A 72,089-nucleotide genomic window follows, 5' to 3' on the forward strand; every position below is an offset into this window, starting at 1 on the left:
AATTTTCTGGGTAAGTGACAAAGCTATTCAATGAAACTGTCATTTTTTTGTGTTTCATTTTGCTGAACAGTGAGATGTCCCCTTATCCATTTGTGTATAAAAGCCCAAACATGGGAAGAGGATGTTATATGTAGACCACGTTCAGGTGTCCAGTCCCATGCATGCTTTAAGTCTTTGTGGCAGAGAAATCACAGATATCTCTTTCAAAGCTCAGCCCAAGTATGCAGAAGTACATCCCACAGTTGAAATGAAATCTGAGAAATATTGCAAATATCTAATACCAGCTAACAGAGCATTATTCAAAGAAATAGTCAACTTTGGATTAGCCCATTCCGATTGGTTGAATGAAAGTGTATAACCCTACCCCTCCCCCTTAAAAAAGATAATTAAACAATCTCCCACGCACACGAAAACAGATTTGTATCAATTTAAAAACAAAAACACTATCAGTCAGTCACAGTTCGTAAGCACTCATATCTGACTTGGAAATTTCAAGTTTTGTTTTAGTGCTGTGGGTAGACAATTGTTCCAAGCACCAATAGACACAGATTTATCTATTGATTTTTTTTTTTTGTTTATTTGGGGGGGGGGGGGGGGGGGGACTGGGGCTATAATTAAAGGTACTACAGTTCAGGGCGGCTATAAACCCGAAGTAATGCAGCTCTGTGCATTAGAACTGTCTTGTAATGTTTCAAATCCATGCAAACTAACAGTGAGTGTACCTGTTATCATTATGTCAAGGAAACTTTGAAAGTGTGTCATGCAACTGATAATCACTTGCTCTTTCTGCAAATAGTCTGTTTCACCAACAGAAGGCTATTATAGTATTCTACTGTTTAAATCTTGTGCAATGAAATCTGCTAAAACATTGTACCCTCTTGTGTATATTACCTTGTCAATGTTTGTATATTTTGTTATTGAAAGACACTGCTTCTGTAACATTTGATTTATCTGATGCACTGCCATGTTTCGTAGTATATCGCAGTGTACCGAAACTATTCACCTGTTCCTGTGTGGATTAAAATCTTTCTCTCTGCCTAACAATGTTAGTGTATGGTCAATACTAACCTTTCGGCATTTCTGCCTGTGCATTTGTAATCTCGTGCAAGTACGTTTCTACAGGAATTGTGACAAATTCAGTAGAATGTCAAGATTTTATATTGTAGTCTGTTTCTGAATTAAAATGCAGAGCAAGAATCTTGTAAGACCTTGGGCTCCCCGTCTCTTTCTGAATATATTGTGGACATGCACACACACACACACACACGCACACACACACACACAGCCTGACATATTATATACATTATGATGATGGTGATGATGATGATGATGACGATGACGATGATGATATTGATTGATGTTGATGATAATGGTCTTTATCCATCATGAACATTGATATCCCAACCCTCATTGACCCAAATATGCATTACAGAGATTACTTGTCAACACAAGTCGGAGGACTTTCAAAAAATCCACACATGGCTGAGTAGAGGATATACAATTTGTCACTTTTTATTTGGATGAATTGCTCCAAAGTGGAAGTCATTTCAAGCACAATTCTATAAAATAAGTGCTAAAACATTGAACTATATCAGACAAATCACAAGACACTTCAGATATCAACAGATCATCTGTGGGAAAAAAAAAGAAGATACCTGAACAGCTGAAGGAAAACACAACAAAACTTGGTTTTGTTCTTAGGCAGCATATGTGAAATGCTCATACAACTGTACCAGAAATGGAAGTACATGTAGGTGCATTCCCATTATAATAAACACAGTTATAATGAAACTCTCATTACATTGAAGTAAAAATTCAAATCCCAAAATTTTAGTCTAGACATATCTTCATATCATACTTCATTGTTCAGCTATAACAAAATTTCACGATAATGAAAGAAAACTGCCAGTCCCAGGGACTTGTCTGTAAATATGTGTCGCCTGTACAGGAAACCCTTTTAAACCCATTGAGAACGGGCTGATTTTGCTACAACACGCATTTCCTGTAGACACAATGAAGACTGGCAATACACCCAATGCAAAGACAGACAGAATATAGGTGGGAAATATTCCACGTCTATTCTTTCAAGCCATTAAAGTACTGTACCAAAGGATGATCAAATCTGCTATGACTACTACAATGACGGTCCATAAAGAAAGGCCCAGGGTACAGAAAGGAGCAACTGTAACTACTGGTACACACGTCAACTAGAAGGCTCTGCAATGGATACAGTTCAGAACCCAATGGCATTGTAAATGCAGTATATAAAACAAGTTGTGATCAGTATCGAGGTCGAGTTATGTGTAATGTATCATGCACACAGTAATGAAGAACATGTCTTCATGCACCAATAAAGGACTTGTGATGTAGATAACCTCACTGTCACACCATACATATATACGAAAGTAATTTCACTGGTCTCAAAGAGTTTGATATGACTTTCTTCACCCTCCCTTCAATTTTTCAGGGTAAATGATAGACATTAAATAGTACGGGCGGTTAGACAAGCTATTGTATTGTCAATTACCCAATATGAAATGCTAGCTATGCCTCTCAAATTTTTGTAAAGTAGCTCATGAAGCATACTGATCTGATCTACACCTTGATCTTTAAGATCTCGAAGTTTTGCCAGTGTGACGGCAAACTTCCCGTGAAATTTCTCGCAAAACTTCCCACTCCAACTAGAGATATTTCCCTCATCCTCGCCAAACTTCTCTGTCTTTTGCCAGTGTGACCGCTGGAAACTGAAACTTTGAAATCTTTGTCATGCGAAGTTTGTGGGTGGAAGGTGCATGTGAAGCACACGGTTACTGTGATGTACAGGTGTGCATTGTTACATCACAATCACTCGCTGTCAGACGGCGCACTCTTTTCTTCTTTCTTATGCACATGTACGAGTGAACCAAACTTCTCGATCCAAAGATCACAAAGTTTGGCAGCCAGTGTGACTGGATGACAAAAGATCATAAAGATTTCGCGATCTTAAACTTCTCGATTTTTATTGTTGAGAATTGCAACACTTCTTTCAAATTTGTCAACTCAAAACAAGACACCACATGCCAGTCCAGTTGTGTCAACATGCCCACAGCATACATTAAAATTACTTCAAAATCTGACGACTGCACAGTGTATTGACTCTTTACACTGCAATATAATCAAATGGTCAATACTTATTACATCACAGCTGATGCGGCCAACAGCAACTTGGACTCTGACAGAGTGCAAATGTGTCAACTCACTTTTACTTCAGAAACGTTCTGATGACAAAAGTAATCTTCTTGTGTGTTCTCTTTTTCACACTTTATTTAAAGTACTTTTACTCGGCAACATTTTTGTGTTTTCTTGTAGACTATACATGGCACTGATATGTTAAACTTTGCACAATATTTCAATTTCACTCGGCTTTATGGCAGCAACTGTATTTGTACATTAACCATGAGCAGTGCTGTTATCTGGTTTTAAACAACAGGTCTTGCAGTCATTGACTGCTTAAGTCTTCTGACACAACATTTGGTAATTAATTTTTCTCTCAGATTATTTAACAGTCATGGTGTTTACATTCATCTCATACATGGATCATATTTCAGATTTTCATCCCTTCTGTAACATAGACAGCCATACATGCAACAAGCAGAATATTTTAGCATCACAGGAAAAAAAAAGAAGAAGTGATGTGCAGATTATTCTTTTGCATGCACCACAAATTATGCCATTCATGACGAATATGTCAAAACATCATCTCAATGTAGCCAAAATTTTGTCCATTGCACATCACACTGACAATGACAGATATGTTTGTTGTTCATCTACAAAGTCACGGTTTTAGGATCAAGTTCATCACAGTAGGCACTCTCTCCATGCGTTGCTACATCAGCCAAAGGTAAGACTTCACGGTGATCTGACAGTCTCTCCTCCCCACAATGGCAAACCAGGTCGGAAACCATCTCGTTCAGCACATCATTCTCCAATCGTTGCTATGGTAACGACAAATAATGCTCTCACCTTCCGATCCCTATTGAGGACAGGCCTGTTTGCATAGAGAACAAAAGGAGATGCAGGCACGTTACCAAAACAGCTATGCCAGAATTCATGGAGGTTGTTTGAATTCAGTCCCGGGATTATGCAAATTTTGACTGCATATTAATATGTAGGAACTACTGTATCATGTACAGTAAGACATCCAAAACTGAATGCGCACTGACGCTGTGTACTGTACACTTATTTTGCACTTGTTATAGTCCAAGGACTAAATCACACCATGAATTTGATTTAAACTGCCTTTGTGAATTTAGGGCCTCGAGTTTCATCTGTGTTTCAGACTATCTGAATTTAGCACGGAGCTTAAAAGCATTTTAGCCTTCATATCAAACTAAATTACGGTCTCTCTGAGACTGTTATTAGGCTGAAAGGAATTATTCTTCCCAATAATCAAAGATTAAACATTCACATAAAGGAGGTAATTATTGCAGTGACACAAATGTATGTGCTAGAGGGTATTGTATATTGATTGTTGGATTGTCATGACGAAGTCGCCAGTACCACTGAGTGTACCTCATCATAACTAGTATCTTGTAAACGTATAAGAAAAGAGATCAGCTACATATACATACACGTGTACCTGCCAACCCTGAAACCTAAGAAATAGGGACAAATGAGGGGAATAACTTTAAAAATAGGGACATTCCTAAATTTCCAATACATTACTACACCCAGATTTTCAAAAAAAATAGGGACACATGATAAAATCGCTCATTTTTCTCTCTTTTTCCTGGAGTGAAAATAGGGACAGTTGGCAAGTATACATACAGTAAATGGAGGGTCAGGACCACAGAATTCACCTCATTAAAGGGAATCTCTCCCCTAAAATGTAAATTTGAGAGGTGTCAGAGCATGATCTAAGAACTCTAGAGAAAATTCTATCCCATAACAAAAAATGCCCAAAACTGTGAAATATTAATTTTGATAAATCAGCACGCATTAGTGCACGCTGCAATAGTAGCCAGATCTGAAAATAGTAGCCGCGCGCAGACCATCGGTGTGTGCACGTTTCCTTCGTTCGCCTCCGTCTGCACACAACTATATCGAATACTGTCTATCGGTATCGCCTCATCGAGCCATATGGATGCATCCGCATGAGTAGAGGCTGCCATGGCTGCCTGGTCAGTGGCCCGGCGTGGCGTGGCAGCACCAACCTAGCTGCGTACGTGGACATTTGCGTGTGTTTGCATGTTTCGAGAGTATCGTAGTACACTGATCGTACAGAAAATTATCGAACCACGCAATCGAATGCAGTTGATAACGCCAGACGACTACTCTTAGATCAAGGCGCATGTAATTTTTGGCATTTTAGAGATTGCTCTATGTCTCTATATATATTGCTATATCTCTGTAAGTGAGTAACGTTGAACTCTTATATTTCATAGGGATATTACCAGTACAATAACCTACAATGTCAGAAAACTAAATTTCTGTGTACAGACACACTTTAAAACTGGTACCTCATTGTACATGGGTTTGTTATAACAGGGTTTCCCTGTAGTGTCATTTAGCTTTAAATAGTATGCCTTAACCAGTGTGCAGAGTGTGAATGACAATGGTCACTTGGGCTCACCGAGATTTGTGGCGTCCTTCCAAGCCCAGCAGATGCAGTAGTGTGTGAGCAGCTGGTCCAGCAATTCGGTCTCGTCAAGAAACTCCAGTCTCTCGATGCGGTAGATGTCCTCGCGGGACAGACTGGCGTAGACGGTCTGCATGTCTGCGGCCTCGGCGCCCTGCCAGCCCACTGACGTGAAGCGGGATTTCTGTGGTACAGTTTGATGTTCATTTATCAGAATTGCTTCAGATAGTTCCCAGGCTGGTGTTCCTTCATTTTCACAGTTTTTTTAATTATCATTATCTTCTTTTTTTCTTTTTTTTTTCTTTTTTACACAGAGAGAACCCAAAATATTCTGTACATTAAGATGCTTATTTTTTAATGCTCTGAAAAAGACAGAACAAGCCATTGTCTTATGATAGATGTCCTCGTGTGGAAAGAACTGACCCTTGGTGTACAATAAAAAAGTTACTCATAATTTACTTCAAAACTTCCTCGACTACCTTAATCAACTGAGTGATCATACCATTAATACAACAAATATTTCAAAATAAAACACAGCGGATTTGGGACCTCAACCTTCACTATTAGACAGAATCCTTTACCAGGTACAATTGTACATGGTGCTGTAATCCTTATCCCACACTTCAACCTAAATAGAGCCCATGGCATATGAGTTGCCAGCATTTCTGGAGGGAAACTTCGTAAGTCATTACACTCATTATCTCAAGTTTCCTAGAGCTCTTGCAATACATCTATAAACTAAAGGGAACAAATACCACAGAGAGACGAACCTGAGATTCCAGGTCTTTACACGGGGCCACACCCTCCAGAGTGCAACCCCGGGCCCGCAGGTTCTCGGCCATCACCATGCCAAACTTGTCCCCCATGTTGACCTGCTCATAGTTAGCCAGGAAGGACGAGGGAAACTTGCTCGCTATCCACTTCAGCAGGGCAGCAGACTTGTCGTGGTGCAGGTACACCAGCACGCACTCGGACATAAAGAAGGTAGGCTTTCTGAAAAGGGGATAGAGAAGTTGGTTCAAACTGATCTTCTGTCCCTAGAACTTCAGTCTGAGTGTAATATATATTTTGCTAGCAAAGGCCTCTTGCTTGAAAAAGAAAGAAAGAAAGAGAAGGCTTGCATGAAGTGGACTAGCATGAAGATTGACAAGTCAACTGTAACAGCTTCCACAGCTTATCCTACAGCAAAGTGATTTAATCTAAGAAGTTCATGAAAATTGAAAGAGCTACTTCTATCAAGCCAAACATGCTTTGTCATTTGAAGAAGTAGTTTCAAAATGCCTTCCCTAACAAGTGTGTGAGAGTTCAAAGTAGAACGTCCCAATGGAAATCGACATGATATCACAGAAACTATTAAGATCAATACACCAGTTTCTCTACTGCCGACTATATCTGTCACTTACAACCTGTACCAGTGCACAAGTTCACTATGAAATAAGAGGAATGAAAAGTGTAATCATTGATCAGAATTTCACAATCTAATGCATATAGAGTGATAGACAGGTTTGTGTGGAAAGTATGATACATGTACCAGTGCTCCAAATGCCGAGAGAGTCACTCACTTGAAATCTACACCAACCACTTTGGTCAACTTCTCCTCCAGTTCTGCCACATTCCTGAGGTCTCCCCACACGATGTGGTAGCCAGGTGAGTGTAACTCAGCATTCTCTGCAGAAGGTGGACCATCCGTAACCATATTGGTTTGTTTATTGTTTGCATTGCTCATTCTCCCGAGTGTTTGTTTTTCTTAAAGACATCTAATTAATGTTCACAGCTTATAAACTTTTAATGAGACTCAAGTGTTTACAGCTGCAGAAAGATGCTTATTTCCAGGAAAGTGTGAGTCAAATCAGGGATACAAAAAGTGTACAATAAGAAGAGCACTAGACAAGCAATGTCATACTCATACTACTTTATATTCTGACAATCAACTGCTCTGAGATGTTGTTACATACAGTCCAACTTCTCCTATCTGGCCTCCCTTTATCCCTTTATCCAGATCTCTCTATCATCCGAATCCCGCCCCCCCCCCCCAAATTTGAATAGGCATTAGATTTTATCTGTAGACTACACATACACACAAAAACTTCCCAATGTAAACAGAGTACCAAGGTAACAGACAAGCATGCACATTCAGACAGTCTACACACAAACAGATGACAAACAGACAGAAAGACAGGAATAGGGCCCCAGAGAGATTCTCCTACCTATGACGACACTCTTTCCCTGACATGTTGCCTGGATGCCCTCCAGCAGTTTGGACCTCATGCGCACCGTCTGACACTTCCGGCTAGTCACTGCCCGAAAGTCCACTTCAACATACAGACTGGGCAGCAGGTCTTCATCCTGCACGGGACACAAAGCCAACGAAGGAAGGACCAATTGCTTAGCTCAACAACGTGGACATTCATCACGTGAGCAGACAGCTAAATATCATTGGTACCATAGACACTATGTTGAAAGACTTATATATTGTCTTTCTTTTTTCTTGAAAATATATACATTGTATCTGTGTTCAGAAAGCCTCCAGCAGAGTCACATAGACTTGGCAGCTCTGTGGTTTGTTGTCAATTCAGATAATTCCCCCTGAAAGTTGCTCAGAATGCCAGTTTACCTCTAATGATTACCCGTACACTCCTTGACTCTGGAATGTAGCACTGTAAAAGTCTCCAACATGAAGACATATGAGACACAAGACAAATTTACAGGTTTAAAGGGATGGTGCAGTTTTTGATGAGATGGGGGGATTCAGATTTAAACTTTTTGCAAGATGATCAGAAACAACTTACAAACTATGAAAAAGCATGCAATTCTATTTAAAAGAGGAATTCAAAGTTTACTTGCTGAAAATTGGTTTTGAAATGGCTGAGATATCAAAAAAAACAAAGTAAAACAAAGTGGTCCTCATAAAAGGTTGGTCCCACCTTTTATCAGGACCTCTTTATTTTATGGATATCTCGGCCATTTCAAAACCAATGTTTACCAAATAAACTTTAAATTCCTCTTAGAATTGTATGTGCTTTCATATTTCATAAGAGGTTTCTCATTATCTCACAAAAGTTGGAAACCTGAAGCCTCAACCAAACTATACCATCCCTATAAGTACTCTCCACTCATTTAATACCAGTTACTCATTTCAGGGCATCTCGGCTGGTTAGCAAACACAGCATGTCAAAAGATGAGTGTCAGGCACAGCACAGAAAAGGTTAATAAGGAATGAGGGGCTGATGTATCCCGACCTTTAACCTCCAGAAGAGAGTGTCAAAGCCTGCACCGAGGTTGATGACCTGGCAGTCCTTGTTGGTAAGCTGGATGAACTTTACCAACAGCGTGTGCATTCCCTGGGTCCTGGCATAGTAGCCTGTTGTAAGGTAGGCCAAAAAGACAGGGAAACAGTGATTCATAGGCATGGGCTTACAGAGGCAAACATTTTGGTAGTTCATTTTGTTCAAAGGCAAAGCTCTCTTTCGATGCAATATAATCTCACATTATATTTTGTCACTAACAAAGTTAAATGGCATATATTGTTACAAATAAGTTTATCTCATATATGCTTCCAGTTCCCTGTCTTTGCTTCAATACCTTTCATGAAATCATTTGTCATGTTCCATTGCAGCATTCATCATACTAATTACTAGACCCAATAGTCACACTACTCTCCTAAAACACAAAAGCTCAAATTTGCTACAAGTGATTTAAATTCAGTCCCTGAATTATGCAAATTGACTGCGTAAATGCTTGTCGTGTTTGCCAACAGACATCAAATAATGAACATATGCTGATATGTGCTTGTGTACAATTTCCCGCATGTTAAGTCCATGGATCAAATCTAAACATGGATTCGATTGAAACTACAGCTGTAATTAAAACATCTGTTGTAAATTTGGGTCAAAGCGTTTCCAATTTATGTCTGCTTTAGCATGTATCAGCCAGATTACGTGTTGGTTTCCTTGATATCATTCTATTTCTTATAATCGTAATGTATTGCACAAATTTGTTGCTCCACATTTAGGAAAATTTGCTGCAGTTCTGGAAACAAATGAAGGACAAGTCTGATTCTGAACCTCTGTTAATTTCTGGAGCCCGGCGTTGTCCACTCTTTACCAACAGCTGAATGTATGGATCCTTCCAGTATCCTTGCTGCACTGCAAATCTGAGGACAGAATTTGAGACAAATGGCAAAGCTCAGAACATTTGTGAACATCACCTAACTTTTACCTGGAAATGGTATGACATGTTAGGCTTAATGAAAATAGACAAAATTACCAAGAACTTTAGAAGTAGAACCTTATCTTCACTAAATAAATGGTACACTGCAAGACCTACGACTACGAGGAAATTACCATGTAAATTTACCCCCGTTAGACAGTGATCAATAGAGTTCATCATTTGATTAATGTGCAGCTCCAACCTATAATTGGAGGGCTAGAGGCTATTTAACAGTTTTGCATCACAGTAGTCATCTGATCATACTAATATTAGTAACGTTAAATAGTAAACAAGTGTGAAAATAATGTAAATTAAAGGACAAGACCACCTTCATATACATAAGGATTGAGAGAATGCAGCAATATTAGTAGAACACATCGGTGAAAGTTTGAGGAAAATCGGACAATCTATTCAAAAGTTATGAATTTTTAAAGTATCAGCCCAATCACTGCGGGATGAAAAGACTACTACAGTGTATGATATCACATGCGTACAACGATATAAGGAAAATAAAAAGAGAATTTCACAAAACTTTACTTTTTGAATAAAGTGCACATTTCTTCGACTTGTTACTGACGTATGTTAAGGGTAATATTATTCCCCCTGCCTTCTGAAAGAGAGAAGTCGAGTGCTCTTTTGTTATGCAAGAAAAATGGAAATATGTTGAATTTCCTTTATTCTTTCTTTATATTGTTGTACACATGTGACATCACAAGCTATAAGTAGTCTTTTCATCCAGCCATGACTGAGCAGAAACTTCAAAAATTCATAACTTTTGAAGGGATTGTCAGATTTTCCCCAAACTTTCGCTGATGTGTTCTACTAATATTGCTGCATTCACTCAACCCACATGTCTATGAAGGTGAACTTGTCCTTTAAGGGAAAAAGGATTTCTTTTTTTTCCTTGTAATTTTTTATAGCAATAGTACTAGTAAATGACAGCGGATTCTGGAAACATTAGCATACCATAATTCTAACGTTAACTTTTTAAGTCGATTCATTCTTTAGGCCTTTCGAACTGAAAAACCATTCCCCTCCCCCAGCCCCCCGATTCCAAGGACTCAAGTGTGGGTCCTCCCTGGAATTTAAACATTTCTATGGCACATTTTTTTTTTTTCTTCAAATTTGCGAGAGCATGGCATGGCAGTGCAGTGGCCAGCTCCGACGAAGTAAAATGATTAGAACTTTGGAATTTTTATTCAGGGCTATCTTTACATTCTCCCTAAAAACACTGAATGAGTCACATGAATATGCAGAAAGAAAATTTAAGTGACGGTCACAGAATTCAGAATACTGTACACTCCACCATGCACCACGGGCAGGCCGCGTACTGTAACCACATAATACCTTACGCGTGGGACTGACAGCAGAAAGCTTAGGAACGACTTGAATTTTGGTGCAAGAGTTCTACCCCTGGAAGAGGCCAACAATTCATTTAACAATACTGCTCACCTTTTACACATCGAAGCATCGTCATTAGTTGCTTGAACGGCCTCATCTGACATTGTGAATGTAAAATATTTCAAGAAATATCTGCGTGATCTCCGACGTCGTCCGCACTCCGACGAAATTTACCGGTTGTTAGATCTGTGGTTTGTTTATCGCGTATATCATGATGGGGCCGCCAGCCAGCAGGAGGGTGATTAATTGACACTGCTGCAAATTGTCAGACTTGTCATGTTAGTGGTTGTTCACATTTATGAGTTAGAATCATGCATGGGGATCAAAGATCTTTGATGGAGCTACTCGAGCTTGTGTAGTGATGATGATGATGGTGATGGTGGTGATCGTGAAGGTGATGCTGGTGATGCGGTGATGATGATGATGATGGTGATGGTGGTGATCATGATGGTGATGCTGGTGATGCTGGTGATGATGGTGATGATGATGATGATGATGACAACTAAGTGATGGTGGTGGTGTGGTGGTTGGTGTACGATAGTGGGTGGTGGTGGTGGTGGTGATGACGACGACAACAAAGATGATCATGATCATGATCATAAGGCTGGTGATTATGATAATGATGATGATAATTTATATGAAGATGATGGTGCACATGACTATAATATGCACTTTTGGAAATCAGAGCATGGTACTAAAAAATGCAAACAAACATAAAATAAAATTACACCAAACCAAATTACAGGGGGGGGGGGGAAGTGAAAAAGGGGGGGGGGGAGAGGGATCAGCTTGGATGAGAAGGAGACAGGTGAGGGATATGTACCTTGCTGAGATGTCTCAATCCCCTTTGCAGAGATACATGGTATGTATGTTATATCTGTACCGTTCAACTAAAATAAAAAAAGAGTTATAAATGCATTTATTTGTTGCACAAGAGTGAATTCATATCATAATACCCACTCACACTATTATTTCCAACTTCTGCACTCAAAAAAAACAAAAAATGAAACGAATGTATTGTCAATTCAATGTATGATTTATTTCAACAGGAATTTTTATGCAGCAATGTTAACATGTACCAGGTTACCAGTCCCTCTACAAAATCTGTTTTCATCTAAACAGCAGTACCTGGTATTCACTCTTACAATTATCCTGTACAAGAGATCTACATTTTCACCCCCTCCCTCCTCTACTGCACAGAATTAGCAAAATCAACAATTTTCCAACAAGTTCCCATCCTATGGAATAATAATAAAAATAACTTCAGTGGAGAGATAGATACAGTGTACTACATATCTGTTTCAGATGCACTTTCTGTATAGAAGTATACAAACTTAGTTTTGTATTTCTACCATGCAGTCCTTCACCCTTTTATCCCTCTCAACATCCTTGTTTGTGTACCATTTGCATTCTATATATTCTATGCCCCTCTACATCCTTATTGTTTGTGTACCAATTGTATTCTATATACTGTAAAAGTGGAAATTTCGCGGTGTTGAAATTTTCGCCATTTCGCGCAAAAATAAAAGAACACGAATATTTTTCCTTGCCATTTGTTCCAGCAGTTGATGTCTTCATCTGCGGAATTAAAAACACGCGAAACTCTTCTTACCCAGCCGAGCGCGAAAAATTAGTCGTGCGAAAATATCCACTTTTACAGTATTTTGTGCCCCTATCAATTGTGAAAGTCTTGTTTTGACTTTGTGGCCTTTCCCATCAATCTTAATAGGGTTTTATTGGTCCCCCACAAATGCATATGATTACATTATGACTTGAAACCGTACTCATTGATGCTTTTTAGTGTGGAAATATTACTGTAAAAGTGGACATTATTGCAGTGTTGAATTTTCGCATATTTCGTGCAACCAGAAGCAAGCGCGAATATAAAGCACGCAACTATTTTTGCTGCCAATATGTTCCAGTATTTGATGTCTTGATCCGCGGAATTAAAAAACACACAAAACTCTTCTTACCAGCCGAGCACGAAAATTAGTCGCGAGAAATATCCACTTTTACAGTAAGTGAAATTAAACTAAACTGGTACTCGTAATTGGAGCAAAAAGTAAGTTATTAATTATTGTATCAGTGTATCACTTGTACTGTTTTTTTTTTTTCATCTTCTTCTGTGACTGTAATTTTGGTTTGCATTGTTTCTAATGTTATTGTGTTGTTTAGTCTTTTTGTGCGCTTAGAAGCACTAGTATAAAGCCCCATATAAATTGCAATTATTTCATTGTTCATCAAAAACAAATTTTATGACTGGCATTCTCCCCTTTCTCTTTCCCTCATTGCTCTCATTCTCCATCCCCTTCCTACCTCCCTCTCTCTCTCTTCTCTCTCACTCAAATACACACATACACACATATACATGTATGCAAGTGTGTACATACAGAATATAATATATGAAGATATCAGAATATCAAAACAAAAAGAACAAAAACAAGAGCAAAGTTACAACATCACATAACACACAATTCACAGATTCATAGCAACACCTGCTATAAATTCATGAGCAAGGTGAAAAAATAAGATATAAACAAGGACACAATATGGATTGCACTTTTTTTTGTGTAAAAGTGTTTTATTCAATTGACTGTATTTTTTTTACACGTTATAAAGCATGCCTTGAACAAAAGGTCAGAGACATCAGCCGAAAGATCATATCTACAGTAATATTGCATTGAACTCTGGGGTACCACCACCCAATGCAGTAAGGACACCACTCTCTAAAACCCAAACACTCACAGGGCTAGATCCCCACAGGAGGGCAAAGGTCACAATTTGCTGGGGGGGGGGGGGGGGGTATATTTTCTGACACTATGCACGGGGAAAAAATTGAATTTCTGCCAAATGTAGGAACTTTCAGATTTGCATATACACATGGTGGATTGCTGCTTGCTGACGAATGAAGTCATGTCTTCTCCCTCCTGCCCAACGGGAATTGAGAGCACATCGATCTCGATTTTGCCGTCATCTTGAATCTGCCGCACTGTGCTCGTTACCGACATCAAAGCAAGCTTCAGTATTCAGTGGTCATTGCCACTTGTGGGCGCATTTCTCACTGTAATCAAAAGCACTTATACTGGCAGTCCACAGATTAATAGATATTGCTAGAGCATATATTTGTGACTAGCTGCAATATATCCAGGAAATAAGCAAGTGACAACCAGAAGGACTTGAGATCCCGATGCAATGTCAGATGTGGATGTAGCCTTCTGCATCCACACTGAGGTTGTCACCAGAAAAAGTTTAACTAATAAAAGTCTTTCTAGAAGCTAACTCACTCTAAAATCAAATCTAAAAGCACTTCATCTACAAAACACCTGCATTCACTGCATGAACAACCCTGGTCCTACTACAAAAAAAAAAAAAAAAAGGTTTAATGCTTTTATTCCTCTCATTTTAATCCTCTTTTTTTCCAAGGGTACAGGTGAAAAAATCTTGTGCAATTAAATCGAGCAATGTACATATACATGGTTCATGCATTATCAACAAAATTCTCTCCTCAAAATGCTATGAGTTCTCAGCTATCGCAATGGTACTAAATACATATACTGGCCATTCAATCAGACTGGAAAGAAAATACACTGGGTTTGGGTGGTGGACCCCTCAAAACAAAAACAAAAAATACATTCCACACTAAATACATACAAACGTACTACTTGTACCACTAATAGTTGTTTCTAGAGCTCATGGTTGAGGTTCGACTGATATCCATCCAAAATTCAACGGACGAAAACGTGCTTGTCCGCGGGCACGTTAATCATCGTTTCTAGCTACGAGATAACTCAACTGGCAGGAGTTGTAACACATCAACATCGTCATTGTCATTCTCATCATCGCAACAAATTTTCCTCTCAAGAGGAGATGGTGAAACTCCCAACAAGACATGACAAATCAATACACAGACTCAACTTTATGGTACAACACTTGCATCGGTACAATCGCTTGATGATATTCATAACTGCTAGAAAGACGGTAAACATGGTGAAATCTATGTTAACACGCTCTAATGTTACGGTACTAACTTTTGAGAGTAAAAATAATACACGTGGTATATCCCTACAAAATGATGAAATTGCCTACTTAAAGTGATTAATGGTATGACAATGTTAAATATTCATGGGTAATAATCTTTATTTTCTGATGCTACATAAGACATCTGTTGGTTCACAGACACTACAAAAATGTGAGACCAAAGTAAAGGTCTCCTCTCCTAAATCGTGAAAGAATATCGATGATTTGGGTAGTGTAAGAACTCGACTACTGAGTGAGGCATGCAGATTGGTTATCATACATGGAATGTACCATTTAATTTCATACAGATTTTGATTCTTCATAAGGCTTCCTCTTTGGGAGGTCTTTTTGATGTCCAGTTGCATTTAAATTCTTTGAGAACATCGTCTATTTTTATTTAGTGTGAAACATTGCTTTGGTGGGGTGGGGGGGATGGCAGAATGGCTGCTGATCCCAAATGAAATATCTTTATTTGACAATTTAAAAGATAAGACTTGCAACTGCATGCTTGACCTTAAACATTCATCACAAGGGATGAGGACATTAAAGTCAAATGCTGCCTCCATGTACACTCAAATGAGATTCAGAGCCCATCACATTGTATTATCTCTACTGGGAAATTACTTTCATTATCATTGGCATTACAATACACTGTCAAAAATTCTTTCATTTCAAACTTGGCATCATCATTACGGAAATATACAGATTAACCATGTTTTATCTTAAGTCCATAATGCCACTGTTGCCCATGACGGGTATGCCCTAACATATTTAGGACCTAGTAGTAGAATGATGATTGTGAAAAAAAAAAAATGCACCTGGCTTTTTTGAAAGAAACAACCACTGCCAAAGTCACCAGTGTGCATGGTGGGAATTTGAGTAAATTGAACTGAGAGACAAGCAAAACGTGTTCAAACTAACTGCATCCGTTTGGTGCATCCACACCGAAAATGAATGTCAAGTTTCTTTTCCGGTGAACATGCATTGCACGAATGAATCACAAGAGCGAAATCATTCAAGTAGCTACCACTGGCACCACTAGCTGCCAAATTCCTGTATGATTGTTATTTCCACAGGATATACTGGAGATACTTCAGCATGGTGTGTAGAAGACACCTCGTTCTTTTACAGCACACTTCACCATACAGACCCTTCCATCTTGGAGCCGCAGAAGCAGCAGGGTATCAAAAGAAACTGACTTCATACTTAAAGTTATAACACTTTTTGGCTCATAGAGCATGATTTCAAGTTTGTAATGGCACAAAGATAAAACTCAGGGTGCTCAAATCAAAATTTTAATGTGCAAGCGACCTTTGTAATAAATGGGCACCTTGCCACTGCGCACAATTCTTGGAAAAAAAATACACATACTCAAAAAAGAAAAATAACAACCAACAGCAACAAAACTGAATGTTCTCTGCTAGACTGGCACTTATGGCCATGGTGTGCTACTTTTCAAATGACATTAAATTGACACCCTATTATTCATAAAAGTCTACAAATATCTCTGTAACTACTCATCACCTTCACAGCATTGAGATAGAAAGACGGGTTAGGCAAATACTGGTTGATTTCAGTGACAGCAATGCCTTAAAAACAAAAAATAGAGTATGATTTCTCTCTAACTACATGTATACTAGTTGAATGCCTTACTGCAGGCAAGCAGTGAAATATTTATAATGGAAACTACCTGTTTTCACCCATTGAAATCCTGCCTCATTTCATAGTTGACTGCAAGAAGGGTGCTATGGCTGTACACAGTTAAAAATGACCTCACGCCCTTCTGGCTCACAACTGATGACAAGCTACTACTCTACTGGATGCTACGAAATGATAACCTGATGAACACACATGTAGGTGTTTCTCATCGTGTAAACTCTAGCTAAAGAGACGATTATCACCCGAAAAGGAGCTGATGAACGTACCCTGTTTCAGACGCTATATGTACACACAGCAATAACAGTTGACATGTACAGTTATGTAGATGCCGTAACAATGCAGTCTCATACGAATGATTCAGTTTCAATTCGGTAGCGACACGCACTTAATAATGACATCAATAAGGCTAGAATCCCTAATCTGACACACTAAACCCTCTCACTCGACTAAACTGCACAAAGTATCACTACATGGTGAGGCTGTATATCGCAATCTTTGATATCTCACATCGAGTGATGTCATGAACGCCCATGGCGACATCATTAACGAGATCGGATGCGAGAGAAAAGCGAGACCGCGCTCTGCTTTCTCTGGACAGTCGACACCAACGGTTTGAAACTACCTTGATGTCACTTAGTATGTAAGTTAAGTACTACAGCCGTTCTCACATACCGGTAGGTAATTTATACCAACAACACACACACACACACACATAATTGAACATAAGCATGTATCTCAAATGATTAAATTGCATATCACAAGCCAGGGGCATAGCTCGCAGTGGCAGCATTTCAGCAAGTCAAACAAACTCAGAGGAGAGAAAGTGTTTAAAGCTGATTAAATCACACCAGACCAGCACCAAACTTCCTGTTACTATCACTAAGCATAACACTGGTGTCTATTCTATACCCCAAACAATACAATCTAACTCATCCCGGTGCAAGCCAATCGTTCCTAAAACTACAGGATCTCCTCATTCCATTCTTTAAATGCTTCACAATATTCTCACCCAAAGGATTGTTTGCAGACACTTTCTCCTTTCTCTTTTTTTTTTCTCCCAGCTAAAATGATAAATATCTAAAATTAGGGTTGTACTTGTCACACACCCCACCCGCCAGGCTCTAGTGCAATTCCAATCCACAGAACCTGTATATTAGCAAGCTCATTTTCAATTTCTACCCCATCTCCTCTTTATGAATAGTTTGTAGCATGACACTGTGACATGAAATAGGAAAAGTCATCAAAAGTTGTTACAACTGCTGGGATCATGTCTATAAACCTTCCCTAACTCTTTTTGTGCCCATTTGCAACCTGACTCAGTCCATGGCTTGCCAACTTTGCATATTTTGCTCAAATGCACAACCGTGCACTTACAGATCAATAATCGCAACATGCTACAGTTCATTGAAAGCATCATAGCCATAGCTTTGTCATAAAATTTACATCACGGCGAAGCCTGCAACTTTTTCTACAACTTTGCTGAATGGCGTTTCTAGCATAAATGCTCCTACATGGCTTTGAAAAAATGAATGTTTTCCAAAAGCGCTCATGCACTGCGCTCTCAGAATAATGTGGCGCGCACACACAGGGTTTACACCCGGCACACGAAGTGTTCAAGGTAGCAAAATCTAATTTTTTTCGCTCGACGTGTTGCACTTTGGACGCTTTCTACAGGTCTCTTACATTATGACAGTGTGCTTCTTGCAGACACTTTTCAGAGCTGAAACTGGAAATCACATTAGAATTTTACAAAAAGTATTTGCACGTCAGACAATCTGTAGCCTGCTATGAACATAGATATCATAAGGCAGTTTCTTTTTCACTCCTGACAAGCAAGAAAAGAAAAGAAATGACACATAACAAAAAAACTTCAGATCTTGCTGAAATGCAGTTCCTACGAGCGGCAAGCACATGGCACATACCATTACAAATCACAGTTCCGATTGATTTCACTGCCCTTGAATCAAGCATCTGTGCTGAAGAAATGCTTGTGATATCCATGGTTAAGTTGTTAGAAAAAGGAGATAAATACTTACTATAATATCATACAAATGGTCATTTACATCTACAAATTTCTGAGTGCACAGTTTGATCTAATAGTTATGTACACACACACGCACGCACACACACTCACCCACACACAGACACACAGAAATGAACGACTGGAAACAAGCTTCTCCAGCACTGCATGCAGTTTCCATGGCAACGGGAACAGAACTAGGGGACCGGCCCCAGCATAGGACAGGGAATAGAAAAGACCAATGTTTCCTCGGGAGGGGTTCACGAGACAGCTGGCCTGAAAGATGACCACACAGCCGTGGGACGAACAGCAAACGAGACTAGCTTACAAGTCACGTAATATACCAGTATAGTATATTTTCAAATTACTGCACAGAAGCAGGAAAAGGTGCATAAAATCAAACATCAACTGTACTGCAACGAATCCATGACCTCTTACTATTACAGAATAGAAGAGCACATATCAAAAACAAAACAAAACCCAAACACACATGAAAAAGAGCCTCAACTTTGATTAACACACCCTAGAGTAATGTTGGATGCAGTGCAGGGGAACATATAGCACTTACATTTAGACAATCAAAGAGCAGCTCATGTGTAAAATGTAGCGTGAGAAGTAAAGACGCCAAACTTTCTTGGTCTTATATGTGACGAGCACTGCCCGTCCAATTTGGTCTGCTAGACAGATCAGGTGGTCCAGAAGCACCTTCAGTCACCTACTGGTGCTGATGGCCCACAAGAATTTTGGAAGCAAGAACTCAACTCAACAACTCAATGCAAAGCTCCGTCCATTCGTGTTAGCCTGGATCTGTAAACCACCGACACTCCATTCAACTTAGGGTGGAGTAATTGTGCTTGGATTCATCGCTTTGGTGTCTTTTTTTTTTAAACACTATGCTGCACAATATTTGTATTGTCAAAAACTTGGGGTCAGAGCCTGCTAATTGTCTATATTTTCCCCACACAAAGCATCTTTACTTAATCATTGTGATTTTAAAGTCGTCCGAAAGTATCTCTCTCTATAATCTACTGAATCAAAGCATGTACTTTATGGACTATTAATAAAATACAGCAACAGCCTGCAATTCCATCCATTGAAAAGTAACCCCCCCCCCCAAAAAAAAAAAAAAAAAAGATAGAAAAGAAAAGAAAAAAAAAGAATTTAAGAAATCAAAAAAAAAAATCACAAAAGAAGATAATAAAAGGCAATAAAAATGTGAAATATTTTTAATGCAAATCTAACAAAATATCCATTTGTGTGCTTTCATCAAAGTAGGGCCTACCAGTGATCATTATGTGATTAGTTTGTATTCTCAGCATAATAGGTCTTGGCTCATATAGTGAGAGATTATGTGATATCATAGAATAAGGGGAGGTAGCTTTCAGCATTTGACAGGAGCTAGCAAATTTTGACACATTGTGCTGTGTATTACTACATGAGCTCAACTTTATGTTAGACACTAAATGACAAGGTTTACATGCACCTTGCTAATATCTGCTTTCACTGTGCCAGTACAACATGAAGGTAGCTTAAAAACACATGTTAGCTGCAACAAGATTCAAGTACAAATTAATGGCACTTCTTTATGACACTGAAGTTGATGAGACAGATATACTTACTTATTGAAGTATTTAAAAAATGTACAAAAATCCGATCAAACATGAAAGTTTACATGTACACAATTCACACAGAAAAGAAAAGGATCGATTTCCCTCGAAATTGGATGCATAATAAGATGAGACAGTGTGAATAATGAAAGTAGTAAAAGCTACACATTGGAATTACTGTTTGCTTGTGAGAAGATAATGATGTCCAGGACGCGTTGACAAGCTATCACCTAGCACTGTCTCTGTTACAGTGTATATTTTCAAGTTTACAGGTGGATTATTCATGATTGATTCCTATGTAAGATAAGAGGTGTGGTGCTACTATCCACCATTTGTCCAATGATTTTCTAAAATGCTGTGAGATATATCCAAAATTCAAACAGGGGTGGGGCCACCTGCTTCAGACTTGCAAATGACACATAACTTGTAAGAGAAACTACGGGGTGGGGTGGGGTGGGGGAGAAGACTCTGACTCATAATGAACTCATAATAAAGCCATGCAGTCTCATAAGCAAATCTCCGATTCCACACCTTCATGTGACACCATGATAATTCTCCCTTTCTCATATCAATCTTCTTCTTCTTCTTCTTTTTTTTTTTGGGGGGGGGGGGGATTTTCCAGGCAAAGCAGCGATTGTGTTAATGCAAAATATCCCCACTATCCGCAGCTTATAGGGTGAATCACAATGTTTCAAAACTTTTTAAAAATGGCTAGATGATCAAATCATACACTTAAGCTTGTTCCCCTACAAAATCTGTTTCTGTGGTGACTGTGCAGTGCAATCCTGTTTCAAAAACCTTACTTTACAATACATAATACACCTTATTGCTTTTTTGACCACAAAAGAGAGAAATATCTATAACGAGAATCAAAATATAACTGCCCATTCAAAGCACATCATATTTTTTTTTTTAATGCTGCAATCGGTAAAACTGGGAAATGCTGAGACCTGTAAATATGAGTTACTAGAAAGTCTTTCGAGGTTCTTAAAGAGAAGCCTTTCTCGATCAAATCAAGCTTAATTCACGCATCAAATTGGTCAAATTTGAATAAAACGGGTGGTGCAGGTGGGCAAGTCACATGCAAAAATTCTGACACCTACAGAGGGCAGTAGACTTGGTTTGAAATGAGCCCAGAGACCACTCACAAATCAGCCAGATGTCCCTTATTTCCTCTGGGCCTTAACGTACCAATCTCTGGGTAGAAGTCATTTTCAAAGTTGGTGAGAATCTTTACAATCTGTTTTATCTTACTATGCAGCTGACGTCCGCAACTGGGTTTGCCAAATCCTTTCCTGAGTTAGTGTCATTAGACACAAATATCATTATTGTGTCGATAAATGGAGTATAAGCGCTATCCTAGCACTGAGGTCACATGAAGTGTAGCAATAAGGACTGGTGATTTTGCACACCACTACATGCTGACCTTGTAAACTCAAGACTTTCGCTGCAAGGGAATGATAGTTCAAAAATTTGTATATATTATTTCTTTTTCTTTATCCTCAATCCTACTACTGCTGTTGCTGCTCTCTTTCTTGACTTATTCACAAGCAGTTCGGCAAAATGACTGTCAGAGTACAGAAGGCAGGAGAAACAGGTGATAAAGAGTCGGTATTAGGCATCATACAATGTACGCACTCAATATGGAGGGGGGGGGGGGGGAAGAAGACACAAAACACTACAGAACAAAACTACTTTACCCCTCCCAAGTACACTGACTATGTACTACTTCTCTAATATTTGTCTTCAAAATCATGCAGAAAAATAGTGTTCACAGAGATGTAGCTTTTGAGTCTAGTTGGCATGATATACAATTAAAGATTGGAAAAAAAAAAACAGGTGCAGGACTAATCAAATTCACCATTCAAAAGTTATAAATACAAAAAGCTCATGCATAGAAAGTTTTTTTCTTGAAAATGCACTAATGAACATTAGTAAATCAATCATGAAATGAGAAATATACAGTGGACTGAAAATGACTTCCCTATGATGGAAGTCTAAAGCTAAAAACAGACCAAAAAAAAAATGTACTATAACTCCACTGACTTTTCTAACTGGTAGTGCACTGCTAACTCATTACAGCAAATAAAAGACCTAGCTATAGCACGCAAGCATATAATCGTATATTCAAAACTACTGATTAAAAGAACATAAGGAACCTGAAAATCATGTAATAAAATTCCAACTAATATACTACTTTGGCAGATAGATTATAGAAAATTGGCAGCATTTTTTTTTTTCCATCTGTTTAGTGTGTTTCATTTATGAAGTTACAGGATAATGAAAATGAGTACTAGGTGAAATATTAACGGAAATACAAAGAAGAAATATACAAGTTGATGTAAAGTCTTTAAAACATATCTTCTTTTTCTGTCACAAACGTGATCCATTCGAAACACTACAAGTCAGAGATGGGTACCCAATGATCTTGAACTGTACATGCTACTTGCACGACAGCCCAGCAATTCAAACACTTTTTCACACATTCACGAACAGAGAAGAAGGGGAGCTTGGCATTGCATAACAATGCAAAGTTTACATATACTCTTCTCTGTAGCAGTGGTGTGAAAACAAACGTTACGAAATACTAAATTCACCACTTCGATAGTTCTATAAACTCATCATGTCAACAACGGGGACAAAACATGAAATTAGAAAGTAGATATTGGTCATGTAACATTGGCAAATTGAAAATGGTCCAAATCAAGGCACACTTGCCATTGACACAGTTGTTCCCAATATCGTGAATTAAAACAGTGACCGAGTTCACACACCAAATTGTGCATATGACAAGAGTCATGAATATTTGTCGTGCACACTGAACTAGATAAAATCAACAAAATGATTAATGGCAGGAAGTAGGGGAAAAAACATTTGACATACAGAAAAACCTCTTTCTTTTTTTGTCTTAAATTTACCTGAATTTCAGGTTCTCAAGCATTTGTTTTTAGGCTTGCTATGAGTCCCGCTTGATGTGTGTGTGTAATAGTCTTGTTTTTATGACTCTTCTTTTTAATTCACATCTCTATACTGGAAATGCTGATTTTAACAACTCATGCAAATCAGCGCAGTAGTCCGCAGAAATTATTAACACAAGCTATAAACTTCAAAAAAAAAAAAAAAAAAAAAAAAAGGTTGAACCCATCCGAGGCAAAGTTACGTGCCTTTTGGTCTACCAGGGTACTGTAAAATCAGAAATTTTTGTGAACATTTTAATTTTGCAACTCTCTTGACAGCCAAGATTCGCATAAATCACAATGCATGCGAAAGTTCTTACCTACACTTCATGAATTGAATGCCAGTGGCAATTCACGAAAATTTCATGCCGAAAATTTCTGGTTTTACAGTATTTCAAATCACAGAGCAAACATAATTCGACACCAATGCAACACAATGTTGTGTTGATTAGTTATAGCAAATGATGGCATCTTGTACCATTTAGCGTACACGCATCATTTGTTATTTTGAAGTTTATGAAGTGTTTGATATATCCAACTCCATGGCCATCTTAAAGGAACTAAAAAGCACCAGTAAAGTGGTAGGATTTTTTTGTCTATTTGGTCTTCTCTGATCCTCGGGAGTACGGGAAAAATGTCATGTTCTTTGGGTATCACCACGCTGATGGATATGGGTAGTAACTGCATGAGCCTCTACTCATCACAGCAACTAATATGCTGTGTTGGGGATGTCATTACCACTACTGACATTGTCATCACTACAAAGAGTCCCAGCATGGGTAATTCACAAAGTATAAATCGAAGCAGATTAAAAATGAAATCATGTGATGCCACTCATACACATCGTAAAACTCTGCATTCCAAACCAGAGGACGTATCATAAAATCAAAGATTGCACCAAACAGAGGAACGAACGACGGCAACGAAAATCCGAGCATGATGCTCAAGTTCATGCAACATCTCTAGCTACACTAAAAAAAAAAAGCTCTTCAACAATAACACAACTGCCCCCCCCCCCCAAACACACACACACACAAAATAAAAAATAAAAAGTTCATTTAAATAAAAGTCAAGAAATCATAATGAGACATAAGGAGAAACACGTTAGCGATTCCTCTGGCTCTCCTGAGCAGTGGGTTCCGTAGATAGTTGCCGAAGCTGCTTCTAAGCCCGACGGGGTGGGATCGCATCCCGCCGGTTTAACACCGGCCGAAGCGAGAAGAAATGACACGAGAGATGGGGATGAAGAAGTAGAGATAGAGAATAGACTCTTCCCCCTATGTCCTGTGCTCGCGCAATCTCGATGCTCTCTCCTGAAGAATCTGCAAAGGGGGCAGACACACAAAAAAGAGAATAAATCATGATATGAGATAGGTACTACCAAACTGTCAGGCCAGTATTCATAAGGAAGGGGGTTTAACCCTAACTAGGCCGGGGGGGGGGGGGGGGGGGGGGAACCTTATCATGTCTGGATTAACAAATCTTTGGAATAACGGACCTTTTTCATTTTTGGATCACGAAGCTATGCAGTAACGAATCTTCCGAATAATGCTACAAGTTTTCGCTATCGCCGCGACGTTTCATGACTTTTTTCTTTCAAGTCTCCCGCATCTTTTGACACCAAATTTGCGACGCCCGGGTGCACGGTTCCGAAGTTACGCATAAATATGTACATGCCTAGTTAGGGTTAAATCTAGTCTGTGATTTATGCAAATTTCTTGTGTGTGCAAACGCATGTGACAGATTGCATATGGCAACGGCGTTTCAGGGCAATTACCCCCCACCGATTAGGGTAAGGGTTAGGTTTAGGATTAGTTCCAGGACTAGGATTAGGGTGAGGGGCGGGGGAAGGATCTGGGGGTAATTGCCCTAGACCCAGAAACAGACAAGAGGAAGGATCCTTGTCCCAACAAAACTGTTATATCTCAGGTATACATGTGTGTAAAGAACAGGTGATGTTCGTTATTCCAAAGGTATATGTTTTTCCCAAAACACACAAATTCCACATACCTACATGTTTGTTAATCAGAACATGACAAAGGGTTCATTATGCGAAAACTTGTAGCATTATTCGGAAGATTCGTTACTGCATAGCTTCGTGATCCAAAAATGAAAAAGGTCCGTTATTCCAAAGATTTGTTAATCCAGACATGATAAGGTTCCCTATTCCAAAAATTTATCAGAAAATGTAAAAATGTTCATCAATCCAAAAATGAAAAGAAAGTGCATACTAATGAACTTCATTTCAGTTTTGGATGAATGAACCTTCAGAATAATGAATTTTTTTCCTTTCTTTTTTTCTGCGCAGATTGGCCAAACCCTGCCCTCATCTTTAGTTTGATTATCTTTTAAAACCGACATGAACTACAGGGGGCGCTTTACTCACCTTGGCCCTATCTGAATTCTCCGCTGCCGATGCACCATTGGTGTTACTCAGCTCCTTGGAGACCACACATAGAAACTCGGACTGGTCCTCGTTGCCATAGTTATAGGATGAACCAATGTTTACCAGCTGGTGGGGGAAAATAAGACGAAAAGCTTGCTAAGATTCCATTGTACATATGAGATTTGGATGGATCCCTACCTCTTCATACGATTTGTAAAAGCATGCTTCATGTTTATGTTTTTTGTTTTTTACTTGAAATGTGTTTAAACAGCTCAAACTCTATTATTCACTCAATCCAACATTTTCATTTGTTCCAAACTCTTTCTTCGTTATAAATATCTGATCAACGATGTTCCAAATCAAGGAGATGCATTCCAGAGCTCCAAACATGATTTCACTTCAGACAAATAGAACTGAAAATTTTGTCAATGATCAGTGCCTAAAGGAGAGAGATGTTAAGGGGTTAGTCTGCACTGTATTATTCAGATACTTTACTTTCTCCCAGAACTCTATTTCTGCAACAAATGTGCAGCTTTACCGATGAGTGACCTCAGGGTGACCTTTAGCTCAAAACCAAGGCAGTTAGCACTCCACTAGAGAACTTCAAATGGGGTGGGGGGGGGGGGGGGGGTATGGGGAGAGATAAACTGTAAAGCACACATTAGCAATAATAGCTGGCAAAATGACTAAACCACCTGGCTACCAGCCAGGGATTGTGATTGTTCTAGCAGATTCTTGGCTGGGTTCTGTCTTCCTGCATTGGGCCACAGATGAAACAATGCATGGGGTGTCCTGACTGACATGACATGCTATTGATTTTGATTGTTTAGTTTCAGGGTTTTTATAAATCAATTCTGGGCTGTTGTTGTTGTTTTTTCAGTAAACTCCCTCTTCTACTTTTTCCAGGTATAATAAAAAAAAAAAAAACCCAAACATCATAACCTTGCTCAATTCAAGTCTGAAAAAACATTACAGCTTTAAGTACTGTGTTCATAGTACATGTTGCCCTTCCCGGGGAAAAATGTGTGTGTGTGTGTGGGTGGTGGGTGGGGCGGGGGATGCATGGTTTTAAGAAATGGTTCGATGTTTCATATAACCTGTGAATTCTTCATTTTCCATGATCTTTTGCTCTCTTTTAAGTTCCTATTTTCACATGAAGATATATGTAGAATACCCTGAATGATATTGAAGTTTCGGACAGCTCTCAAAAAAAGAAAAAGAAAAAAGAAGACACATGGATTTAGATTTCTAGCTTTAGTAATTGCATGCATCATTGAAACGACAAATTTGATTCAGCACTACTGAGGTACTTTTGTTGGGGGGGGGGGTGGGGTTGGTGAATGTATGCATTCTGATAGTAAATTGTAGAACAATCAGCTGTGGCTAAGATATCTATTGAATCAAACTGAGCGGAACTGAACTGATCTGAATTTATAACAAACAAACACGAATGACATTTCATGTTATTCCAAACCCACATCGCTACTGGTTGTAGATAGAATGAAAGGTGTTTGGCACATTTTCCACACTATCTACATTACTTTTTGCTAATCTGCATACATTGAAGGCCAAAGGAAGTTTTAACAGGTAATTTGCAATGTCCATCATTCAGGGTGGCTTTAAAGCAATACATCACAAACTTCTCTTTCATGACCAGAACTTCTTGCAAGAATACGCCTCATCAAAGACAGAGCATGAGGAAATAACATCATTTGAAAAAGGAAATCAATCAGTTGATTGTTCTGATTATAATTCTCCTACAAAAACAGGAGGTTGGTATCTTGGGAGGTAATATCTTTCACCAGTGTTTCTTCATGTCTGAGTTCCTCGGCACAGAACTCCTCATATAGCAGACAGAGTGTCTGCTACAAAGTTTCCCAGTAAATAGAAAAGTGTGGGTTTCAGTGCCGGCGCTATTCCCACAGATGCACTCCCAAACATATGGAAATCCTTTTCTATTGTGCTGCAGACATCTAAGTTACAAAATCCCTGCACACAAGCATCAACTTTCACCACATGGAAGTGGACTACGATACTCAGGTTGCAACGAGAATCCAGTTCAGTTCAATGAAATTCTGTGTAATACTTCCCGATAGGAGATAAAGAAGTATTAAATAACCAAATGTAGTTCATATAGAAACTAAAACTCTACAGTCGATTTAGGATAGTTTGTGCATAGGACCAATCTGCAAAAAGCAGTCTGCGGAATTTAAAGGGGTGGTTCAATTTTGGTTGAGATATGGGGCCTCAGGTTTCCAACTTGTTTTTGAGATGATGAGAAACCTCTTCTGAAATAAGAAAGAGCATACAAAAGATGATTTCAAAATTTAATTGCTGAAAATCGGTTTTGAAATGGCCGAGATATCCAAAACAAAGAGGTTCTAAAAAGGTGGGACCCACCTTTTATTAGGACCACTTTGTTTTAATACTTTCTTTTTTAATATACATTGTAAAGTCATTTCACAATGGCTGAGATGAGTGCCATACAGAAAGAGAGTCTGGCCAACTGCTAAATTGGACACCATGTCGTTACTCAGCATATTACGTGTTACTAGAGGGTTTCATAGCGTGTACGTTCAGACGTCATAAGCAAAGCAAGCTATGTATAGTGAATTTAACAATGGGCGCTGCGTACTGTATGTGCTCTGTTCTGTAACAACATGGCTCCATGTAGGTCGCTAGACCAGCCATTGACCAATCGTAGGCTTCAAAGCTCATTAAAAGCCAAACTCTCTTTATATACGGCACTGGCTCAGACTACTTCAGATCCAAGCACAGTCAAATGTCCCCAAGAGTTAAGTTTGATCTGGGTATTTTGTGTGTTTTGTGTTTTTTGTTTTAATGCTCTGCACAAGCAACAAGTGCGCACTATTGCCACAAGGAAGTGCAGAGGATTTAGATGGGGGAAACCAAGTTACCTGCTCAAACCGCCAACCGTCTGACATTGTTGACACCACATGCGTTATCTCTTCCTCCTGGCACTGTAATACCCGATACACGTGTTTCCTTGAACCCTGTCAACACAAGAGGATACAGACAGAGATAGAGACAGGTACAAACATACTAACAGATACACAGAGGGAAAGAGATTGATCAATTATCAACTTTCTACGTAAGGAACTGTATCTCAGGAAGTTGTTCCAGAACATGATATTTCAATGTAAGCTTAATACATGTATCAGTTCAAGGTACATGTATATCTTTTAAAAGATGTATTACATTTTGTAGGTCATCATGAAATATTCCATGAGGGGGGGGGGGGGGGGGGAATACACAAAGCCTGCAAAAACATTTTAAAAATTCATGGATATATCAACTGATGTCTGAAAAATTCACCAAAAGCAAAATCCAAAATGTCTGTTCGCACCATGGAGGAATATTCCTTGAGTTGGGCAGCTTCTTCTACACTCAAAATAAGCAATGATAAACACAAGTGTGAAGGCAGAGAAACAGTTGCCTTGGCAACAAAATGTTTTGAAAACAATGCACATAGCAGTTCATCTTGTAAGTGCCAATTTCTTTCTTCCTCAACATGTAAACTGCGCTTTGAGCATCCTAGTATGATTTCTCCTTGGAATCAGTATCAGGCCTGTTTTCTTTCTACCCATTTCAAGAACAAGCATTGATGCGACAAAGAAATTCCAGACTGCCACTTCTGCAAGTCCTTTTGTTTCGTTTTCTTTCAGTCCCCCCTACACTTTTCCGCATGCTACGCGCGTCAGCACGCCATACCTGAGAATTTCTTGTGTCCCGTTCCTTCATTCGTTCCTTGACAAGTTTTATGAGAGATGTGATGTTGTAGAATTCAGCTTCCTCTAGTATACCTGCAAAAGAGGAGATAATGAACATGATCAAATAATTGACAACACACACTTCATTGAATTTTCTCTTCTTTTCATCTTTTTTTTTTCTATTCTCTCATTTCAAGTATTTAGAGACCTTGCCAAAGGTGTATTGCCCTCAAAAAAGTGGTTTTATTATGACCAGCATCATTAGTATTTTGTCTGCTTTTTGTCAGCACACTTTGTAAGCAAGCAAGCAATGATGACAAGCTCATGGCCATTCCTTACATGAGCACCTACATTGTACATGTTTGAAGTAATATCGTAATTTGCCTTCTGAGAACAAGAAGGACATTCATTCTATGCAATACATACAAAGGAATGTGCATATAAGCATCCTTCTCGTTCTAAACTGACATTAATCTCACCAAAGCCAACATCCTCTCATTCTGTACGGAACGTGTCTGGTTCTTTTCCTTTTAGGTTCTTACTCACCTTCCTCTGCTAAATCTTTATTGATAACTAGCTTTCCGTGCCTCAGGTAATTTAAGACTGGTCCAAAGTACATGGGATCACGATCAATCAGGTAGGCACCAGTGTCATCCTGAAATGAAAATGGGCATAAAAGAAAAGAGTAAATGTCGAGTTTGAATTTTTCAAAATGTGGTCTGTTGAATTCAGGGCCAATGACATGACTGACGATGACTGAGTGAAATTCTCAACGAAATTCTAACATCACCATTACATGCAACATTTTGTACAAACTGACTCACCATCAAATCATTCACATTGGCGTTGCATGACGAAGTTTCGTGGCAGACATTGTTCTTCCCTGTGAGCTGCTCGATATCTTTTTATGATAAAATTAATAATGGTTTTTCAATCAATTATTACAATTCATGTAAAAACACAAATTTATGTGTGCATGTAAAAAATATGGTTAATTCTTGCATTATGCATCTTGATGCAAAATTGGTCAAGTATGATTTTTTGTTTTCTTTTTGGAGAAGTCTGGCAATAATTTGCCTGCACGACATATTTGAACAGCACGTGAAGAAACCATTTATAGATGAATTTTATCCCACAATGCAACTCCCCACAGTGGCCCACACTAGGTTCGAACACTCAGCGGCTTGGGGTCACACGTTCCTATCATTTGTTTTTCTTTTCTTTTCTTTTAGGCATGCACAGTCTGGAGATTTTAAGTGCTTCATTTTGCAGCCAAGTGATTTTTCATCTTTTCCTCTCTTTTTTTTTTTGGGCAGACAAAATTGATTTTTGCATTGCGAGGGAAAAACTGATAACTCTTTAAATGTATTTATGTGAATATGGCTACAGAAACTTATTCTCAAGTCCACTTTACGTGCATCCATTGTTTCTCTGTCAGCCAAGTTTTCTGGTTTTTAAAACAGACGAAGTCTTTGTTATAACAGGGCTCATTAAACTTTAGCGCTTCTGAAACCCAGTCTTTATTGACATGGCTTCTACAAATGAGGGTTGTTAGTGAGTGCCTTTAACAGCCTTATGCGACTGGTACACTCCCTAATGTGCACATTGTTTGCAGATGCACTACAAATGGCATTTGTAGTGACAAGACAAAAGTCATGTACAGTAAAGAGTTTGCCATTATACAAATCACAGGGATACTATCCTCTGACACAGCAATGTAGTATTCTGAGGGTTAAAAAGGCATATTTTTGGTGGGAAAGCAGTATTTTTACCTTTCCTGCAATACGAATGTGCAGCACTGGTAATATAATTTGGAAAAAACAGTATTTTCCATAAAACAGTATTTTTGGTAAATAACTGTATAAAATAATGCAAAAAAAGTAAGTTTTATTAATAGTATCTTTGCATACTGTACATGAGGTAACTGTAAAAACTCTGCAATAACATTTTTTTCTTATTACTATCTACATGTACAATGCCAAAGATACTTTGACATGCATATTTCTTTACAACAACAACAACAACAAAAGAATTTAAAAAAAAATCTGGCAGTAGAAGGTGTGGATGTCAGAACTCGAAATGGAAAATGGCTGACAGTTTCCATGGCCTACAATACAAACTGTCATCTACAGTGTATGTATTATTAAATTCATTCCTTTTTTCCATCTGGTAATAGATATTTCCTATTTCAATGTACTTCACTCAACATTCTTCTTTCCAAAAATATAATGATAGTTGATATTTTAGAGCGCTTTTTCCACTGGATACAATGTATTGCATTGTACATTATATACAATGTACATGTATGCACTGATAAATTAAAAAGCACTTTTCCTACTTTTATACCACAAACACACAAAGGTATCAACTACATTGTAGTACCCGGTATGTGTGTTAAATGAGCATGCATGCAGGCACATCATGGCTAAACCCTTCTCCCCAGCTCTAGCAAATTGAAAGTTGGCTTGGAATCAAATAGTCATTAACTTTGAAGGTCCAGCATCATCTTTCAAAAGGCCAGTTTCATAATGTATTCAGCCCATACGAACATTCTTGTACCTTGCCTGTTCTAACATCACCTAATTGGATGGATAGTAACAGAGTATAGAAGAGAAATAGGCAGTGAACATTATGATTTTTTTTTTTTTTAAAGAGGATATAAAGAAACATTTGCAACTTTAAATCTCATCCTTTAAAAACAGCAATATGGTGAATACTGGGTAGCCCACTCAGTGTGCAGCTTTTAGTGTCAACTTTGCCGATAATCATATCCTTACAGTTTTACATGTAACATTAGATGTACGTGTACACGTACAGTTTGTAGTAATTTCAGGATCATGTAATTTCTTCTTCTTCTTCTTCTTCTTTTTTCTTTTTTTGATAAAGGACCATGTATATGAAATGTTTCAGTGGAAATATGTTTGTATATTGTCATTTATACCTAGTGTAGTAACATTTCACAAAGTTGCACAACGCTGGTCTCACAGCAATGAATGCACAACATATACTGTATCTGTGGAAGTGACAACATATCTAATGAAATAAATGATGGCCTGACTTTTAATATTATAAAACTCTGTTGATCGGGGCACACTCAAGAAAATCTTTTTGGTATAATATGGCATCCCAAAGAAGATCGTTGACCTGATATCCCTGCTCTAAATCAACACCAGAACCAAGATCATCACTTCCGATGGCAAAACAGAGTTTTTTGAGATCTTGGCTGGAGCACTTCAAGGCGATACACTAGCTCCCAGCAAATTCATTCTCATAGTTGTAGCAGATCATTTTAAATGTATCAAGTTTGATTAAATGATACTCATTTTAATCCTTGATCACAATGTTGTTTGTTTGTTTGTTTGTTTGTTTATTTGTAACTGCTCACTTGCACCATGTGAACTTATCTCATCTTTTTTGCATTGCTTAGTTTGTCTTCTAGTGACATATTGTACAGACAGTATGTAAAAATACACAATTACCACATTACAAGCCCGAATAAAGGAATCATGACTGTGAATGCAGTTTTTAAACTGACTATTCATGCAATTTGAAGTGTTGAAATCTGCAACCAAGTGACAACGTAGACAGCATACGTCATAACACTGACGTACATGGGTATGCAAAGTGGCTCTATTTACATGCATACTGTACGTGTAATCACTGGCCGCCACAATCTTGCAAGGGGTAAAAAATAGAACAGAAATCAATCTTGCTCTTCATTAATCCCACTCTTACGTAATAACTGCCAAGTTATTGATTCCAGAGCTGCCAGCATCACGGCAAACCAGTCTACTCGTAGGGTGGTCATTAATATACCCAAAATCAATTATACCAGGACACTGCACCATGGTGTGTTCACACACTCACTCACACAGTACCTCTGCACCCACTATTAAAAGGGCAAATAAGGAATCAGATGGTCGACATGCAACGACAATGGAGCCTTGGGAGGGCAGGCAAGCAAATACTCTGATGACAGATATTGGCATTATATGGAGGAATCAGAACATAGATCATATGTGTTCATGAAGTGCCTTAAAGCAGTTCTCCTTAAAGAGGAAATCCACCCAGCAAAAATAAATAAACTTCAAAAGAAAGAGAAAAATATTCCCTACAGGACGATACAAAAATGACAAAAATCGGATAAGAAATAAGGAGGATATGACATTTTGAAATGTCACATTTTTTCAGAAAACATTATTTGACCAGTCCTTGTGAATATTCAAATCAGTGAAAGTTGACGATGTCATGCTCTCACAATTTCTTATTCATTTCATACAGAAATGACAAAAATCTCATATTTCAGCTGTATAAATATAAATCTTGTCTTAAAGATAATATAAAGTTTTGGTACCTCAAAAGTTTCCCTGAGTTTCCTTGTCTTAGTTTGTGTTTCAGGTTAAAGTACCTTTCATATAACTAACACTGTGAGACTTACTCGCCCCAAAGTGCTCTCATGTCTTAGTAATCATGCAATAATGGTCTTGTACAATACGTGTATTCTCGTGGTACCGCGTCGAGTCAAACTAACGGCTCGTTCGAATTTTTCAGAGCCTGCTCTGCTCTGGTACGAAACCATTATTGCATGATTACTAAGACATGAGAGCACTTTGGGGCGAGTATCTAAGTCTCACAGTGTTAGTTATATGAAAGGTACTTTAACCTGAAACACAAACTAAGACAAGGAAACTCAGGGAAACTTTTGAGGTACCAAAACTTGAAATATTCTTTAAAACCACACAAAATAAAAAAGAACAAATGTTATTATACTCTGATATACAGTACATGTTGGTATAGGAACACGCTTTTACTTGTATTAGCTAAAAATAATTTGTTTTTCAAATTTCATATAACACACATGAAAAATTGTGAGGGTACAAACTACAATGTATGACATCATCAACTCGGTCATTTGAATATAGATAATAATATTCATAAGGACTGGTCAAGAAATGTTTTCCGAAAAAATGTAAAATTTCAAAATGTCCTATCTTCCTTTTTTTCTTATCCGATTTTTGTCATTTTTAAAATCATTTTGTAGGGAATATTTTTCTATTTCTTTTGGGGTTGAGAGTGCTCACATACTGTAGCAGACTGAAAACACACAAAGGAACCAGAATGCATTGGTGTGTTCAGACAGAAGCTCTGCTCCAGTTCTTGACAAGCAAATGTTCAGATCAAACCAGATGGCAAACTAGAAATGTCGCTATGGCGACCGGTACGCCTCCGCCATAATGTATGATTCTCCTAATAGGTCTGTAGTACGTGTGGACAATGTGTGATTACATTTTCACAAAGTTGGCAAAATAATAAAATGACATGTTTGTCACAAATGTGTTGAATGTTCACCTTTCTTGACCTAGGTTTAATTGGATGAATCGGAGAGCATGTATTTGGGGATTTTAGGACTTTTACTTGACTTTGACCCTTTCATAAGTTTATGCATTGAGTAATTTTCAAGGTACGGAGAAAAAGTGCAATTTCTGTATTGAATAGTAAATTGTTACCATTTTCATCTGGCCTTTGACCCTTGACCTTTGACCCTAAAATTCATAAGAGAATCACTGTCAGGCAGAACATGCATAAATATGTACTAAGTTTCAAGATAACTTGAGCCACTTCCAAGATATGGAAAAAGAAGTAAAGTTCAGCACTTTCACTTGATCTTCGACCTTTTGACCTTTGACCTTTTTGGCAAAAAAAAAAAAAAAAAAAAATTCCCAGAGAATGTCTGTTGGGTTATCTAAATACATGCATACACCAAGTTAAAAAAAAAAAATAATAATCCTGCAGGCAGTGCATAAATATGAGGGAAATAGTAAAACTTTAATGAGTCGACCCTGACCTTTGACCCTTGACCTCTGACCCCATGAACCCCAAATTCCCTAAATAATCACTGCCAGTCAGTACATGCATATGTACTATGTTCCAAGAAGATACCTTGAACCATTTCCAAGATATGGAGAAAAAAGTGAAATTTGAACATTTTTACTTGACCTTTTGACTCTATGACCCCAAACTTTCACTAGAGAATCTTAATTGGGTAATGTATACACTAAGTTTCAAGAAAATTTCTTCAGGCATTGCATAGATATGGGGAAATAGTGAAATTTTGAGCATTTGACCTTGATCTTTTGACCTTTGACCTTGAGCATGTGCACCCAAAAGTTGATAAGCACAACTTCACCCCCGATGCACATACATGCCTAGTTCCATTAGGATACCTCAAAAGGTTTTTTAGTTACACTGTCCACAAAATTCATTATGGACTGACGGAAGGACGGATGGAAGGAAGGACGGACGGACGGAAGGACGGACAACCCAAAAACATAATACCTCCGGCACCACTTCGTGGCGGAGGCATAAAAAACAAACAAACAAACAAACAAACAAACAAACATTCAACTGTACAAATGAATCTGGAGAATACACTGTGTATGCTTTCAACAATTGTCTATTCCATAGATGACAAATTGACAAATCACTACTTCAAAGTCGTGTATTTGAATTGAGAAAACAAGTGCTTTTACTCGCCATGAAGCCTACGGGTATTCATTTTTGGTTGTTAAACTTTTATGAACAAGGCTCATCTCATGATTAAAGAAATGGTGAATGATTCTACATCAGCACCTCTTTCTTGTTTGAATGATGAGGGGAAAACAGACAATAAGACAGCATTTTATGTGGTATGGTGTGAGGTTTTGTGTTGTTATTGTTTTGCTTCTTTTTCTCTGGGGAAAAAAATTAAAAAATCCTGAGTAACAGGGCAGGAAAAGCAGGATATAGGTTCCACTCTATCTGTTAAGTTCACACAGCCTGTGCCACAGGTATCACAAACAAGGCGTTGGCACAAACAATATTGCTCATAACCTTTAAGGGATAATTCACCTGAAAGTAGAGAGATGAACACACCAAAAGAGTGGAAACTACATTGCACATGCATACGTAGATTTAGAGAGTGAAAATTATATACATGTAACATGAGCACAATTACCTAGGGTGTAGATGACAATGCATGATGAATTACATTTAATGTCATGAGAAATGTCGTGAGCAGTATGTTTGTGCCAAAACCTCATTATTAAAACTTCGATGGTACACTACAGTTGTACACGCAAGTTCCACAAAGTCCCAGAAATCACATTATTGTGGTTTGGAACTGTACTTTTTATGAAGATATCACTTACTTTCAATGTCAGTGCATCATATGGCAGAGTAAAAGGTATACATGTTTTCAATCAATTGAGCCTTGCTGAGTTACTGTTAAGAATGTATAAGATCAGTTTGTTTCAGTTGAATACCATTTTTTTTTTCACCTTTGCGTTTACTTACATCTGTATTATATTCACTTTCTTCTGCAAATAATTTCTAATGCCTATCATATCCCTGTGGATGTGTGTTTGTAAGTATGTAAATGTAATAAAATGTACATACACTGTAAGTGGGGGGGGGGGGGGGGGGGGTGAGTGGACACCTAACTGAAAGTTGCACTAACTCCAGGATTTTGATATTGATAATTCAGTTTGCTTGTTTTTGATATGACAAACCACCTCCATGAGTTGATTATTGGTGCAGAATTTTAGGCTGCAGTTTAAAGGGATGGTTTAGTATTGGTGGAGATCAGGATTGGGCTTATAACATTTTTGTGAAATACCAAGAAACCACTTATGAAATAGTACAGAGTTTACCATTCTACAAGTGTGTAAGAAGGATTCAAAGTTTATTTGATGAAAATTGGTGTTGGAATGGCTGAAACATCAAAAAATAAAGTAAAACAAAGCGATAGTAATAAAAGGTAGGTCCCATCTTTTATTATGATCGCTCTGTTTTGGATATCTCAGCCATCAAATGAATGTTATACTCTTCTTGGAATTACATGCTCTTTCATATTTCATTAGAAAAAGTTTTTCATTATCTTATGAAAAATGATAGAAAAGAAAAGTTATGTCTCAACCAAAACTACAATGTATAGCAATCAAAGGTAGAATTGCTACTCAAAAATGAAGCTGTAAACACAATGTGTTACCGTCAATGCTTACAATATAATTTCAGTGCCCAGCGACGTTGTCAAATAGCCACTGTTTGGGATATTTTTGCGTGTGTTATCATTTATGCATCTAGACTTCTTCAAATCAGAGAAGTATCAATCATCTATCTCATTTGAATTCAAGGCCCTAACCCTATTTCTAATACATTTTGTAGGGCGGAGCTTCTTCACTTTTTTCTTTAAAGTCTAAGGCAACTTTTGCAACCAAACTTGCAATGTCCACGCATACTGTTATGAAGCCAAGCCCATTTTTAGAACAACATGTCACCCCAGAATGGGCACAATTTTGTGATTTTGTATACATTTCCTATATTGTTTTTGGAATTTATGTAATTCCTTAATTTTTTACTTTTTTTCTTTGTTTTTTCAATGGAAATTGTCATGGACCACTTTTCAACCATAATTTAGCATAAGAAATACTCAATCAAAGTGATGAATAGTAAAAATAGTCAGGCTTTTATGAGCTTCATGACACAGCACTGTTTCCATGAAAAACAGTGCTGTTTCCTCTTTTTGAGTAAATCGTGATGAAATCAGTGTGGGGAAAATTGGTTTATTAATCAAATTATTAAATGCAATTATCTTTTAACACGCATTCTCCCATAGATGAGCATCGCACAAGAAGTCTTGGCAACCAAGAAAATTCCAGGGACACTTGAGCATGACATCATAATTTTACTTACGGTAGTTTAAGCCAGTTATTGGCTGAATAAAGTAAAGATCTATAGTAGCGTTCGTCATTCAGCACTAGATGGCACTCTCGCGCATGTACATTGTTTTCTACACACGCAGTGTGCTCAATTTCTGAGCCCATTCGCGACGATCGCTAGCTGTAGCAGTTATGACAGGGGTGCATTGATATCATTCTTTTCAAAAGTAATACGGCCGTACTGCAAACATGTTCGAATCACAAACCTGAACTACTTTTGCCATCCTGTACGTGGGTTTGCGTCTGCTACCTACGGCTAGTAGCCCGAGGAGGACGATCTTATTTGTCGTGACCTTTGGTGTATTTTGTACTTCATCCACATTGCGCAAAATATGGCAGTATCGAAACTTCACTTTTTTCAAAATTGAAATGTTTTCTGATTTCTTGAAAGGAAAATTTATCGAGTGTATGTTAGCGCATGTGGCAAGAACTGTACATGTACATGAAATGGACCTTGCAATGCCTGTTTCAGTGAAATTGGCTGCCCGATCGGAGCCCGTGAAGAGCTTCGCGGTTGCTGCTGCGGGAGTAATGGGTGTTGTGTGATTTACAACTGCCCGCGGACACCACGCGCTGGCTCAGCTCTCTACTTACGATGATCAGCGAATCGAAGCTGCTAGGGCGCTCGCTAATACAATGGGAAAATCGCAAACGCGAAAAGTTATTAAAATGCAAGATTTTTACAAGAAAAAGAAAAAAATCGGCTGATTTCAACACTTTTCATGTCTATATTAGGTATCAATCTACGGATAATTGATCTCATTTCATGGCTTGGTGTACATCTGATTTTTATATGAAAAATGCTAATCTTAGTATTGTGATTTGAATGCGAGATTAAGTACCGTATACAATTCTTACTAAGCGGGTAAGCCAACTTAAACTTGCATTAGCTGAGTATCGATATTTTCTAAAAATACATGGTATTTAATCAAAAAGTAGTCGATGAGTAGGTCCAACCATACTGCACTGATGATTAAATGAACAATGATTCATGAATATAATGAATGTGGGCATTCGCGTACAAACATAGCACAGGAATGAATGATCTAAAAGTTAAAATCTTATTTTTTAATTAGTTTTATACATTCTTCAGTAGGGGTGCTGGTCCGAGAATGCGGATCGTCCGCACAAACGAGGGTATCTTTGTAAACGCGGACAAATCGCGTCCGCGAAAATCGGGATCGGTAGCTTTTTCGCGGACGATCTTTTTCCTCGGGGCTTTGCGGGCTTAGGGGTACCGAACCGCACGTTCTAGATGCGATAAACGGATTCCTCGTGTACAAATACCCCTAGTTCACCGTCTACTTTTGTGGGTTGTCCGTCTTCCCGTGGATTCATCGCGCGAAATGTGAAAGTCGCTGTGCTGTCAATGGCAATACATGTACACGCATCATGGAGCAACTTAACACACCTACGAAGTCACCAATGCACTTTGCAGTGGAATTACGGCAAATTTGAACGGTATGAATATTTCTTATGAATAAAATATTAATTCTAATTATTGTTAATTAATATTCCGATTTCCGATTGTCTGGTTTGGCGACTGTATGCCGGTACCTACAAATCCCGTTGTGAACACATCGTTGTGTTGAAAACTACTTACTAGTAATGTGTTGTATGTCCGACTGCACGTGCGCAGCTACCGACGCTAGTTTCCCATGTATAATGTATGCATGCACATGGGCATTTAAATGATCAAAGACAAAACGGGAAGTGCTTTAATATTCAAGGAACGGTTGAATAAAACTAACAACAAAACTCTATAAACAAAACAAAACAAAAACAAACGAAAAAAAATAATTGTGAAACAGTGGAAACGAAATTATCAAAGATACTTCTTTCGATCGCATCTAAATGATATTCCCATTTTTAAAATCCTTATGATCAAATGATTTATAAAATAAACTTGAAAATGGCTCCCGTAAGCGAGTACTGCAGCAATTTTAAAGACTGGTCGCACTACAGTTATAGAGTATGCAGTGCTGATAGTTTAACCAAACTGTGTTTGATTTTATGAATCATTGTATCTATGAGGGTGAGCTCTCACCTGTAGGTCCGGCGGTAGCACGCCCGTCATCGTGGAGTCAAGTGAGGGGAGAGGCCAGTGCTATGGTAAGAAAAGTTACCAGAACTTCTCACATGATGGCCCACACGCATGCTTCATTAATTGGTCGGTGAATGATGATACAATTGTATCACATTTGTTTTATTGGTTATTGCATCATAAGCGCATCATAAGCAGAAACAAATTACATGCGTACTTCTTTAGAAGTGTTACACGTGTGCCACATCAATTCTGTTTGAATCTAGATGCAAGTATACTAACCAAATTACATCTGTTAATTTCATAAAGATGACCTCCAAGAACTGATGGATGTTCACATTCAGGAAATGACGGAGTTGCGTAATGAAGGCCAAAACGAACAAGGTAAGCAACGTTACACATAAAAGTAACATTGATATATTGCTACCAATCTGATTCAGTATTAATATCACACTGCATATTTGTATTTCTCTCTGTGAAACTGGAACATTTCGTAACAGTTTTTTATATATTTTCTTTCCTTGTCTTATGGCACAGATCCCAACAGCACAATCAAAGTTGAGCAAGGTAAGATCGTACGATGTGTAGGATAATGGCAGCCCTGAAATAGGCTCTCCACTCTTCCCTGAATCATTATTAATGCTCAACAATGATTCTGCATGTTGCGTTGGCAAGAGGAGCTGATATGGTGCACTTGCGTTACCACGAACGACATATTGTTACAACGTCGAAGCACATGCAAAAATTAAGATCTAAAAATAAACGTCATTGAGTCGCTCAAAAGTAAAACGTTTATAGCTAAATTTTCGATTGAACGAAGTAATTTCCGGGCGACATTGAAAAAGAAAAATGAACGAAATTTATTCTATAAGGTCCTATAACGAAATGCGGGACGCTTACGATATACAGCATGACTTCAGCACAAGACAAATTTAGCGAGCGTCTCTTTGATGAAGAACGCATCACATTTTTGTGGGTTTAAATAGCAATCGCTCTGCGTTTCAGGGAACTTGCATTAGGCCATATTATAAGATAATCCGAAATGAAATAACGATCGTTTTTTCCGAAGGTTCGTAATTCCAAAACACACAAATTCTGTTTGCAGTGTACCTAGATGTTCGTTGCAAATCCGAAATAAACTACTGTCCGTCATTGCGACATAGTTTGTATAGCATATGACGTTACTGCGAAGATTCATTTTTCCTTGCGTTCAGTAATCCGAAAATGAAATAAGGTTCGCTATTACGAATGTTCCTTAACCTAAAAATGTTTGGAATCTTTGTGTTTCAAGGTTCGTTAATCGGAAATGAAAATCGTTTGTTAATCCGAAAATGAAGAGGTGATTATAGGACTGCTAACAAAAACATACATCATTGTTTTTAGATCAACAAGTCTTCAGATAATGAACCGTTTTCATTTAAGGATGAACGATCTTTTCTTTGAACAATGAACCTTATTTCCATTTTATGATAAACGAAATGAAATAACTAACATTTTCTCATTGACGGATGAACAAACCTTCGGAAAAAACGAATGATACCGGTACTTCATTTCGGATTAATGGACTTTCAGCATAGCAAACCTTAAATTTCCTTTTCATATAAAAAGAACCTTTCATTGAAGATGAACAAACCTTCGGAAAAATCGAATGATACTTCATTTCGGATTAATGGACTTTCAGAATAACCATAAATTTCCTTTTCATTTAAAAAAGAACCTTTTGAACAACTGTTACGAACCTTGGGAATAGCGAGCCGTAAAACCGACGACCCGTCGAAACGGCAAACCTTTTATAGTACAACGGAAATTAGGAACAACAAACCTTTAGAATAGTACTCGAATCCTCAACTACTTTGATGTGATTTCAAACTAAGCATGAAGTACAAACAACTTTATCTATCAAATGTACAATATCGATGAAATTAAAGTGATAGCATTGCATTTAATATTGCTTTTTTGCGTATTACGAGTAGTCGATAATCACATATTTGAGTGTTGTTGTTTTTTTGTGTGTGTTGTTGTACACAAAATTTTGATTCAACGAAACAAAACTGCCGATCCCAAAGACTTTGTTCTAACGTCAGTACACTATACTTCGGCAAGATACCTTTTAGTGTGCAGATGTGTTTATTTCATGTATAATTCTGCCCACTACACTCTAAACTGCCGAGTTACTTTTGTTGTACATATTAATTATAGTATTTGTTCTTCTCTTTGATTTAGGGAATGATCTTGGTGGACAGAACACGACAGCAGTTCTAGAAATTGATGTTGAAGGGCACGTGTTCATGCAAGTTGGGCTACTCTCAATTCATGTTCGCATGTTCGGCTTGCTCCTCACGAATGTCGGCTTTCCCGGCGGCTCTCAGTACCAGTGTCACGGCGTCATGAAGCATAGCTTGCACTTGTTGTCATGCAATTAACATCCAGAAGTACTGCTCAATGACTTTCCTTCAGCTTGTTCTTGATGGGAATGATGCTGTAACCTTAACTTCTCATGAATTAATTCTGTAGAAAAAGAAAATGACATTTTTATTTCGAAACGGGGAAAACTTGTGTGATATCAAAGTAAGATCATAAAGTGTACGCATAATGTTAAAATATTGTGTACTTGACCAACGGTGTTGTTTATAATGTTAAGGGACATTCCTTCCTGATATGTTGCTGTGTATGAACAGCTATGTGCTTAGCATCTGCCCATTCTGTTTGTAACTGAAAAAAAGTCACCAAACTATCTTTTTCCGAGGACAAAAGATAAAAAGTCTTGACATCAGCTCCTATAATAAAGTCATACTTTTGTTTGTGCCCTCCTCGGCAACTCCAAGGCCAAGCTCTGTCTGTGCCAAACCGTTTGGTAACTGTTTAATAACAATTAAAGTGCAATTTCACGTTCAATACTCTAAAATCTTTTACAATTTACTAAGTTTATTATTATGTCTGTTATACTTAAATTGTCACTGATCTATTTGTTTCTTTTTTTTTTTGCTTTCCAGTACGTTATCTTACTGCTGAATGTTTCATTATTCTAGGCGTACAATGTCATTAGGCTTTGTCTTTTTTTTTGTATTATAATTCTAGTCTATAGCATTATTGTCAGCACAGAAAGGATACATGCATGTATCGTGTACTGTGATACCTGTGCCTATTTTTGTTTAAAAGCTGATTTTTTTGTCTATAGAATTGGCAATAAAATGTGAAGATTTGTGTGTGTGTGCGTTTGTGATTAATTGGTACCGGTACCCGATTTCTTGGCGCTTGTTTTGTTTGTTTGTTTGTTCTTGATGTATGATAACAATTTCCTGGCATTTGGGTATCTCAAACACCCCCAGTTACACATGCATACCCACACAAGACTTCTAATACATGCAGGTTTCGTCAGCGCTATAACATTGAATGGAAAATACTAAATGTGTGTCGTTTTCAATTAAAAATTGTAGTAATTAAATGATAGACGTAAACTGACGTGAAACTCATCTGCCTTTCACATACAAGTCAACATGCTACAATAGGCCGCTTGCAAGAATTATTCACAATTTACAGTATATCCTGAAACGTCTATGAATCCAAGCTCATCTAGATCTAGAGATCTTCTAAATTTTACATAGATCTACGATTGTAGGTACAATGTTATGCTTGTACATGTAGCTGTATAAACATCACAATGATAGTAGGACATCGATACTCACATTTAGGTTGAAGAGCATTTCACTAATAACACTCGATCCATATTGGTCCTAGAAACGCAAAATTTGCTCGACTTGTTGATGTCGCAATGCGCAGCATGCAGCGGTACAACGAAGGTACGTTTGTACAGTGTATTATAGAGATAGCCCTATATCATACATGTACAACGTATTACATGTATGTCAGCTTCAACTTACAACAAAACATACGCATGGGCACACAGAAAACGGGGAAAGCAGTGATCTCTGTTTATTGCACATCGTCCTTATTTACGAGGGTCAAAGCAAGAAGCAGTGAACAGTCGCGCTTCTGCGTCCTTACTTTTGGGGACAATCATAGTTTTCTAAGCTTATATCGGTTTTTAAGGACGCGTCCTCATTTATCGGGACGCCGTTCGCCGAGAAGTCGGCAGCTTGCGACGTCGTCACCGTATACGAAGACGACCCTCATATACAAATACGATCCTCATTCTCGGACCAGCACCCCTACTGTTCTTATACATCGCCAAGCTCGAAATAAGCAGCTCGCAGAGCACAAGAGGGCCGAGGCTCACTCACGTAACGGAAAAAGACAACTAGATTCTAGACTCTCTGTGTAAGGTTTAGTTCTGAACTTCTACGTGAGGCAACGCATCACTCAACTACTGCAACCGGCTCTCTGAGCTGTCCTTACAGATTTAGCGCCTTGCCCTGCCCTGCGCTGCGCGTCGTACGGTACGAGGCAAGGCAGTCAGTGCCCAACCTGCCCTGTCAGCCCGCACGATATCCGACGGACGGGTATTGGACTCACCTTGTCTGAACTCAAATCGGGATCGTCTTGGCACAATCTGCATAAAAACGACTTCGGATCCCGACATAGCGTTGTCCTGGTCGTCAGAAAATATGTTCCGCCGACATTCAGCCGGACCCACTTCGATTTTCTTGCACATTGTTCACTTTCAAAGCTATTTTCAAATCCGTTTACACTGCAATTTTCGTCCGTATCCATTGTGTGTGCAGAACCATTCACTTCCTTTCCGTTCGTCGCCATGTTTTTCGTGAAATAATCAAAGTTAGTGGAAAACGCCCCCAACAGCTAGCTCCTGTGCAACGGAACGAGATCGATTAGTGATGTTTCCGCTGCGACTCCGTGCGAGAGAGGGAGACAGTATAAAATGCTGTATGGGATATTGGCGGATGAAACACTACATATGATACTTGCTCTGTCCCTGCCAGAGTTTCATGTCAAACACTGACTTCGAAAAGCATCTCTAGATAGTAAATATGATATGGCTGCTGAAATTAATTGCCAGCCGTTGTCTATAAGCGGAGATAGGGTGGTGGAAAGGCGCTTAGCTAAGGATCCAACCATTGATTGCCCACCGGTTATTATTGCGTTGTTGTTGATGTGTGTGTTGTTTTTCTTTTCATCAGAATTAACGAATCTGTATTCTATTGTTTATACCATACCCCCATATCATTTATAGGTTGTGAGTTATTTATCACACTCTACTGACTGCAATAGTTTGCATATTGATTATTATAGATGCATGACACCTTAACTTATACGGTGTTATAATTCATAGCCCACTGCCGAACAATAACACCTTTTGATGTTCTCTCTTGAAAGCATGATCCTTATCTTCACATCTACATGGTATACGAACATCGCATCGGTTGCGTTATCAAATCTTACTTATCATCATCGGGGGAAGAAAACGCACATTTTGGGGTGCGTGCTTCTTTTCTGAAGAAACAAACCGGACATAACGGGCTTATACATTCAATTCAATTCAATTCAATTCAATTCAATTCAATTCAATTCAATTCAAATGATTTTATTTCCATATAGAGTAATACTAAGCAATACTCATAACGCTTACATGAGTACATGATATTTCAAGGAACTTTGAATCACATAAGTTTCAACAAAACATGTGTACAATATCAAGATAATATCAACTTTGGTTTTTAGATAAATAAATAAGTAAGCATCTTATTTTGTAACTCTCTATGGAAAAGAGAAAATTTTTGAATTACTCTAGAAAGAGATGAGGGCATCTCAAAATCTGTCAAGGACTCCACGTAAGAAAATTTTGATATCATGACGTCAGGCGAGACACTGAACAGAAAGAAAGGACTATGACAAAGACAAGAACGAAAGCAGGGACGGAACAGGCAGGAAAACAAACTATATATAAAGATAGGCATAACAAAGAAAGGGAGAGAAACAAAAACAAATGTCTACAATTCAGTTTTCTGAAAAGGTCACCAAGGCATGAGTAAGAATTTGAAATTCTATACAAATTTGGCTTATAATAATAAAACACAAACTCTTAATATTTTAAAGGGACTATTATACAGTTCTGGTTGAGGTGAGGATTTATAGCTTTTAATGTTTTGCGAGATATTCAGAAACCACTCTATAATATGAGAATAGGATGTCAAAAAGCATGCAATTCTAAGGGGAATCAAAAGTTTATTTGATGAAAAATCGGTTTTGAAATGGCTGAGATATCCAAAAACAAGGTGAAACAAAGAGATCCTAATAAAAGTCGTGGCCTGTCGCCTTTTATTATTATCACTTTTTTGGATATCTCAGCCATTTGAAAACCAATTTTCATCAACTAAACGTTGAATCCTTCTTAAAATTACATGCTCTTCCATATTTCATAAGAAGTTTTTCATTATCACACTTATAGGAATGTTATAAACCTGGGCCCCGTCTTATAAAGCCTTCAATCAATCACAAGTCCCCAAATCAATCGCAACTTGCATTGCAGCACACACAAAACTTATGATTGATTTCTATCGCAAGTCTTTATAAGACAGGCCCCAGCAGAATCCTCACCTCAACCAGTATATGCTGTACAGTCCCTTAAAAAATACTTATCATTTATTTATTTGTTTATTTTTATGAAAATGACCCCCCAAAAAAAAACATTTTTAAAAATTTATTTGTTTGTTTTTGTGAGGATGACAAAAGAATTTTTCAAGTTTTGATTTAAAAGAAGGAAAAGTCAGAGCATCTTTTAGAGTGTTGTCAAAGCTGTTCCAGAACCTCGGGCCAGTGAAGACGAATGTATACTTTGGGCGAGAATTGTTCGTAGTAATGGTAAATATTAAATTGATTATTATTCTCTGGAACGTCGAGTAGGATAATATTGTGTACCGCGTCATTGCGACGAAAGATTTGATCAAATATTTGTGGTAAATATCTATTATTGTATTTAAAAAATAAATTGACCCAACTGAAATATTAATTTATTATCACAAAACAAATTATCAGTATGAGCATGCGGAGTAAAGATTACTCTCAATGACTTTTTTTTTTTTTTTTTTTTTGCAACGATTATAAGTACATCGACTGACTGGCACCAGAAAATTGACAAAGGTGAACGAAAAGCTATATCACTTCCTCGTATGTAGTTGCATCGGATGACTAAAGTGGAAAAAAACAACAAATTTTTTGTTTTCTTAATCAAAATGAGCAAGTAGGCACTCGGCACTTTATAATGGTTTGATTTTGTACATATGACCCAGAGAAAAAAGATTTTATTTGTATGAACGTCAGGGGCAACGGAACGTGCGTTCAGAATGTGTGTGAGGCCGGGAAGGGGGAGGGGAGTTGGCCAAGGGTCAATAGTACCTCCCTCTCCGGGCCCCAGCCCCAAACCTATTTAGGGCTTAACGAAAGAGCACTTGACTTTCCTCTTTAGAATACAGGGGAATGATCCTTTATATTAGGGATGGTACAGTTTTTGGTTGGGATGGGGCTTGAGGTTTCCAGTTTTTTTAAAGATTATTATTATTATTATTATTATTATTATTATTATTATTATTATTATTATCATTATTATTATTATTATTATTATTATTGTTATTATTATTATAATCATCTAGATAAGGAGAAACCTCTTATGAAATATGAAAAAATAATTCGAAGAAGAACGCAAAATTTAGGTGCATATTTGATGAAAATCGGTTTTAAACTGGTTGAGATATCCAAAACAAAGCAATGCTAATACATGTGAAAGGTGTAATGCGGGGACCCACCATGTTTTACTTTGTTTGTCATTGGATATCTCAGCCATTTCAAAACAGATTTTCATCAAATAAACTTAGAATTCCTCTTAAAATTGTATGCTTTTTTAATATTTCATACACTGTGGTTTCTAAGTATCTCGCAAAAAGTTGAAAGCTGAATTCTTACCTCAACCAATACTACGACCAGAAACTAATATTATTGAAAAATCGAGCAAAAGAAAAAAACAGGATTAATTTTTAGCACTGAACGGCTCAAAAATATTCGAAGGTTGTTGAATTCGTACTGCACAATAATGTCAGCCCATTACGGCACGGTACGGTACTTACGGCTGGCTGTACGGCGCGGCGCGGCCGGCCGCCGGATGCGCATGTTAGTTAGAATGCGGAGTACAGTATACTAGTAGTACGGATCGGACGCGACCACCGGACGCGACACGACATCAACTCCAACATGGCTGCGTCCTGGCATCTAATTACTGCTGTCTTCCTACAAATTATATTCCTGTTTGATGATGGTATGTGGAATAGAGAGGTCATTATGTTGCTAAAAGCCTGTATTTTACCTTCTGAACATAGTTTTATCGTGTGATACTGCGATGCAAAAGACATTTCTGTAAGACTGGTGGAAGAGTATATCCACTCGCGTTGACGTGTACTGTCGTGTTATGATAATGGTCCCATACCTAAGAAAGTATGCTGGGTCAGAACAGCTCAGTTTCATGATCCGTACCACTGCAGGCACTGGCACTACCAGTCACACAGTGCAGTGGCAGTGCCTGTGCTGTGTAGGCTACTGTGTTATGACTGTTAATGTTGTTGTACTGTACGTGTGTGGACGTGTATCTGCTTTGTATCTGTAAATGAAAAAAAAAATGTATTCGAGTTTACTGTAAGTGTAACTGGTATGCTAACAAGTAACATATGTGCAATGATGATCATGACGATGGCATCTCATCATTGGGAAAGAGTTCCTTATCATGTCCCCCCACCAATATAGGCACCAACCTGCACAAAACAAACAAACTAACGTTACTATTCCTTTCTACCAATAATAAACTAAATAAAGGTTATGCCATTTATGGGAAGACTTCCCATAACCTTTAATTATTTAGTCCACCATCAGCAAAAAAAAAAAACACAAAAAACAGCAACCTATCTATTTTGTGCAAACTAGTGGGGGGGGGGGGGCATAAAGGAACTCTTTCCCATCATTGCACATTATGTAAATAGCTGCCAAGCAGTGCAGTGCAACACTGCAAGGACAGAAATTTGCATGTGCATGTGCAAATTGTAATTTTTATGATAACGCTAGCCTCCCATGATTCGACCACAACGCTGTCCAAATTTTGACCACCCGCTACATACATGTAAGTAGAAATCTATGCTTTTGCACGCACGGTCAAACCTTGACACAGGAGGTGGTACCTCGATGTGTGGGTGCTGATAATTTAAATAAAATATAGCCTGTGTGCGTGTGTGGTGATGTGAGCCGAGTCCTGGCCTTGGCTGAGACCAGACCATTCGACGAGGTGCCGAGGAAGATGTGATCATGTACACTTGTAGTTGTAGACTAGAGTCTACACCATGGCAGTAACACCTGACTGAGCTGAGCTAGCTAACTAGCAAGCTCCAGATTAGATAGTTTCACCACTATTTACTCCTCAAACTCTTAGTTAATCACTTCTCTTGTTGTTAGCATTAAAAAGGGCCAAGAAGGGTCTAGAACACCAATTTCTAGTCGTCCACTGAATATTTACCCGTATTACAAAGCAGCATGGCCAGGATTACGTTCTTTAATGAATTAATTTACACATCCTTATAGAAGAACCAATACCAAGGCCACTGTTTTCATGATATTGTATTATATGGCAGAATTTTGATTCGATGTTATCTCATATCAATTTGCAGATACAGATCTGTGATTTGTGGTGACCATTATTACTACAATATTTTTAAAACCTGTGAAACCTTCATAATCTTCCATTCTAACTTTCTTTGCTAGGTCTGATGTGAATGGAATTTCTACCATTCTGTTTGTGCAAATTTATTCCGTTTATTTAAAGCTAATCTCAAGCATGATGTTGAATACAACACCAGACACAGCTGTTGTAATCTCTCACTCAGTCGTCACTTCTTCTTGGTCCATTACCGTACTAGATATTTTCCTGTCCTTTGCGCATGCCTCATGCCATTGCTTTCATTCTAAAATAGCATGTTTGTTGAGCTGAATTCTCTTTTACAGTATATAGTTCAGGACATGGAAATTTGTGTGCAAACTTTTATTGCTCAAGATCCCGTGTAGTAGACATTTTGTTTGTACATATATGTAATTTTAATGCATAAAATATGACTCTTTTACTCTGTGCAGGTGCAGTTTTCAGTGAAGAGATTCGCATGAGACTTGTTGAGGAGCCAATTAATCTTGGGTGAGATGAGTAGATTTGCTCTTTGTGAAGTTTTTACCTCCAAAGTGTTTGTCAAATTCTCATGTTTGCACTTTCTGAATGCATTGATGTACAAGTAGAATGTTAAAGGCATTGCATAGTGTTGGTTGAGACCTAACGATCCTAATAAAATTGACAGGCCATGACCTTTATTAGGATCTCTTTGTTTTACCTTGTTTTTGGATATCTCAGTCATTTCAAACCGATTTTCATCAAATAAATTATTGATTTCCCGTAGAATTGTATGCTCTTGTACATTTCTTAGAGTATTTTCTAAATAACTTGCAAAACATTACAAGCTGAATCCTCACCTCAGCCAGTACTGTACAGTCCCTTGAAGATCCTTTTTGCTTCTTTTCAGTGTAGGAGAAAAATATTACAATAGTAAGGAGAATTAATGTACAGTATTGTTTGATACAAACCATGGAATATATTCATTATTGAATGCCAATGTAAATACCAACAACGAGGAAGTGTATGAAGTATGCCATTGGGACAGATTAAGATTTGAATATGTAGGTAATGAATAGGGATGACAGATAAATTTGTTTTTATGCTGAAAGTTCTCCTTTGATGTTTGCTGTTGTTTGCTAATACTGTACATTTGTTGCTAACTTACTTGTATGTTTAGCCATCTTTAACATTATTGCACTTCACATTCTAAGCATTTACATTGCATACTCTGGATTAAACCATTTTATTTGATTTTATTGTACGTGCAGAAATCAGCAGTGGAATGCTCCATCACAGCCAAAAGTTCTTGTCCCAAAAGTCCAAGCATCCAATTTTTCAGGTAAGATGAATAAATTTCCACCACATACTGTATGTATTCACCATCAGTGGTGGTTTGCAACATGGTTAGCAAGTGTAACATTTCAGCACGTATTATTCTTTTGTGGAAATAAAATGATGCCATGGAGTAAGAAGGTTTATTTTCATTGATAATGTCGCTAATCATTAACCTGTGATGTTGCAAAATGACTGTTGAAATGTTGATATCCTGTGCATACTAACATGCACTATTACAGATTTTCTTGTGAGCTCAATATAACATGACCTCAACTGTCAGTGTTATGTGACCTTTGAACTAACATACTTATGTTTTATACATTCCACTGCAGGTCCTCCTCATTTACGGCGCCTACTTGGAAGGTGTTTTTCAAAGGTAGAAGCAAAGTGAGTAAAATCGCCCCTTTTCTTTTCTTCACATACATCCAAACACCAATATGATGAACAATGAGATTGAAAAGACCTTGTCCATTTTAGCAGAGCCAACTAATTACAGTGTGCTGTAGAAAGAACATTTGCAAGAATCTTGAAATATCTTAAGACAAAGCAAATGCACATTTAAGTCTGTCATAGTTATTTGCAACCTTTGGAGTATTTGATATTGTGTTATTTGTGTTAATATTATTCTTTGAGCTACACTGCAGTGTCTTCATCTGCACTTAACACAACTCTTGGTGTGTTTTATCTTGGATGTAGACAAATTCCCAGAAGTTTTTGGTCGTCAACATAATTGTAAATTGTATTTGACTTATGCCAGTTTTATGAGTAAGAAATTTATTCATATGACCAGTTTTTGCTGTATTAGTCTGTGATTTTAAAAAAAAAAAGTCTTGTAGCTGGTATTGACACTTTTACACAGTTTTTCCTTACTAATGTCAGATTGGTGTGATTCTCTTTGCTTACACGACAGTTACAAGTATGAGCTTTGTCCATTTCAAAATGTCACACAACATGAGCAGAGCTTAAGATGGAACCCATACAGTGGAATTCTAGGGTAAGAAAGTGCCTTGACATCATTGTTATTTAAATGTGTAAATACTCTTATTCTCTCGTGGTGTAATATCTCTGTACAGCAAACTAATACCTATGACACATAAGAGGTTTTGCTTTTATCTTTATTGTGTCATCAGACACTATAAAAAACTTTCACATTGAAGAGCCAATTCCTATGATTCTTTAATCATAAATTTCCCTGAAGTGATTCTAGGATGTACAAAGCTGCCATTCGTTGCATTCAAATGTAATGCAACACAAAAGACATATGGAGCATTGCAGTCACATTACATTGTTCCAAGCAAACTAAATGTTATATGTCATCAATGACAAAATTCTCAGAACTAGGCTTTTTCCCTATGACTTCTCACCCCCTCCTAAAAAGAAAGAAAGAAAAACTATGATTAAATAAGTAAACAAACCAGTTCCTGTCAGTAAAGTAAAGCCTAAAAGATGTAAATTATATGTTGGACAGGGTAAATAGTCAAGTGATGTGATTGGTGTTTTTGGGACAAATAATGCTGCAATTATAGTACTTTTATTTTTTTCTGTCTGATTAGGGATCATGTTGCCCTCACATTTGATTTTTGACATCGTTTCCAAGACTATTTTAAAATGGGACAGGATAGAGAGGGCAGATTAAAACATTTTGGAGATTGCCCAGATTAAAAAGTATAAAGAGTCTATAGTGACCAGTAAGACTAGAAATGCAAATTTGCAAATGTGTCTAATGCCATGGTGTTCGTCATCTCTTGTTGCACTCACAGAATATATGAAGAGTGGGGTGTTGCCAACAACACATTCCAATCGATGATCTTCAGAAATGGAGACGAGTGTGGGCAAAAAAATAGACAAGTAACTGTGAGTATGAATCTCTGTTCTTATATTGCCCATAAAAGGGTGCAGCTTTTCAGTTTCTCTGCTGCATGCTAATCAAATCATTTCTGTCATTCACTTTCAGTTCTTATGAGAAAGTAAATATAAAAATAGATATGATAATCAAATATCTGTCTGAATTAAAACCTTAAACAGAAAGGGATTTTTTTTTTTTTGTATATTCATCTTCAGAGTATTTTCTGTAGTCATGCTTGCAAATATTGATGACCAATTTCAAATTTCGTGGAAAGTTCATGACTTGTGTATACATCATGTTTGGTTTATTTTTTTTTCAGGTAAATGTCAGTGTTCAGTCTTCAGAATAGCATTCGCTTGCAGCAATAGCTTGCTACTCTGTATTTGCCAGACGTACATCGTTCAATTCATCATGATATCCATATGAAACATGTAATATGCATCAGTGAAAACTGTCTACCCAGCTTGATTATTTATTAAAAAAACCACAAGAATGGGGCATCTGCGCTCATCATAATTGTTTTTGCAATCACAGAATGGATGTAATATCGTAACCTTCCAGTGAATGAAATTCTTTTGTGATTACAAGCCTCTCTCAGTCTTATCCCACCTTTAAAATCTTCAAACATAAATGTATCATTTATATCCTTTCTCTCTCCACCCTCCTGACCTCTATCCTTTCTTGAACTTTGACCCCCCATAGGTACAGCTAAAGTGTGGTACTAAGCATGAAATAGCCAGTGTTGGAGAGCCTCATACGTGTGAATATCTGATGATCTTCAAATCGCCGCTTGTTTGCCATAATCACTCATTATTAGGTAACCATGGCAACCATTGCTCCATTACATGAAACTGAAAAAATTACCAATATGAGTGTATTGTAGCTCTGACATGGCAATTATGCATGATTATTTTGTCCACATCACCGTAAATTAAGATGCTATATAGTCCCTGTTGTGAAGACACTTTGTATCTAAAAAATCATGTATTTTCAGGAGAGCCAAAAGACTTTTTCATTTTTGCAACATTTTTGCAAAGTAACGTTAATGTCGATGTGAAATAGGGTATAGACATTGTTTTGGATTACATTAATGATTTGTAATGTTTCAAAGCTCAAATCAAAATTGAGTTTGGAGGTTTTTTGAAATATATATGCCAATTGAGATAAGAAATCTTTTCATTTCAGGGACGATTTGTTGTGACACTATAGCTTCTTCAGATTTTTGAAAACATATGGTCAGTTCAAATCTCCTCATCAGCTACAGACAACTGCGGTTATGATATAATTGTCATTTCTAGATTGAAGGGATAGATATTATGAATAGCAGTTGTACCAAAGTGACACCATAAAGAAAATTAAATGTATTAGAATGAATAGGAAAAAAAAAATTAAAAAAGATTTACTGATTTTCTTCAGTAATGAAAGTAAACAATGACATTTTAGTTAGCTCCTTTAATGTACCAATGTTTTTTCATTCATTTTGTTCATTGTTTTCTCTCTGCCCTCGTATCAATCTTCTCTTTTATGACTTGTTATATCCATCGCAGTGTATCCAATACTGAGTGTAGAGTTACAGGAAGAGTGGAATGTTCTAGAATCAAGATTATACAGAGAGGAGATCACAAAGAAGGTAATGCTAACTATTGTTCATGGTCGACCCGTGTGTCACGGCAGGGTCTTAATTCCAATGCTAAACTTTCTGGGTTTTTTTAGAATGATGTCATTTACTGGCCAGCCAGAAGAAACTACAATTAAAAATGCCGTTGTGACTTTTCATCGAAATTAGTTGAGTTGATTGAACTGGTGTCATGATAGCAGGCCTGCAAACTCCTCCAATCAGTGCGAGACTCACGTAATTTACCCAATTAGAACTGTCTTCCTCTGATTACCAATTTCTCGCGTTAAGCCCCTAAAGTTAGAAGTAAAAAAAAAAAAGTCTCCAAAATCTCTGATATTCGACGTGCCCAAGCTCAAAGTTTGTTGATTTTCCTGCAGGCGCACCCACTCCATGTATGTCGTGAAATCATGACTAAAGTATGCGCCAAATTTCACCATTTAAAATGTAAAATAGATTGTCAAAGTTCCCTACTGCAGAGCTGCCAAATCTCCCTGATTCTGCAGGAAGTCTCCCTGAAAATGTCAAAATCTGTTCATGTCTGAACAAGAGAATAATAAAATCCCCCTGATTTGGGAATTATTTTCTCCCACTGAAATGCATGTACCACACAGATATCCCCCTGATTGCTGTGTGGAATCTCCCTGATTTGGATGTGGGAATGTTTGTAGTAGGGGAGACACCCCCTTCCACACCACCACCACCCCCCCCCCCCCTTCTTGGTTGTATAACTCCACTCCCTTGCAGTGTCTCACTCAAGAATCTCACTCTAATTTGACATGCTTGATTGATTACCTCTTCTCTAACACCCCATACCTCTAACGCTCGTGAAGGGCTATGACAAGATGCTGCACAAGATCCTGGAATCAGCCGGCCTGGTGAGAGACCCGAAGGTCAAGCCGATTCCAATCAAGCAGGAGACTGACCGCAGTGTCGATGACTTCACCTCGCTGGACATGTGCAAAGAGGTGACCCTTACTCATTTTACAGTAGTGGGGAAAAAAAAAAAAAAAACAGGGAGTCCACAAAACATTGTGTTTAAAGGCAAGGAAACAACATTCAGCCAGCAAGCTTAGGAGTTGTGAAAATGACGAGGTGAAATGGATGACCCCAAAATATGATTTTTGAAAAAATGCTACAGCACTGCTTGTCTGGGGATTAGTGGTGAGGTTCCTTTTATGCAACTGCCTTGTATTGTAAAGGTTTAGAGGTTCTTGGTATATACCATCATCAACCCTAATATCTCATATATTAAAGGCTTTCAGAAATCATCCTCTGTTACGATTCTGTGCTTGAATAGAGGCTGGTGGATTCAACCTCAAATTTGTTTATTCATGCATCTATTGCGGCAATTCATGAAAGTGCCATCAATGAGAAACAGATTGCACAGAAGGTAAGGATTGAAGTGACATTAGATCAATGAGTGAAAAATAAACGACAGGAATTTTGGTGCCAATCAAAACGTACAATACTGTGAAACATTACATAAGTGAATGTGGAGATATCAAGAGACGTTTGAAGAAGAGGTTGGTATGTTTATGATCCCCAATAACAAATGACGCATTGATGTCAAACTCAGTTGATATCCATGGAGAAATTTTGCAAATAGCCAAACTTTATGGAAACTTACTCATTCTTCTTACACTGTGAGGGAGTACCAACATGCCAATAGCTGATTAAATTCACACTATTTGATTTTGTCATCATTTGTTAGGAGTACACTAAACTGAAATCAGAAGTGGAGAGATTAAAATCCGAGCTGGATTCCAGGCGCAATGAACCAGGTAAGTCCTGATGGAAGAATACCCTAACTCTCTCACCCTCTCTTTTGCTTTCCTCTCTCCATCTCTCACTCACACAATTTTAGAATGGTGTCTTAGATAACTCCTTAGCCCACTGAACCCTACTGTATTGAACGGGCGTATATGCGCAGGACAACCTACTAGTGGCTGATAGGCTATTATGAGCTCAGCCCGCATCACTGTTAAATGGCACGCATTTATGAAGCCACCGCAGCCATTTTGAGACCAATTCCCACCACAGTGATTTCCGTTTCAAAAGTTCGCTGCGTCTGCTTCTATAATACTCTGGTCTACACCATAAACAGAAGTGAGCGGGGCCAGCGCATGCTCGCTTCTTGGTGTGGGAGTCTCAAAATGGCAGACGCCATCTTTCTGTGCACTGCGCACGTACGCCCAATCCACTAGTAGAGTTCAGTGCATTAGCCCCACCCTTATAGCTGCCAACTAGTTGTCTTTGTGATAGTTTTTTGTGTGTGTGCGTGTTTCTCAATAGAAATAAGAACATTATGGTGTGTGTGTGCTTTTTAATTAATTTTCTAATCATTAGAAATAAGCCAATAGGGGCTGTTAAATGATTTTGCCTCTCATTAGAAAAAAGAGAAGTAAATGTAAAGTGTGTTTTAAGGTTTTTTTTTTTTAAACTATTATTCTGTATGCAGTGTGTGTAATATTTCCATTTTAATAAAATCAAAATGATATAATTTTTCCCACAGTTGTTGTTGTTTTTTTTTCTGTGCAGAAGTACACAATTTTTTTGATAGAGGTTGGCAGCCCTTTTAGCAGTATGCATTTTGAACAGGATTTTTGTCCAGTGAGACATCATTCATGTGAATAGATTATTCATACATGATATATGAATATATAATATAGAAAAGCTATTTCAAATTGCATTCATAATTTGGAAATACATGTATACTGACAACCATTGCATTCGGGAGCTTGAAAGGTGCTACGTTTGAGGCGGACATTGTTTTGGTGAAACACCAATTAGTAGCACACTTTGAAAGGTGTTCTCATCACTTTTCCAAAATTTATGGTTTAAACATATTTTTGGATATTGCTTTCTCAAAATATTTTGATTGCATGTGTATTTACTGACAGTTTCCTCTTGCTACTTGGTGTATCTCAGTGTAGGATACTTTTGAGACTGTCTGAAGGAATCTTAGTCCCAAACACTGTAAGAGACAAGACAAGTAGCTGCGGTCACACTGGCAAAAAATCGCAAAGTTTGAGAGTGCGAAGTCTTGGCAAAGTTTGCTCATTTGCCAACACTGGCAGCCAGATTCCCCGATCTTTAAGTTCTCAATAACTGTTTAGCAGACATGTAGTGCAAATACGTTTTAATGATGTGTTTGCACTATACCAGTATGAATGGAGAATTAAGTGCTTTTATAAACCTTGTTTAATTGGTGTTCATTTAATGACATGCCCTTCGAATTTAGCACCAATCACAAGCCTTATGTCGGCTCTGAACTGTTGTCTTTGTACAATCATTTAGTACCAATATCTCCTAATTGTAGCTTGGGATTATGCATCATGATGCTCATCTAATTAAAAAAAAAAAGAAGTAGCAAAGTTTAAACAATTGAAAATTGAAAGTGAATTGATAGTCCTTTACTGGTACAGATCTTTCTACTAATCATAAACATATCTCTAGATTACTAGTTACCGTATATATGATAACACTGTGATAGCCAGCAGTTCTTGTTGCTCTTGAATGTTTGATTACTGCATGCTTGACTCTAATGTCACATTTTGCATTGTCCAGTTGTGTTTCCTATGATTCTAAGCTTTGATCTTAACTCTCTGACATACTAGCTCTGTGTATTTCCTTGGAAATTGAGCATATGAATCTGCAAAAGGGCACAAAACAAACATATTGAAGCCTTGATTGTTTAAATCTGATTACCCTTTCAAATGAATTTGGGCCATGTGAATCATTAAAGAAGACAACGTAAGGGCTAGGTAGAACAGATTCTCTGTATATCATATAACATGTCATCTTTACACTAGCATAATACGTCTGTTATCTAAGGTCGTATCCCATATTCATGTTCGCATATCATTTAAGTTTCTCTAAATTGAAGAATATTTGGTTGTGCGTTGTACAACGCAAGCAATTCCAAACACAGCAGATGGGACAGACCTGAAATTCATTTCTATGCAATCAAGGAGTGTAAATTTGGGTTGTTTTGTTGTCACTTTTTACAGGTCAACCTAAAAGCCTGTATTCTGTTTGTGTTTTCTCCCTCCCCCCCCCCCCCCCACGTTTGAAGTACCATAGTAAATGTTTGCATGGTGATGTAAATGATGGAGAGAGATTTTCGGTAACACAATGTGCATGTTATCCCCCCCCCCCCCCAAAAAAAAAAAAAAAAAAAAGATAAAAAAAAGAACAACAGTTATTACCCCCCCCCCCCCCTTTAAGAGCACATTCCATTTCATTTGTAAATCTCTAAGGGAGATTTTTACACAGTTTATCCGAAATTAGCATATTTCACAAGGATGAAGAATATGTCACACTATGACATATAAGACTATGCTGTTTGTCACTACTTATGAAACTGTAAGATCTTTCAACAATTTCACTGTTGAACTGTCATAACATCAAATGACTGGTTGTATATGTTGTGTCAACACTTTGTCTAGTTGAACAGATTCATTCAGAAAGTTGCGTCTCTCACGGTCACTTGAACTCTCGAACTCTCTCTCTCTCTCTCTTTCTATGTTCATATATCCGTCCTCTGATCTTACTCTATCCCTGTCTCTTAGATTTTTAGTCATAAAATTCACTGTTGAGCAGTCTTTTTCTGTGCCGTCACACAAGGTATACCATTTCTCTCTCGTATATAGATCTCTGAAAAGTCGCTGTGTGTGTCATCCCCCCTGCAAAATAAAAAAGCGTAAGGCGCTGTGAATGACTGCACTGTTGCATCGTGGGTAGCATGGCTGTGTCTTAGTTTCAAGACTGAATGATTTCTTTCCCTGAAGCAGCTGTCATAAATTTCTGCTGTATACCTTCAAAAATTTGAGCTTGATTAATCAAGACGATATAAATCAAGACTTTGACGACGTGGTGTTGTTTGATGTTCAGTCTCTAGACAAAGTCTTATTTCAGGATTTTCTTCAGAATTGCCCTTTAGATATCAGGGAAGAAAATCGTTCAGTTTTAAAGCGAGGTCGACCTTCTGCCCATGATCCTACCCCATCTCATCAAACCAAAACTTTTGCACACTCACTGACATTTGCCATCGCTACTTCCTCAGACATAATTTGATATAGAATTCAGTTAAGAGCAGTCATGCATGAAAAATGCATGTGGTTGAGTTTTCGTAATTTTGGAACCATTTTCTTTTGAAAGCGATGTAAGTATGTCACCTCTGTAAAGTCATTCCCCATCTACTCTTCTTTCTCCTCCTCCTCCCTCAAGGAAACAAAAGCAAAAGAAAGAAAATATCATATGGAAATTAAATTTCTAGTGTCCTTTTACACATGAGTGTAATGAATGCCAAAATGCATTGCATAACAAACACTAAGAACTAGTGAATTCAAACAGTTACAATTCATTCCTTGAAGAAAGAAAGAAAAAAAAAAGCACCAGTGAAAAACAGTCCTTTCTCTTGGATAAGAAATGGCCTAGATTCTTGAAATGATTTACTTCTGTAGAAGGGAGACATGGAACTAGACATGATTTTCTACTTGGCATGTTGTCATGTGGTACACAGCTAATGTTGAATCAAAAGAGCATCATTAATTCTCCAGTATCATTATTTTAACCACATAACAGACTGACTCTTATAACAGCAGCAGTGTGCTATGTATAACACTGCTCAAAATTCCTTATCCTCCATCCGCACAGGCAGTATCTCTGTTCTCTCAGTGCATGCTGATCTGTAAAATTTCCCTTTGCTTTTCCTTCCAGTAATTTCTTTTGTCATAATTTGACGATGCCTCTTTTCTTTCTGTTCTTTTAATGCAATGTGAATGTTACTACAACAATACTGTTGTGTATATAAATGAAAAGACTAGATTTAAATGCTCATATTCCATTGCATTCAATAGTGCTTATACATGTATGTGAAGTATTATAGAATCTTGTGCCTTTATGTCTGTTTTCGTTCGTATGTCATGCGAGGTTTTTTGTAACAATCACCATTATACCCACTTCAGATATTTGAAGATGTGGCAACCATTGTGCTGGTTGAGATGTGACCAGCATGATGTAAAGTAGCATGCAGGTGAAAAATAAAAGCAAACTTATGGATCAAGCATATGCAAGATGTGCAAAGGTCCGAGAATGTGCTCAAAATGTTCAGATCAAATATGGGGAAAACTGGTCTCAATTTGACAACAAACTGCACTTTTCTCCGCATAGCATAGGATAGGAGATTATCAGCGAGCAATGTATTTAGGGTTATAATGTGACATTTGCGTAATATATATTTGCATTTTAGGAAGATATACAATTTTAACTTATCAAAGAAACCCGAATAGATTCTTAAAGTATTTTGATTTTTCAACACAGAGCATTGTTATAGTACCTGGTACTTAAAATGGTGACTGCTTCCCAGGCCTATCTACTTTACTGTCAATCTACGTGTGAATCTCAATTGATTTGAAATCAGTGATGAAGAAATTTGACAAAGCATGGTTAAATTGGGGGGGGGGGGGGCCTGGCCTAATAGGCATTGTGCAGCTATTGCATGTTCTGGTTTCTTTTTGCTGTATACATATGAAATATCGCATAGATTGGCAGGGATTACTAAAGCAAACAGAACAGTGATTTTGTAACATGCAGGGATCTGACTGCTATACCGTTTACTGGAATTGATCCCCTACTCGAGTGTCTTGTAAAAATTCTGTTTTGCCTACCTGAGTTGCCAAAGTTTTGGAGCAAATCTATGATCAGGCAGCATTTGATTTCAGCAGCAAGACGGGACGTGTGACATCTGCCATGTTTTGAAGCTGATCCTTCACCAGAGACGAAGATTGAGATAGTTTCTGGTGTCTGTACATGCATGCTAGCATGTTTGCATGCCATGCCCATGGGGACTACATTGTACTTGCATGCCTCGCTTCTCAAAACCTTTTTCATGTCTCAGTCGTGTTTGTGATACATGTACAATGTATTTTATTTGTTTTTGTCCTTGTCTTCTTCTTATGCTAATAGAAAGGATAGTCCACACTTTTTAACTACCCTTATTTCACAAAGTGCCCCTGCATGCATACTCACCTACATGTACATTTACTACTTAAAGGCATGGTTGCATGAGGAGGAAAATATGTGTTTTTATAATGCAATATACATATACATTGTTATAGACTTTTACACATGAAAGGGCAGCATGAGCATATTAATCACTATTCACATGGCATGTTGGATCATCTTATTCAACCAAGGGAAACATATCTGTATATATCCTTCCGTTGTTCTCATGTATACTAAGTATTATATATTTTATTTTTGTGTATTGGTATGATAATGTAATTCTGTATTATTTGTTGTGCTGTGGATTCTTTGGAATGCCTACATTGTACTTTGTAGTGCATTACCAGGTTATGACTCCCTTATCTATAATTATGTTGCAGTGAGATAGACAGTGATAGTTCATTTCAAGAATAGATGAAATACTCTGTTAGAATGAATCGTAAATAATGAGTCTGACATTAGCACTTTGTAATTTAAAGGAATTCATGCGGATTGATAATGAGATATCAGTGCATGTCATTTATCACTCAGTATCACTCTCTGTTTTAATGATAATGTAAAGTGGTTCTTTAATCAGACTTACTACAAGTATCATTCCAAACATATTCCCTGTAAATGACGGTGTGAATCATTTGTATAGTGTGCATGCCAAACTCCTCCAGCAAATGCATCTTATATCCTTGCTTCATTCTTGTTCCTACAGTCAACGGCATGTCCATGAACTTCCACCACGATTATGACGCTTATGATGACATGTAGCACCAACTGATGGTCATGCGATCACCTGTGATGTACATGTAACTTCTGCGATTGCAACTTCTGACTGTCTCCTGCACAACTGCCAAGAAAAGAAAAATTGTTCTATGTTGCATTCTTCACCTTAGGAAAAAAAAAAGAAAAGACAAAGCTCTTTGTGGTGTTAAAGTTTTTAAGCAAATTAATGATGAGGCAGCATCAGACAAAGTGTAGGACATCTGCCATGTTTTGAAGCTGATGCACCAGAAATGGAGACTGGGATAGCTTTGGTGTCTGTACCATGTTTGAACCGTTTGGATGCCAGGACGATAACCCTTACCATATGGTGCACTGGAGACAGTGAGTTCTTCTTTGCCAAGCAGTAAGTGGGGCCTGCCCAGGAGCTTGGTCTAACGATAGCAAGGGCACATTTAAAGCGTTATGGCAATCTGAGATTTTTGGTGCACCTGTGAGAGGGCCTGTGATGCTACAATCATGGAGATATCATGTAGATGTTTGTTTCAAAGCTGGGCCAATGCAAACTGCTGTCTCCATGACAACGAGGTCAGTGGCAGCTTGGCAGGATTGGTTGACTTCATGTGGCAAGTCCAGCGATTTGCTTGACTCTGAGCACAAACATTCCAAATTGTTCAATATTTCTGATTATGTACACATTTGTATCATCTACAGCAAGGTTCGGTAGTGGTGTTGTTGTTTGTAGAGTCATACTCGAGGCTTATTTATTCATTGCTAGTCAGTTGGATTTGTGAACCATTGTTTCAAACTAGTCAGATTTTTCTTCTTCTTTTTGTAGGTGGAGTATTATCAATTCTGTGTAGCCATTGAAAAAACAGAATACTACTTTTATTGAGATATTTTCTTGATGATAAAATTTTTAGATCATTTTGCAAATGCCTGAACATTTTGAAATAATTTCTGCAATCAGCAAAAAATAAAGACTGCGTGCCATTCAATATTTTGTTATATTTCTCATCATTTATTTTGAACTTCAGCTACATTTCAGCAAAATATTTTTAGTGAATTGTATCAATGAGATTTTTTAAAGCGTATTCAGGGAGTATTGTGGGATATGATTCATTTCCATTACTCTGCTAGAATGTTGGAGAAGTTAAGTGTTATAAAGCATATGCTTGTGTTCTTCGAAGCATAATATGAAATGTGTTACTGCTCGTCACCATTCTGCTTGCAATAGTATAGCTGCTAGATCTGTGTCCCCTCCCCCCATATTTTTTAAACTTTTTAATTTTAGTTGTTGAAGCCCAACAACTAAAAACGTGCTGTTGAGGAACTACTAAGTAACTGGAATCCCTACAATTCTTGATATGCGTTTCTAGTTCTTTGAAGACTGAATTAGAACTGAAAGCCTGTGGCTGACAAATTAACTCGGATCAAAGCAGACACAGTTCTAAATTCACACTCGTATGATTTTGATCAAACTTGCTCAGATGAAATCCATGAGGACTTTTGGAAGGAAGTGTTATTGCCCCATGTACATGAGCAACCTTTACCCTATGAAATGCCAAGCTCACAACTCGCTTTGGAATTCTCATAATGTTTCCAATGAGTTCAAGGCAATAAGATAGCATTCTGCAGCTGAAAGAGGTGCTTAGAAAGAAAATCATAGAGATACAGATTGAATTATTCAAATACAACTTTACTGTGCAGTCCAGACAACAATAAACGTGATGTTAGTACAAAGTGGTTTAGTTTTGGTTATATCTATGTTGATACTGTTCTTTTTTAAGGAATCAAATTTCCATGTTTTTTAGATATTCATGATCATATGTAGGCAGAGCTTAATTGTGTTCTGGTAGGTATCTTCACATGGAGTGGACACTTGCAAAGTAAGCTACTGTTGCTGGTTAGAAGTATTCTTGTTCATCCTAACTTTCATCATGTGCGATGTTTGAATGAGAAGACAATTCAGCTACATGCATTTTAGGCTGACATTGAAAGCATTTTCTTACTTTTGTAATATGAGACTAAGAATTGAAATGAAATGAAATTGCCAAAACCATGCCATGAAGGTGAAAATTCAAACAAAATAGCACCAGCTTGTGATAAAGTTTTCAATTTATGGCATTTATTGTATCGAATAGATTATTACGAGTCGTAATGTTGTAACCCTCGTGAGATAGAGGCATGCATTACAACCTACACTGTATAGTTATGTACAGTAACATGTTTGTCACTTGGAGTGCTCGGTACATGTATGTCTATTTCTCAGTATGTCTGTGCCTGGAGAGTATGTACTCTTGATTTGTTAAGAGAGATTAATTGCTGCACACCACCTGTGCATTTACCTGTACTCTAGCATGCCATATGGAGATAGATGCACATATACCAGTAATTATGACAGTAATGAGCTCCGGGAAGTCATAGTTGTGTAGCATCTTTCCACCGCCTCGGGTGCTCAAAGCACCTTGCAGTAATTATATCATCACCCTGCCAGGTTTCAGGAATGGCACTCACAACTGTAGCACTCCCCCTTTGCTCCACTCCATGTGGACACATCTCCTGGCGTGCTGCTGCTTGATGATGCGTGCTATCAAATCCAAACCCTATAGCAGTCAGCTTTCTACGGCATACCTGTTTTAATGTACCAGGGCCCTGTTACTTATGATGTGAGATTAAAAAAAAAATCAAACATGAGTTAGAAAATCAAACATAAATCTCTGAATACTCAACTCTCATTGGCTGATGACTTTGCACCTGACTTATGTTTGATTATCTGGCTTACGTTTGATTGCATCTTTTTACGCATTAGGGTTCGGTATGAATTACTGTACATGTAGTTGCAAACTTAAAAGAAAGAGTACACAGCTTTGCACTAGTTAGTATAGATGTTTCTGCTCCATAATGTTCTTCACATAAAAGAGCATGGAAAGAGGGGTACCGTTTTTCTTTCATTACTTGCATGATTTCTTTTTTAATTCTTAAATGTGCATTTATGGATTGGTTCATCACATAAATCAGTTTTCTTCTCACAGTTGATCACATATCTTTTGAAATCAAGTTTTATCTACTCAAGTAGTTGGTGTCTTTAATTTCAAGAACATTGTCCAACTGGCTTTGCGCATGTAACTTAATCAGAAATGAGTCATTAAAATTTCCTGATATGATCAGTTCTTCAGCTCATATTATGTGTATGTAAATTGTATGTGCATTCCTCTTTCTGCACACTTTGTTTTCTGGGTGTATATAAACTAGTAGTAGCTGTTTCAACTTATATCAATCTCTTTCACACTGTTTGTAAGTGTGTGTGTGTGTGTGTGTGCGCGCGCGCGCAAAGGTTCGTGAGTCTTTGCTTGTGAAGTATTTCCGTTACAAGAATAGTTTAGCTGCCTGTAGACGTTCTTGGTCGCAAAATAGGACCGCAGTCAAATCGACTGCGTTGCTTCTGGAAACCTTAAGTGTTTCTTTAGGAAATCAAGAAAATTTATTTCAAATATATCTGTGGATTCAGTGAATGTAAAGATATTAGCATTACACTTTAGTGAGGCATGAGGAGAATCAAGTCTACAATATATTTGACCAAATGCTATGAATTTGTAAAGTTTTCGTTAGATCATAGTGCTGTCATCGCTACATAATGAAGACAAAGAAAAGACAATTTGATATATCACAGGATAAGGCAAGGATATTATGAAAATAAACAAAGACAATTTCACAAAATGTCATCTCAAAAGAAGTCCACATTCATTCAACTTGCTACTGACATGACTGTGTTAAGGCAGAGTATTCTTCCCGCAGCTTTCTGAAATGGGTAAAGTCAAGTGCTATTTCATCATTCTAGAAAAATGAAAATATAATATTGAATTACATGTATCAATTTCCTTCATATTCTTATGTTCTTGGCCAATTAATAGGCCTACATCGATTGGAATCCATCAAAACCACAAAACTTCATGACTTATGAACAGATTGACCGATTTTCCTCAAACTTCACTGATGTGTATTACTAGTATTTCTACATTCGCCAAATCCACCCAATATTTCGGGTATATCCCTCTGTAATCACAGCGAGGATATACAATTCAAATCCGTGGTGTAAGTTTACCAATCCAGGTAGGCCTATTTAGTGTAAGTTTACCAATCCAGGTATGTGGTGTAAGTTTACCAATCCAGGCTTTTGGTAAAAAAAAAAAAAAAAAAAATGTGGTGGTACTGTACCTAGCCAATAGGAATGCTGGCCTATGAGATGCGCCCATGTTGGAGGGGCGAACAAGTCTTTCCTTCGAACATGCCCGAGTTAGGGCCAATTTACTGAGGCGTGTTTTTATGTGTGCCAGTGTGTATGTGCGTGTGTGATGATTGCGCATGTTGTGTCTCACTATATACGTGTTTATGGAAAAAAAAATGTCTGCGTCAACTGTTTCTGTATTTTCTATTCGTCAGACACGTGGCTCAGAGGAGAAAGTACATTTGTATTTTGAATTTGCGATAGAACGCACGAGTTAGATGATTACTGCAAAACTCGTATACTCGATCTTTATTGAACCATAAATCAGATGGTCATACAGTAGTTATTCTTTAATGATCCTTACGTTTACTTTAGTAATCAAATGCATTGTGTAGTAAAAAACAGTTATCGCATGATACTCCGGCCTTTGAGTGGTACATGAAGGAAAGCCTATTCACACGAGAATGTATCAGATTTGCAGCTAAACCCTCGCCCCATGCCTGTTTGCAGAAAAGATGTCTTGAATATTCCTATCAGTTTTGGCGGATAGGTGGTGGCTCTCGTTTGAATTCGCCTTGACGCTATACAAACGTAACGTTATATCGGTTTTCTGCTATTGAGGCTGTTTAACCGGTCTAATGCTTGTCATTCACATATCGTCGACTCACTTGATGTCATGAAGATTTAGGCTTTCCTGCCCATTTTCGTCATCTCTTCATTCAATTTCATTAGCTTTCAATTCAAGTTCGTCAACTTTCGATTCAATTTCATCAACTTTCAATTAAATTTCGTCCGAAGGAGCTTACTAAGTTCAATAGGTTTAATTTCGTCAAATTTTCCTTCATATTCATATTTTGTCAATCAAGTTGAAAGGCTAAGCATTCATATTCGTCAAAGCTGTCACTGTAATTCGTCGTTGCCGCTTAGTAAATATAGGAGTGCAGGATCAAATGCGTCATTTTCCAAACATAATTAATCATTTGGTCATTCAAATTCCAAGTATTATGGGCCCTTATATAGAGGGTAAGCCAGCTAGATTTTAAACCATTTCCGTCGACTGGATAGCTACGAGAAAGTGAGTGCTGTGAACAAAAAAAAAAGTGTTACGTATGATTATATGAGCGACGAAAATGTGTTTTTATGTATGGTTAAAGTGACGTAAATGTACTGAGTATTATGGCAATAATTTGCAGAGCATAATGTACTGTGTATGAAAACGATTTAGAGTAAAACTCAGATGAAAATAAATGCCAATAGACAAAATTAATTTTGTTGCCTCGTGCTCGGCTGCTGTGATCGACGCACTTGTATATTGCAGCTGACGAAAATGGGCGACAGAGCACGGAATCTAATGACAACTTTTCAAAATTGATCGACAAAAGACGAAAATTCATTAAAACTAGCATTGGCACATTCCATCAGTGTCCGAGGCGAAATTGAAAACACATTTTACATAACTGAATTACAAATGATGGCGAAAATGGGCGGGAAAACCTATAGAGTACATTTCAGATAAAATAAGGACACAAAATGATATGAATACAATTTAAATGCGTACATGGGCACTTTCTGATTAGTATATATCCGTAAAACGAGTGTTTCATTTCTTGGCGACTTAGCACACACACTAAGCACGAAAACGAAATTATTCAGAAGTAAAGCATTTCAGTACGCGTCAGATAGTACATTCATCGGTATTCGAAATAATGTCACCTCATTAGTGAGTATCAATTTGTGTTTTCATTTATGAAATTTGTCTCGATAAGATAAGTAAAAGGTGTTTCGATGATCATCAAAGTTCATCCTTAGAGTCTTTTGATTTCTTTCCTTTCTTCGAGCCTTTCTTTTTCTTCTGTTTCTCTTCTTTCTTCCCCTCCTTCTTTGGTTCGTCTTCCTTTTCTTCCTGTTCGGTCCGTGTCGGCGTTGGTTCCGTGGTTGTGACGTCGTCGCCAGCTTTCTCCTCATCATCTTCCCCGTCCTGAACGCTGGAGTCCGTTTCACCCTTCGCCGCCTTTAGTGCAGCTTGGATTTTCCTCTTGCTCTGAATAAGAAGCAAAACAATATAGAGATATCAAAGATAAACTAACAAAATTAAAAATTATTAAGCAATAAGCTCATAATTGCAAATGCAGGATTGTAAAGACTTTAAAAAGAAGATTTTTCGTTCGTTCTGCTTACCAAAAATCCCACTTATCCCCATCATACGCACCATAAGATTGTAGAACTTGATGGAATATCGTATTGAAATTATTGTAAAACATAACTTCTCTCGTCACGAGGTGCATCCCTTACAAAGTTTACAATAGTCACAATTACGCCTTTAGCAAAGTGACTGGAAGTCCCCCGTATATATTATAGGACCTATAGCATTCAACAAAAACAAAAGCTGAACTGTAACTTTCATTTCTGACAGGTAGATCTAGGGATAGATTGAACTCTTATTTGACATCGCATGCAATATCTGTATAAGTGTCATCTTCAGTCGACATTAAATGGATATAACTGCTTGAAAGAATGGATGGCGTTACATGTACATTTGCACCTTGAGATGGGACATGGTGTTAATGGTTGTGTTTAGACAAATTTAAAGTAAACAGACGACTTCTTGATAAATGACAATATCTTTGATGAGTTGATATAAGGGAGTAAATGTTATATTGCTCTGGGTCTGAAAATAATATTAAAAAAAAACAGTCGACATAGCTTTATAGGATAGAAGTCGAAAATATTTTTTTTAAATTATTTTCAGTAACACACTGAATGCTGGATTCTAATAAGAAAAAAGATAATCATTCAAAAGTGAGTATTGAGAGGAAAAATAAAACCTATCTCCATTTTTTTTTAAATTCATACTGTATTCATTTTCATCCTATAAACGATTCTGAACTCACTGGTCCTTGATACTTGTTGATCCTAAACTTTGATCGATCGACTCCTTTACAGATATCGGTGGTCACGAAGCAGAGTTCAATCTCCTGCTCCTCCTCGGGTAGACCGTTGGTCAGGGCTGCCGTGATCTCCGACATGTAGTTTGCTGGACAGAAGAAGCAAAGGGATGCCACATAAGAAACATGTTTGACAGTGGGTGTCACGAGGCTTTATCTCATTGTGAAGACGGAGATTTTCAGTATAATTTTGAGGTGTATGTAGTAGATATTAGACGCGAACAATGTGAAAGATACATTATTTACATTATCTCACTTAGGCCCCTACATAGGAATAAATACACACACACATTTATATCATAATGTACACACATGTGTGTGTTTGTGTGGATGTGTGTGTGTGTGTGTGTGTGTGTGTGTAGACGGATAAATAGTCGAAGTAGCGTCCAATTTCACCAATAAAAATACAAGATAACTTCGGAATAGAAGCAGAGGGAGAAAGGACATAAAATATCATTCAATATTAGTTCGAAAGCAGAGGATCCATGCAAAGAGAGGCGAATGGGTTTTAAGCTTTGTTACCGGCACGCCATGTATTATTTAACACATTATTATTTTGGAATATAGCACTGAGAGAGAGAATGTGTGTGTGTGTGTGTGTGTTTATATTATATGTATATGTGTATGTATATATATATATATATATATATATATATATATATATACATATATATATATTTATATATATATATGCATATATATATATATATATATATTTATATATATATATGTATATATATATATATATATATATATATATATAAATGCGCGAGAGAGAGAGAGAGAGAGAGAGAGAGACATATGGAGGATGGGGGGGGGGGTATTAGAATTAATGACTCAGCTATTTATAGACCGCCACCAGTATAGAATTGTGATAAATGAACAAGGTAAATCATTAATAGGAATCATTGAGTTATTACCACATGGACTATACAATATAATTTTGTCGCTCGCGAATGTTTGTAGTTATCAATCTATTGTGAACCTGTGCTATGTGGTTTTGTCGACATTTGATAACGTTAATATTATTTTACATGATCTGTCGTCATGTACGTGTGCGCTCACAAGACATTATGCTATGAAAATAATACTCATTCTACGAATATCATAATCATTGAATTTGTGGGGTTTTGTTTTTGCTTTGCTTTGTTGTACACTCTCTTCTTCTTCTTCTTCTTCTTCTTCTTCTTCCTCTTTTCTCTCTCTCTCTTACTCTCTCTCTCTCTCTCCCTCTCTCTCTCGATTTCTGTTTTCCGGAGTTGGAAGAAGGGATTGTTTGAACAATAACAGGAATATACACAGCCACATTATATGCGATTGTATCATGGCTACTATTTACATAAACTGAATGTTCGCGGTGCATATCTATTTATCTTTATACGTCGATGTATATGGCAATCTGTCGATCAGTTGCAGCGAAAACAAGAATTATTCATTCGAACAGCAATTATAGGTGACAGTGATGAACAAAATCACAACAGGTATAAGCAAGCATGATGAGAAAATCACTGCTCTGTTGGTTTGTTTCTTTAATCACTAGTTCATGAATTGTATACTTGTATGGGGAAATTATAAATTGCTTTTACTGTTATCGTTATTGACCACTTGCGGATCCAGAGGGGGCGCACCGGGCGCCCCCTCCCCTTTAGTTTTTGTTAAAACAAAAGAAATAAAAAGAAAAAATGGATGGGCACGTGCGCCCCTTTTTAATTCTGTAAAAGCGCCTCCCCCCCCCCCCCTCATGGATCCGCCCTTGTGATGACTGACGATCCATTGTATCATTGTCACTGCCATTAGTAACTGTTATGATTCACATTATGATTCATCATTTACATTACTACAAATATGTTTGATACCGCCGCTATAGAATATATGTTACTACCAGTATAAGTATCATTTCATCCATTAATCATCAAAATCACACGGTAATACTCACTTGTCCAATAGTCGCAGACCTTATTCATGTTGGGCGGACTGAACTCATACGAATTCAGCCTCTGGACATTACACACGGCCTTCATCGTGTTCTTGACCACTTTGTCGGTCCTTTTCCCCTTCCCCAAGATCTTATTCGCCTCTAGAAACAAATACAAAATCAAAATGTTCACTGGCAATAACTCCATTAAAGTGTGAAGTGTATAAGCAGTTGTAATCATCAACTCCGACGTATAAAGAGGAGTTATAAAGACTTGACAAGAATTGACTCTCTGCACATGCAGTCAATCGAGATTACACGCAAACATAAACACACATACACACACACACACACACACACACACACACACACACACATACATGCACAAATACACTATCACTCTTTTACCTCTTGTCTGAATTCTTTTATATCAAGGGCATAATAATAGATGGTTATGATCAATCACTATTAC

General features: G+C 37.7%; 4 protein-coding genes across 5 annotated transcripts in view; 1 reads left to right on the forward strand and 3 right to left on the reverse strand.

Moving 5' to 3' along the window:
* Nucleotides 1-5,597: 5,597 nt before the first annotated feature.
* Nucleotides 5,598-11,387, reverse strand: LOC139714811 (leucine carboxyl methyltransferase 1-like). The gene is made up of 7 exons (XM_071626466.1): nucleotides 11,279-11,387; nucleotides 9,682-9,770; nucleotides 8,857-8,978; nucleotides 7,825-7,963; nucleotides 7,180-7,285; nucleotides 6,388-6,610; nucleotides 5,598-5,801 (listed from the first exon to the last, which is right to left on the reverse strand). Exons 1-7 carry the CDS (start codon nucleotides 11,329-11,331, stop codon nucleotides 5,598-5,600), a joined length of 936 nt encoding a protein of 311 aa, XP_071482567.1. The 5' UTR covers nucleotides 11,332-11,387.
* Nucleotides 11,388-21,125: 9,738 nt separating this feature from the next.
* LOC139714813 (BTB/POZ domain-containing protein KCTD5-like) lies at nucleotides 21,126-45,117 on the reverse strand. Its single transcript, XM_071626468.1, has 6 exons — nucleotides 44,878-45,117; nucleotides 30,151-30,259; nucleotides 29,606-29,697; nucleotides 28,792-28,887; nucleotides 25,874-25,999; nucleotides 21,126-24,809 (listed from the first exon to the last, which is right to left on the reverse strand). Exons 1-6 carry the CDS (start codon nucleotides 45,115-45,117, stop codon nucleotides 24,765-24,767), a joined length of 708 nt encoding a protein of 235 aa, XP_071482569.1. The 3' UTR covers nucleotides 21,126-24,764.
* A 3,426-nt stretch (nucleotides 45,118-48,543) lies between these two features.
* On the forward strand, nucleotides 48,544-64,171 carry LOC139714814 (N-acetylglucosamine-1-phosphotransferase subunit gamma-like). 2 transcript variants are annotated; one of them, XM_071626471.1, is made up of 12 exons: nucleotides 48,544-48,628; nucleotides 50,482-50,539; nucleotides 51,280-51,350; nucleotides 51,679-51,733; nucleotides 52,257-52,340; nucleotides 53,107-53,200; nucleotides 53,895-54,009; nucleotides 54,740-54,822; nucleotides 55,641-55,775; nucleotides 56,522-56,591; nucleotides 59,463-59,512; nucleotides 62,522-64,171. In XM_071626471.1, exons 1-11 carry the CDS (start codon nucleotides 48,565-48,567, stop codon nucleotides 59,468-59,470), a joined length of 837 nt encoding a protein of 278 aa, XP_071482572.1. In that variant the 5' UTR covers nucleotides 48,544-48,564; the 3' UTR covers nucleotides 59,471-59,512; nucleotides 62,522-64,171. The 2 variants fall into 2 exon arrangements, with proteins under 2 accessions (XP_071482572.1, XP_071482571.1); XM_071626470.1 differs by lacking the exon at nucleotides 59,463-59,512.
* A 4,328-nt stretch (nucleotides 64,172-68,499) lies between these two features.
* Nucleotides 68,500-72,089, reverse strand: part of LOC139714812 (uncharacterized) — a 7,440-nt gene continuing 3,850 nt past the window's right edge. The window contains exons 4-6 of the mRNA XM_071626467.1: nucleotides 71,639-71,779; nucleotides 69,649-69,791; nucleotides 68,500-68,798 (exon numbers count right to left, since the gene is read on the reverse strand). Coding sequence (XP_071482568.1) covers nucleotides 68,550-68,798; nucleotides 69,649-69,791; nucleotides 71,639-71,779 — 533 coding nt within the window. The 3' untranslated portion in view covers nucleotides 68,500-68,549. The remainder of the gene's footprint in view (nucleotides 68,799-69,648; nucleotides 69,792-71,638; nucleotides 71,780-72,089) is intronic.

This window comes from Diadema antillarum, unplaced genomic scaffold (assembly GCF_040938485.1).
Source record: "Diadema antillarum isolate AM-2024a unplaced genomic scaffold, OU_Dant_1.0 seq00002446_RagTag, whole genome shotgun sequence".
NCBI classification, from domain to species: Eukaryota; Metazoa; Echinodermata; class Echinoidea; order Diadematoida; family Diadematidae; genus Diadema; species Diadema antillarum.

What these genes read in the sequence shown, in the direction of transcription:
- LOC139714811 (XM_071626466.1), bottom strand. Translation starts at nt 11,331, where the DNA reads ATGTCAGATGAGGCCGTTCAAGCAACTAATGACGATGCTTCGATGTGT. An exon ending in GATGCTTCGATGTGTAAAAG is followed by an intron (nt 9,771 to 11,278) that starts GTGAGCAGTATT and finishes TTCTGTCCTCAG; the next exon opens with ATTTGCAGTGCAGCAAGGAT. An exon ending in GTGGTTGGTGTAGATTTCAA is followed by an intron (nt 6,611 to 7,179) that starts GTGAGTGACTCT and finishes TCCCCTTTTCAG; the next exon opens with AAAGCCTACCTTCTTTATGT.
- LOC139714813 (XM_071626468.1), bottom strand. Translation starts at nt 45,117, where the DNA reads ATGGCGACGAACGGAAAGGAAGTGAATGGTTCTGCACACACAATGGAT. An exon ending in TAAAGATTTAGCAGAGGAAG is followed by an intron (nt 29,698 to 30,150) that starts GTGAGTAAGAAC and finishes CCTCTTTTGCAG; the next exon opens with GTATACTAGAGGAAGCTGAA. An exon ending in ACGGTTGGCGGTTTGAGCAG is followed by an intron (nt 26,000 to 28,791) that starts GTAACTTGGTTT and finishes TTCCCCCACCAG; the next exon opens with CTGGTAAACATTGGTTCATC.
- LOC139714814 (XM_071626470.1), top strand. Translation starts at nt 48,565, where the DNA reads ATGGCTGCGTCCTGGCATCTAATTACTGCTGTCTTCCTACAAATTATA. An exon ending in TATATTCCTGTTTGATGATG is followed by an intron (nt 48,629 to 50,481) that starts GTATGTGGAATA and finishes TACTCTGTGCAG; the next exon opens with GTGCAGTTTTCAGTGAAGAG. An exon ending in GAGGAGCCAATTAATCTTGG is followed by an intron (nt 50,540 to 51,279) that starts GTGAGATGAGTA and finishes TTGTACGTGCAG; the next exon opens with AAATCAGCAGTGGAATGCTC.